Source organism: Mustela erminea, chromosome X (genome assembly GCF_009829155.1).
Source record: "Mustela erminea isolate mMusErm1 chromosome X, mMusErm1.Pri, whole genome shotgun sequence".
NCBI lineage: Eukaryota > Metazoa > Chordata > Mammalia > Carnivora > Mustelidae > Mustela > Mustela erminea.
This window is the reverse complement of record NC_045635.1, coordinates 78,763,235-78,835,323: the sequence shown is the minus strand read 5'-3', so window position 1 is coordinate 78,835,323 and position 72,089 is coordinate 78,763,235. Positions and strand designations below refer to the sequence as shown.

Genomic DNA, 72,089 nt, shown 5'->3' with positions numbered 1-72,089 from the left:
TGAGGTAGGGGAATCGATGAGAAACAGGATATTTGCATGATCTTAAATTGTCTCCCCACAGTTTCTTTATTAGTTGCAAGGGAGAGATAGTAACTCAATATTGGAAAAAAAATGATTTGTTAACAAGTTGATCAAAATTAACCTCACTAATAAAGGGCAAAAAGAACATGTCTTGCTACATGTGTTTCTCTGAAACAGAAACACCACTTTTGTAATATGTATGGAGGTCTCAAGCAAGTTAAGAGGAAATAGAAAAACCTAAATCTAAGTTTATTACATAAAAAACTGAGCTGCATTCTTCTAAAAAAATGTCAATTAAAAAAAAAAAGTAAGGCTTATAAACTATTCCAGGTTAAAGACTAAAGAGAAATAACAACTAAATGGAATACATGAGATCAGAATAAGTTCTAGTCAAATGACGAAAGTAGAATATGGATCATAGGTTAGATAAAAGTATTTTATCAATATTAAATTTCCTGAATTTGGTAACTGCACTGTGTTTATATAAAAGCAATTTCCTATTTTAGGGAAAACACAAAGAATAATTAAGGACTTATGAGTCATATTCTCAAATACTTCAGAAAAAATGTTTATGTAAATATATATATATATATAGAGAGAGAGAGAGAGAGAGAATAGTAAAACAAATATGGCAAATTATTAAATACTAGTGAAAAGTGAAGTTGGGTAAAAAGCAATCAGAAGTTTTTTGTGTTATGCTTGCACGTTTCCTGTAAGTTCGACTTTACTACAAAATTTTAAAAATAAATAAAAATTAGCTAGTGGTGATATTCATCCTAATTTCAAATGATAAGTAGCATTTCTTTTAAAACTATTTTGCCCAGGAAAATAGTTTACTTGGAAATGATTTTTGCTGAAATGTGTTAGTTTGCTTTGCAGTGAAAAAAATGATGTAGTGAAATACTGAACACATAGCAACACACTTAGAAGCAACCTTTTCAAAGTTGGGGGAAAAGTTTCGTTCTCAGTAGAAAGATGTGAACCACAACATTTTGCTACTGAAAACACAGAAAGAAAATTTATTTGTATATCATGGTGTTAATCTTTTTTCCCTGAGTTAAAGGTACCACCTTGTCAAGCTCTATTAATAATTTCCCTGTAGACAGCAAGCAGAATAATGGACTGGGAGCCAAGAAAACCTGAAATCAAGTCCCAACTCTGATATCTACTAGTCCCATGGGTGTAACTCTCTAACCTCAGATTCCTCCTCTATACAATGAGGATAAAGATTGATGCAGGAGCACATAGGCTTTCTGCAGGTACACCTGCAATGGGCCTCATCATAAGGGTTTGTTTGATGCTGGTAGCAAGTGTTAAACTTCTTCAGGTAGTGTCTTTCTGTTTAATCTGACCATCCTCTAGGGTGGAGCTCATCTACATGGGCTATATATTCCTAAAAAGAATATGAAATGCTGCTTTTAAGAGTAAATAGTAAATTCTGGGTAATCAGATGCAGTGGATTCACTAGCTTGTGGATACTGTGGCCATATTGTTTCTTGTGTCTGAAATCTTACAAGTAATCATTGATTTCATTGGTCCAGAAAGTAAGAGAAAAATATCTAATTTATCCCCAAGATTTTTCTGTACCACTAAGACCCAACTCTTTCATTAACTGACAAATACATCTTTTTCTTTCTGTTAGCTCTGCTGAACCAGTCTTCCTATGAGAGAGCAGGAACTGAACTGTATTCTACCTTTTAGCAGCAACAATTTTGTCACTTAGTCTGTGACTGCTGACTCTTTATTCCTAGGATGTGGCAAGATAGGGTGACAGTCTCCAGATTGCTGAGTAGCTATTTTAGAACTTGCAAATTTGTGACACAACTAACTTATAAATCAGTGCTTGTATAAATGCATCTGATACTCAAACATAAAAACCTATCATTTTTTTATTGATAGGTTTTGTTCATATTAATATCAATTAATTTTCCCCAATTCTTCTTCATCTTCTCTTCCAATTTTATGCCATTTATGAGACAAGTATCGTTAACTACAAAAGAGAAAATGAAATGTAGTTGTTAAATGTAGGACATATATAGCACTTTGCACACTTGCAGTCTCTTCACATTTTTTGTCATTTTCACTGTCTTAGATAATTTTCTTCACCAAAACCCTTGTCTATGTTAGTTTTCTTTAGTTGTACCTTTAGAGTTTTATGACAGGGAAGAGCATGGCTCAGAATAGTAGTTAGCAAGCTGGGGAAATAAGTGCTATGCTTCTAATTCCTAACATCACTAACGTCTAATTCCTAACATCACTGTTTCAGTTTAGTTATCTGCAAAAGGAACTAAGGATACACATGATATATAAGTAAAAATTCATAAATGTGTACAATGTGATAGATATAAATTCAAAATGATAACAAATTTGTCCTCTAAGATTGTTGACTAAGAGGAAAACTGCTGGATTCAGAAAGCCCAATGGTCCATCCTGAGCAGATTAGTAGATACTAAAGTGGTATTCCTCAAAATACACCAAAGCTATTATATCATACCTTAACTCCCTGATGTGAGAATTGGAAGATGTATTAGTTTTCTACTGCTGCTATAACAAATTACCATATACTGTTATGCCCAAGTTTTCACATCCGAGAGACCACCAAGAAGCCAAGCACCGATGCAATCACACGAGGGTTTATTTGACAAGCTTCAGCTTGGGCCCAAGTACCCTGCACAGCGGAGTGGGGACTTGGACCCTGAACCAGATTACAGTCAGAGATTTTTTTTTTTAATTAATTTTTTATTTTTTTTTTATTTTTATTTTTTTTTCAATATTGTTTATTTTTATTTTTTTAATTAATTTTTTATTTTTTATAAACATATATTTTTATCCCCAGGGGTACAGGTCTGTGAATCACCAGGTTTACACACTTCACAGCACTCACCAAAGCACATACCCTCCCCAATGTCCATAATCCCACCCCCTTCTCCCAAACCCCCTCCCCCCAGCAACCCTCAGTTTGTTTTGTGAGATTAAGAGTCACTTATGGTTTGTCTCCCTCCCAATCCCATCTTGTTTCATTTATAAAGGCAGAGCAGGGGTGGACTCCACGGTGGGTGAGGACAAAGAGGATTAGGGATGGCATAAGTCTCTAAGGAATTTTGGAAGCAAGGTCTCCAGGACCTTGAGGGGCTAGCTATTTTTGGGAGAAAGGTTATTTATTACCAATAATAAAAATCTTCTTGTGAGACCCTTTAGATGTAAATCAGTGGGCCATATACCTGGGAATGATTCTCAACACTATCTTGGAGGTTTAGAGATAAAGTTTCCTAAAGTAGACTTACAGGTTGGACCTGTTGGAGCAGGGTGTTGGTCAGGCTAGGATTGTCCTTAGCAAAACCTCAAGGTGAGGGCAGTTGAGTCCCCAGGGGAGAGCCACTCTGTCTGTTTCAAGGGCTTGTCAGTAGGTGAGGGATTTTAATGATTTTCTTCTGCCTCTGTTTCCCACATCAGCTAAACTTGAGGTAGGATGGCCTTAATTTTCTCGACCTCCACAATACTTAGTGGCTTAAACAATTTAAATGAATTGCCATATGTTTGTATAAATCAGAAGTCTGTCAAGTGTCTCACTGGAGGTGTCAGCAAGACAGCATTCCTTTTCTGGAGATTATCCTGGATTTGTCCATGTGAGCTCAATATAATCACAAAGATCCTTAATCGTGGGACCAGATATCAGAGAAGGGGAGTGAGAGAGATGTGAAGATTGGAGCAGAGGATGAAGTGATGCACTTTAAAGAAGGAAGTAGGTGAGCTAAGGAATGCAGGTAGCCTCTAGAAGCTTGAAAAGGCAAGGAAACAGAATGTAGCTCTGCTAACATCTTGATTTTAGCCTATAAGACTCATTTTGGACTTCTGACTTGCAGAATTGTAAGATAATAAATTCATGGTGCTTTAAGTCATTAAGTGTGTGCTCATTTTTTGAAAACAGAATAGGAAATTAATATAAAGTGAATCCATTTCCTTGTCATTTCTAGCTTCTACAGGCTACCTGCATTTCTTCAATCCTGGCTCTGTCTTCTGTCTTCAAAGGCAGCAAAGTCAAATCTTTCTCTGACCCTTTTTCTATTATCATATCTTTTACTGACCTTAATTGAAAAAGGTTCTCTAATTTTAAGAACTCCTGTGATTATGATAAGAGGAAAACTGTACTCTAAGGTTGTCAACCAAATCAAGGGATTTCCAGTCCCTGTCTCAAAGCCCTTCTGGGTTCTTCTTTCCTTACCTGGTTTCCCCTACATGCCAAAAGTACTATGTGGAAGTAGAAGGGTATAAATTACCTTCCCTGCTTGTGTTCAGGGTTCAGACCTTTGGAGAATGGTCTCCTCTCAGCCCACTAGTGTTACATAAACCTCCAATCCTCCAAAGTCTCTGAGTGCTGCTTGGATCGGGTCCAGATTCCATAACACTTGGTTCCCTGACTGGGAAACCCAACTGCAGTTGTCCATTGTTGCCACCGGTTTGGGACAATGGTGGGGTGGTGACAGAATGAGGGATTGTAATGGAGAAAGGTGTGCCCTGCCTAATCTTCTGCAGTTTCCCACCCAGTCACCTTGGACTGGCCCCACTCCACTCTTCCTTCCCAGATTCAAAGGAGATTTGGCAGGTGAGTACCTGGTCCCAAGGTCAGATTCTGGTAAGCCCTGGGGACCCAGGACCCAGTCAGGCCCACGCATCAGGGTGGAAGGGGAGATTGATCAATTCCAAGGGATCTTTTAGAGGTCTCACAGGTAGAGATTCCCAGGAGGGGAGGTCTCTCAGGTCAGAACCCCCTCCCAAAAAAAGGGGGACAGGAAGGAATTTCCAAAAGGAAAGGAATTCCATAGGTCAGGGCCTCCCGGGGGTGGGGGACTATAATAACTTCAGTATGAATGCATGAGTGAATGTGCCGTTTGACCTAGCTTGTCAGGAGGACTGATTCTGTGGCTCCACAGGCCGGCACCCTTAGGGTCCCCAGAAGCCTATGGAGTTCAAGTGGGCCCTAACCTGTTTCCATGGTGACCTCATAAGGTCTAAGGTGAGCACTTTCGGAGCACCAGTATGGGGTTTATATGGACTCACTACAGCTAAGAGGCACCCAAATTCCTAAGGGAGAGCAGACAGGTGGGCATCTGACTAGTCCATCCTTTGGAGGGAAACCCACAATTTGTCTGCCTCTGTACCACCACACACCAGAAACACCACCATAGGATCAGGACAGAGCAAAACCACGGTCCTGGAGACCATGACCAAGAATTTCAAAAAAGGGTTCTCAGGAGATTACCAAGTTAAGATGCACTCCAGTAAGTTGAGAACCCTGTGTGAGTTACAGTGGCTGACTTTTGAAGCCCGATGGCTGTCAGAAGGGTCATTGGATGGTCCAACTATCCATTGTGTATGGCGAGTCATCACAGGGAATCCAGGACACTCCAAAGAGTTTCCATACATCAATTCTTAGCTGGAAATTGCCCAGACCCTTCCCCCATGGGTGAGGTTCATTCTCAACAGGCAGGGACAGGCTAGAGTCTTAGTCACCTAATCTAGGGGGCCCAAAGAGAACCAACAGAAGTCCTGGCCTCCACAAATCTTGGCTGGAGATTCTGAGGATGAGCAGATCTTGATCCTACCCCATATATATCCTCAAGACCATCTGCACCTGGCCTTCCAGTTTCAGACACTCCACCACCATCAGTCTCTCCAAGCCCTTGGGTCCAGAGAATCCACTGACACCACCAGGCCCAAGGGATTCATTTTCCCCAGGAGCAGCAGCCAGACTATACCCCAGGCCAGGCATAAGCACCTTCCTGATGCCAGTGCAGAAAACATGGGAGCCCAAATTGTACCATGAAGGTGGAACTGCTCAACCCAGCCGATCTATGGACTAGCACTGCAGCACCTGAGGAGTGTCCCACATGAGACTTCACCAGAGAGGAAGGACAGGCTCACATCCACCGATACCAAGGGGCCCTCCTCCAGGGAATCCAACCAGGAGCAAAGAAACCCACAAACATGACCAAAGTGTCCAGAGTCACTCAACAGCTGGAGGAATCTCCCAGGGACTAGTACGGAAGACTGTGCGAAGCCTATCGGTGTATACTCTGTTTGACCCTGAGGCACAGGAGAGCCAACAAATGGTAAATACCTTCTTTGTGGCTCAAGCCACCCCAGACATCAGGAAGAAACTCCAGAAACTGGAGGAATTTGTAAGGATGAGCATCACCCAGTTGATAGAGGTTGCTAATAAGGTCTACACGAATAGGGAAACATTCCCAGCCAAGAGGGAAACTAAAAAGAAGATGAAGAAAAAGGTCAGACTCTGGGGTGCCTGGGTGCCTCAGTGGGTTAATGCCTCTGCCTTCGGCTCAGGTCATGATCCTAGGGTCCTAGGATCGAGCCCCACATCGGGCTTTCTGCTCAGCAGCGAGCCTGCTTCCCCTTCTCTCTCTGTCTGCCTCTCTGCCTACTTGTGATTTCTCTGTCAAATAAATAAATAAAATCTTAAAAAAAAAAAAAGTTCAGACTCCTTGCCACCACCCTGAGGGAAAAGGACGAAGCAAAGGTGGGAAAACCCCAACCACCAAAAGGGGGGAAGCCCAGAACCTCCTTGGTGAGAGAAAAATGTGCCTACTGTAAGGAAAAGGGGCACTGGAAAAATGAATGTCCCCATCGGAGAAAAGCTCCAAAGCCCAGTCACTACAGGGAAGAACCACAAGGAAAGGATTCCTTAGGCCTGGCAGAAGTAGATTCTGACTGAGAAGGTCCAGGCTCACTCCTCCTCAGCCCCCATGAGCCCACAGTCAGAATGAAAGTAGCGGGCCAATCAATGACTTTTATGGTTGACACTGGGGCTGAGCACTCTGTTGTTACCTCCACATTGGACACCTTCAGCACAAGAACTGTGACCATCCTTGGGGCCACTGGGATGAAAGCAATACAACAACCCTTCTCCCAGGCACGACAGTGTGAACTTGGGGATCCCAAGGTCTGGAATGAGTTTGTTTATTTGCCTGATTGCTCCATCCCCCTCCTGGGCCAAGACATACTCTCTAAGCTCTGAGTTCAAACAACTTCTGAATCCATCAGGCATATTATCCTCTGATTAAACCCAAAACAAGAAGCAGGGTGTTTGGTACTGGTAATCATCACATCCAGAGAAGAATGGAGGCTATTTTGTGCTCAAGCCCAGCTGAACAGCCCAGTGGAATTCAGACTTTCCTTCGCTACAGTATGGGCTGAGGACAACCCACCCAGACTAGCCCAGAACCAGGTTCCTATCATTGTTGAACTGCTCCTGGGAGCCCAATCCCAAAGACAAAGGCAGTATCCCCTTCCACAAGAAGCTAAGATCAGCATCCAAGAACACCTGACCAAGCTCAAAGAAGCAGGCATTCTGGTCAAGTGTAAATTGGCCCGAAATATCTCACTCTTGCCAGTTGAGAAACTGGGAGGAGGATATCAACCAGTTCAGGACCTGTGGGCCATCAGTTAGCTCCCCAGAGCCAGACACTATTTACCTTTTAATGGACTGAACCCAACACAGGGCATCAGATGCAACTAACCTAGACGCACCTCCCTCAGGGGTTCAAGAACTTACCAACTCTCTTTGGGGAAGCACGGCCACAGACTTCACCAGCTTCACCACAGACCTCACCAGGCCATACGAAGTACTCTCCTCCAAAATGTGGATGATCTCCTCCTTGCCAGTGATAGACAAGAAGACTATAATAAAGGTGCAAAGGCCCTCCTACAGCTTCTGAGAGACTCAGGATATAGGGTCTCATGGAAGAAAGCACAGATCTGCCAAGTCCAATACCTCAGTTTCTCTTTCACCCAAGGGAAGAGAGAATTAGGGCCGGAAAGAAAGTCCATCTCTTTGCCTCAGCCTCGGACAAAAAAAGGTCTAGAGAAATTCCTGGGGGCTGCAGGATTCTGCCACATCTGGATCCCTGGGTTCTCTGCAATACAAAACCCTTTTACAATCTCTTAGGAGGTCCAGATCGGAAACCCTCTGCCTGGACAGAAAGCAGAAGCCGCCTTCACAGAGATAAAGACTGCTCTGGGGCAGGCTCCAGCTCTGGGCCTGCCAGACACAGAAAAGCCCTTCAATCTCTTTGTATGTGAGAAAGAAAAGATAATGCTCAGGGTACTCACCCAGACTGTTGGGCCCTGGCAATAGCCAGTTGCATATCTGTCAAAGAAATTGGGCCCATAGCAGCAGGGCGCCATATCTCAGGGTGCCAGAAGCCACAGTCTAACTCATCAATGAGGCAGACAAGCTCACCCTGGGACAAGAACTTAACATCAAAGTCCTTCATGTGGTTGTGTCCCTCATGAACATACAGGGATACCACTTCCTTTCCAGCTCCTGGCTAGCACAATACCAAGAGCTTCTCTGTGAAAACCCACAGGTCACCCTCAAGACAATAAGGACATTAAACCCAGCAACCTTTCTTCCCACAGAAGGGGAACCAGACCATGACTGCTCCAGGGTAACTGATGAAGTCTACGGAGCTGTCCAGATCTACGGGATCAAGCCATAATGAATACAGAGCTCATGCTGTTCAGTGATGGGAGCAATTACTTACAAGAAGGTGTCCAGAAAGCAGGTTTTGCACTAACCACAACCACTGAAGTCCTAGAAGCTAAAGCATTACCAGCTGGATGGTCAGTACAATGGACTGAACTGTATGCCTTAGTCCTAGCCCTCAACCTCAGTGAAGGCAAGAAGGTCAACATTTACATTGACTCCCAGTACACATTTGTTACTATGGACATACGTGGGGCTATCTATAAGGAAAGGGGCCTCCTTACTGCCACCAAACAAGGAGCAGATACTAAAACTCCTCAAACCTATCTGGCTTCCAAAAGAAGTAGCAATCCTGCACTGTAAGGGACATCAGAAAGGAGACGACCCCACAGCGGGAGGAAATCATTTCGCAGATGAGGCAGCTGAGACTGTGGCCTGTAAGGATATGAACAACATCCTTTCCCTCAACATGGCCCTGATGCCTCTGGAAGAAACCCCTCCTTCCAGTTACACTGAAAAAGGAAGAAAATAGGCCATGGCTGAGGGGATCACCTTGACTAAAAAAGGATGGTGGGTAATGCCAGATGGATGTGTCTTCATTCCAACAGCAATAGGAGGGCATCTAGTTAAGGAGTAACACCAACTCACTCATCTAGGAAAAAACTGCATTAGAGGTGCTCCTCAAGAAGCACTAAAACATCAGCCAACTGCCAGCACTATGGAGAGCAACCAGTGAATGGTGCATAACGTGAGCTAAGAATAATGCTCTATTCGCACCACAAACCCTACCAGAGACCTAGAAACAGACTTCAGAGATGTATAGCCAATCAGGGAGTACAAATATCTCCCAGTCATGGTGTGTACATACTCTGGTTGTGTTTAGGCTTTCCCAACCAGAACGGACAGAGCTGGGAAGTAACTAGAGTCCTCCTGCAGGAGATTGTGCCCCAGTTCAGTCTGCCATTGACAATCCATAGTGACAATGGACCCGCATTTGTAGCAGATATTGTACAGACCTTAACCAAATCTCTCAACATCACCTGGAAGCTTCACACCACCTACCGGCCTCAAAGCTCAGGGCAAATAGAATGAATGAATCTCACCCTCAAGGGAAGCTTAGCAAAGTTTTGCCAGGAAACTAACCTTCCATAGCCAGATCTGTTACCCCTAGCCCTCCTGCACACTCATTGTGCACCTAGAGGACTAGCCTTCTCCCCTTTTGAACTGGTATATGGATGACCTCCCCCATCCTTAGGGAGCCTTCCAGGGAACCTACATCAGATTGGAGATAAGGACATAAGGGAATAGCTTCAGGCCCTGGGGGATGTCCTAAATAAGTTGCAGACATTTACCATCAAGAGAGCTCTGATATATCTAGAGTTGAAAGTACACTCATTCCAATCAAAGGACTCCATTTGCATCAAGGATTAGAAAAAGGACCCCCATCAAACCACAGTGGATAGAGCCTCACATCGTTGTTCTAACCTCCCCTACTGCTCTCAGAGTCACAGGTGTCACTCCATGGGTCAATCACTCCAGAGTGAACAAAGCTCATCATTTGGACAAGGAGACACACCAGTGGAAAATCCAGCCAGACCCCACAGCAGCTCTGGCTTTGCCTTCAAGGAAACCCCACCAACTAATGGACATCTTCTCACCATGGTCCCTAGCTATCATCCACGTGATATCCCTCATCTTAATAGTTGGACTATACACTGTTGTCCCTTCTGGCTAGACTTTTCCCCCAGAGACTTGCTATTGTTATTGTTATGGGGCCACCTTGGGAATCTTAGGATGGATTGCTACATTTACCTTATTATGGGTTTCCTCACTCTTGCCTTCCTCCCTGATACTTTCAGAGAGCCCCAATATCCCTGTGTAAAAATAAGCTGATGGGGCACTAGGTTCAGTGCCTATAATTACATGCCAGCCAAATGTTATCAAAGGGCTGCCTTATGTATATATGATGGGAAAAAAATATTGGACTGGGCAAATAACTAGTACCCAATGGATTGCCAAACCAGGGGTGACAAGGGTGCCACTGTCTGCTGTACCTCTCTCACCCACTTTGGAATGTCATATGGAGGAGGGGCCCAGGATCAGGCACTAGAAGGAAAAAACAAAAGGATCAAGGAGGCCCTAAAGGCATTGGTAACCCCAAAATCTGACTGTGATGGGATTGACCTCATCAAACTCTGAAACTTAACCCGGGTCCTGGCCCCCACCCACCAGGTTGGCCAGGTCCTTACAGTAACCTATGCACTAATCTGAAACTCGAGCACAAACATGAAAGCCTGCTGGTTCCGCCTACCTCTAGTATGCAGAGCCTATATAGGGACTCCTGTACCTGCCTCTATCTATTGGAAGCTGGACCTTTATGACAAGACACAGAACTCCACAGTATTAATTAGTCCAGTGGCTTTCAATGTCCAGCTCCAACAGATTAGAGATAATATTACCTGTTTCACCAGTCCTAGCACAGGAAATACTAGCTATGGTTCAGGCCCAGCTCAGCTCTGTGACACTAATTATACTGTAAACCGTTCAGAGATTTACTGTACCCAACCCGGAGTTTTCCTCTTATGGGGAAATTCAGCTTATAGGTGCCTCTAGGAAAATTGGATAGGACCATGTATGCCTGTCCTTCTTACCCCTGATATCTCTGTCTGATCTGATAAGAGGTCAAGTGACCCATGGATCAGGAGAACAAACATTGTTAAAATGTCTCTAATGCCCAGAGCAATCTACACTTTCAATGCCATCCCGATCAAAATTTCACTGGCATTTTTCAAAGTGTTGGGAAAAACAATCCTAAAAATTGTATGGAACCAGAAAAGACCCCAAATTGCTAAAGACATATTGAAAAAGAAAAACAAAACTGGGGGCATCACATTGCCTGACTTCAAGCTTTACTACAAAGCTGTGATTACCAAGACAGCATGGTGCTGGCACAAAAACAGACACATAGACCAGTGGAACAGAGTAGAGAATTCAGATATGGACCTTCAGCTCTGTGGTCAAATAATCTTCAACAGAGCAGAAAAAAATATCCAGTGGAAAAAATAGTCTCTTCAATAAATGGTGCTGGGAAAATTAGACAGCTATATATAGAAGAATAAAACTCCACCATTCTCTTACACCATACACAAAGATAAACTCAAAATGGATGAACGACCTCAATGTGAGCCAGGAATCTATCAAATTCCTAGAGGAGAACATAGGCAGTAATCTCTTCAACATCAGCCACAGCAACTTCTTTCAAGACATGTCTCCAGAGGTAAGAAAAACAAAAGTGAAAATGAACTTTTGGGACTTCATCAAGATCAAAAGCATCTGCTCAGCAAAGGAAACAGTCAACAAAACAAAGGGGCAACCCACAGAGTGGGAGAAGATATATAAAGAACTCCTCAAACTCAACACTCAAAAAACAGATAATCACATTAAAAAAATGGATAGAAGACATGAACAGACACTTCTCCAAAGAAAGCATACAAATGGCTAACAGACACATGAAAAAATATTCATCATTAGCCTTCAGGGAGATTAAAATCAAAACCACATTATGATACCATCTTACACCAGACAGAATGGCCAAAATCAACAAGACAGCAGACAACAAGTGTTGGAGAGGCTGTGGAGAAAGGGAAACCTTCTTACACTGTTGGTGAGAATGCAAGTTGGTGCAGCCACTTTGGAAAACAGTGTGGAGATTCCTTAAGAAATTAAAAATAGAGCTACCCTATGACCCTGCAATTGCACTACTTGGAATTTAACCCAAAGATACAGATGTAGTGAAAAGAAGGACCATATGTACCCCAATGTTCATAGCAGCAATGACCACAATTGCCAAACTGAAAAGAGCCAAGATACCCTTCAACAGATGAATGGATAAAGAATGGTCCATATATAACAGTAAGGGAGAGCCAAGATGACTGAGGAGTAGCAGACTGAGAAGACATCGGGTCACAGGAGTTCAGCTAGATAGTTATCAGACCATTCTGAACACCTGCAAACCAAATGGGAGATTGAAGAGAAGAAGAGCAGCAATTCTAGAAACAGAAAATCAACCACTTTCTGAAAGGTAGGACGTGTGGAGAAGTGAATCTGAAGCGATGGAAAGATAGACCGTGAGGGGAGGGGCCAGTTCCCGGTAAGTGGTGGAGCAAAGGAGCACAAAATCCAAATATTTAGAAGTCTGCTCCACTGACAAACATCTCTCCAAAGGCTAAGCAGGGGTGGAGACATCAAGGAGACAGTGTGGTCTCAGGTCCTGCAGGATCATAGAAGGATTGGGGGTGTCTGAAGGTAGCAGAGCAGGGAAGCCAACTACAGAGATGGAGCAGAGGAGTAAGCTCTCATCTTGGGATTACCTTTATCTGTGATCCACGGCACCATCAGACTACTGCTCTTTGAGCAGGGACCCCAAGTGGCAGGTCTGGGGAGACCCACCTTCCTCCACTAGAAGTGCTGTGTGTCAGGAGTCTGCTGGGTTTGGAGACTCCAAATGGGAATGTGTGCCAGAGACAGAAACATTCAGTCACAGGCCAGGTGAGCTCAGAGTGTGAACAAAGACCAGGGAAACAGGAGCAATTGACTGCTTTTCTCTGAGGGTACACTGAGGAGTGGGGCCCTGAGCTCTTGGCTCCTCTGGACTGGAGATTGGGAGGCCACTATTGTCATTCCTGTCCTCCAGAGCTCTGCAGAAAGAGTTCAAGGAACAAACATTCCCGAGAGCGAACCAGAGCAGATTACTTAGCTTGGGCCCTGGCAAGGGTGGTGCAATTCTGCCTCAGGCAAAAACATTTGAGAATCACTACAACAGGCCCCTCTCCCAGAAGATCAGCGAGAACATCCAGCCAAGTCCAAGCTCACTGATCAAGGAGAACAGTGGAATTCCAGAGGAGAGGAAAGCAAAGTATGGAATTCAAGGCTTTCTCCCCATCATTCTTTAGTCTTGCAAAGTTAATTAATTTTTTTAATTTAATTTTTTCTTATTCAATTTTTTTAACTTTTCCTCTTTCCTCTTTTAACATTTTTAGCTAGTTTATCTTAACGATACCTTTCTAAAAAAATATTATTAAACCTTCATTATTATAGTCATATTATATCCTTCACTGTATCTAACATTATATCTTGTATACATATAGAGTTTTTTTCTTCTAAAAATGTTTGGGATACAATTTCTTCTAATAGATAAAAATACACCCTAAATCTGGCACAGGGCTTTGTTTTAATCTCCAGCCTGAGAAAATTCTCTCTCTCTTTTTTTTTTTCCTTTCTTTTCCCACACAACTTATCTTCTCAATTCCCTTTTAAGAATATTTTTAAATTTTCATCTTTACAATCATATTCCATCCCTTCCTCGTGTTTACCCTTATTTTTGTATATATATAAGTTTTTCTTTTTTTTTTAATTTGGGGACATAGTTTCTTCTAAGTAGTTTCTTCTAAGAGACTGAAATATATCCAAAATCAAGTGGGTGGCTCTGTTTAATCCACCAGTTAAATAAATATATATGTGTGTGTGTGTGTGTGTGTATGTATACACACATATATAAATTTAATATATTTAATATATATATATAATGTGTGTGTGTATATATATATATATATATTTTTTTTTTACTCAACAGAAATTCACCTTTTTATTATGTCAAAAACAATGAACAGACCAGTAAATCTGAGGAGACTTAGGGGAGTCTTTGTTTTAGCGGCAACCCACAAAGTGAAATTATTGGAAAAAGACAAAATAAAAGCCGGAACTAACAAAAGGCCATAAAACAAGACGGCGGGACAGAAGAGCACAGCGTGAGTGGCCCCAGTGAGCCGGAAGGGTGTATCTTGACCCTTCCTCAATCAGATTTACCGCTGCACATAATTCTGGAATTTTAGAACATGACATTGCAGGTAAGTGATGGTTATCATGTGTTTTTCAGAAGGGGCAATAAAAAAAATGCAGATTGACTCTGCTGTCTCATGTTTATTAGAAAGTAAATGTGTCAGTGGCCATCTTGGGCTGCTTAAATTCTGGTCAAATTAAGAATAACCACAATGGTTTATTTGAATCATGGTTACTAAGAAGAAAAAAATAAAGTAAAACCAAACTCAGGGTATCATCAATTTTCTAAGGTTCCCTCGGAAGTAAAAGGCTAAACTCTGTATACAGGGTTTCACCCCAATGTCCATAGGCATTATCCTTATTTACACAGAAGGCTTTAATCTGAAGTCGCCTTGGGCAACCTCGAAATATATAAACTATGAACTTTGGCGGTAGAATTCCATACTTGTGTGTATATATATATATATATATATATATACACACACACACACACACACACACACGTGTGTGTACATATACTTTGTTTAAGAGTCTTTTTAAATTTCTTTTTACCCCTTTTCTTCTCCCCCCAATTTGGGGTCCCTTCTGATTTGGTTTTCTGGGGCCTTTGCCACTCTTTGAGTATTTTATTTTCTTGTTCATATATTCTTATCTGGATAAAATGACAGGACAGAAAAACTCACCACAGGGGGGAAAAAAAAATCAAGAGGCAGAACCAAAGGCTAGGGACCTAATCAATACAGACACAGGTAATATGTCAGATTTAGAGTTCAGAATAACGACTCTCAAAGTGCTAGATGGGCTTGAAAAAGGCATGGAATATATTAAAGAAACCCTGTCTGGAGAAATAAAAGCCCTTTCTGGAGAAATAAAAGAACTAAAATCTAACCAAGCTGAAATCATAAAAGCTATTAATGAGGTGCAATTAAAAAAGGAAGCTCTCACTGTTAGGATAAATGAGGCAGAAGAGAGAATTAGTGATACAGAAGACCAAATGATGGAGAATAAATTAGCTGAGCAAAAGAGAGACAAACAACTACTGGGCCACAAAGGGAGAATTTGAGAGATAAGTGATACCATAAGACAAAACAATATCAGAATAACTGGGATTCCAGACAAAGAAATGGGTGCATTTCTAGGGACATATAAACTACCAAAACTGAACCAGGAAGAAATAGAAAACCTGAACAGACCTATAACCAGTGAAGAGATTGAAGCAGTCATCAAAAATCTCCCAACAAACAAGAGCCCAGGACCAGATGGCTTCCCAGGTGAATTCTACCAAACATTTAAAGAATAATTAATTCCAAATCTCCTGAAACTGTTCCAAAAAATAGAAATGGAAGGAAAACTTCCAAACTCATTTTATGAGGCCAGCATTACCTTGATTCCAAAACCAGACAAAGACCCCATCAAAAAAGAGAATTACAGACCAATATCCTTGATGAACGTAGATGCAAAAATTCTCACCAAAATACTATCCAATAGGATCCAACAGTACCTTAAAAGGATTATTCACCACAACCAAGTGGGATTTATTCCAGGGCGCAAGTTTGGTTCAACATCCACAAATCAAACAACGTGATACAATACATTAATAAAAGAAAGAACAAGAACTGATCTTCTCAATAGATGCTGAAAAAAGCATTTGACAAAGTACAGCTGCCTTTCTTGATCAAAACTCTTCAAAGTGTAGGGATAGAGGGTACATAACTCAATATCATCAAAGCCATCTATGAAAAACCCACAGCAGATATCATTCTCAATGGAGAAAAACTGAGAGCTTTTCCATTAAGATCAGGAACATGGCAGAGATGTCCATTATCACCACTGCTATTCAACATAGTACTAGAGGTCCTAGCCTCAGCAATCAGACAACAAAAGGAAATTAAAGGCATCCAAATCAGCAAAGAAGAAGTCAAACTATCACTCTTCGCAGATGATATGATACTATATGTGGAAAACCCAAAAGACTCCACTCCAAAACTGCTAAAACTTGTACAGGAATTCAGTAAAGTGTCAGGATATATAATCAATGCACAGAAATCAATTGCATTTCTATACACCAACAACAAGACAGAAGAAAGAGAAATTAAGGAGTCAATCCCATTTACAATTGCACCCATAACCATAAGATGCCTAGGAAAAAACCTAACCAAAGAGGCAAAGAATATGTACTCAAAAAACTATAAAGCAGCAATGAAAGAAATTGAGGAAGACATAAAAAAAGGGAAAAATGTTCCATACTCCTAGATTGGAAGAATAAATATTGTAAAAACATCTGTGTTACCTAAAGCAATCTACACATTTAATGCAATTCCTATCAAAATACCATCCTTTTTTTTTTCCCAAAGAAATGGAACAAATATTCCTAAAATTTACATGGAACCAGAAAAGACCTCAAATAGTCAAAAGAATATTGAAAAAGAAAGCTAAAGTTGGTGGCATCACAATTCCAGATTTCAAGCTCTATTACAAAGCTGTCATCATCAAGACAGTATGGTACTGGCACAAAAACAGACACATAGATCAATGGAACAGAATAGAGAGCCCAGAAAGAGACCCTCAACCCTGGTCAAGTACTCTTCAACAAAGCAGGAAAGAATGTCCAATGGGAAAAAAGACAGTCTCTTCAACAAATGGTATTGGGAAAATTGGGTAGCCATATGCAGAAAAATGGCACTGAACCATTTTATTATACCACACATGAAAATGGACTCAAAATGGATGAAGGACCTCAATGTGAGAAAGGAATCCATCAAAATCCTTGAAGAGAACATAGGCAGCAACCTCTTCCACCTCGGCCACAACAACTTCTTCCTAGGAACATCGCCAAAGGCAAGGGAAGCAAGGGCAAAAATGAACTATTGGGATTTCTTCAAGATTGAAAGCTTTTGCACAGCAAAGGAAACAGTCAACAAAACCAAAAGACAACTGACAGAATGGGAGAAGATATTTGTAAATGACATATCAGATAAAGGGCTAGTATCCAAAATCTATAAAGAGCTTAGCAAACTCAACACCCAAAGAACAAATAATCCAATCAAGAAATGGGCAGAGGACAGGAACAGACATTTCTGCAAAGAAGACATCCAGATGGCCAACAGACACATGAAAAAGTGCTCCACATCACTCGGCATCAGGGAAATACAAATCAAAACCACAATGAGCTACCACCTCACACCAGTCAGAATGGCTAAAATTAACAAGTCAGGAAAAAACAGGTGGTGGTGAGGATGTGGAGAAAGGGGAACCCTCCTCCACTGTTGGCGGGAATGCAAGCTGGTACAGACACTCTGGAAAACAGTATGGAGGTTCCTCAGAAAGTTGGAAATAGAGCTACCCTACAACCCAGCAGTGGCTCTACTGGGTATCTACCCTAAAGACACAAATGTAGTGATCTGAAGGGGCACGTACACCTGAATGTTTATAGCAGCAATGTCCACAATAGCCAAACTATAGAGAGAACCTAGATGTCCATCAACAGATGAATTGATAAAGAATAAGTGGTATATATACACAATGGAATACTATGCAGCCATCAAAAGAAATGAAATCTTGCCATTTACAACAATGTGGATGGTACTAGGAGGCATTATGCTAAGTGAGATAAGTCAATTGGAGAAAGGCAATTATCTCTGATATGAGGAATTTGAGAGGCGGGGCAGGGGGTTGTGGGGAATAGGGAAGGAAAAAAATGAAACAAGATGGGATCAGGAGGGGGGACAAACCATAAGAGACTCTAATCTCAAAACAAACTGAGGGTTGCATGGAGAGGGTGGTTGGATTATGGACATTGGGGAGGGTATGTGCTATGTTGAGTGCTGTGCTATGAAGTGTGTAAGCCTGATGATTCACAGATCTGTACCCCTGGGGCAAATAATACATTATATATTAATAAAAAAAATTAATAAAAAAAAGAATGGTCCATATATACAATGGAATATTATATCTCCACCAGAAAGGATGAATACCGAACTTTTGTATCAACACGGATGGGCCTGAAGAAGATAATGCTGAGTGAAATAAGTCAATCAGAGAATCAATTATCAAGTGGTTTCACCTACTTGTGGAGCATAAGGAATAACATGGAGGACATTAGGAGAAGAAAAGGAAAAGTGAATTGGGGTAATCAGAGGGGAGATGAAGGATGAGAGACTTTGAAACAAACTAAAGTCTGAGAAACAATAAAGGTTTGGGAGGGGAGGGGGTTGGGGGATAGGTGAGCCTGATGGTGGCTATTAAGGAGGGCACATTTTTGGGCGCCTGGGTGGCTCAGTGGGTTAAGCCGCTGCCTTCGGCTCAGGTCATGATCTCAGGGTCCTGGGATCGAGGCCCGCATCGGGCTCTCTGCTCAGCAGGGAGCCTGCTTCCCTCTCTCTCTCTCTGCCTGCCTTTCCATCTACTTGTGATTTCTCTCTGTCAAATAAATAAATAAAATCTTTAAAAAAAAAAAAAAACATTCAGTATTCAACATTCAATTTAAGGAGGGCACATTTTGCATGGAGCGCTGGGTGTGGTGCATAAACAATGAATCTTGTCACTGTCAATGAACACTGAAAAATGAAATAAAATTATTTTAAGAAAAAGAGGTTAAGCAAGCTATCAGCCCTTACCCAAGCAGACCAAAAAGGGCAGCATTGGCCATGATACTGTTAGGTGCAGGGGTACTTTCAGGCTTCAGAGCAGGCACAGCAGGCTTGAGTATCTCATTCAAGTTCTATTACAAACTTTCCCAGGAACTAAATGAGGATATAAACAGGGTTGCAGATTCTCTCCTCTCATTGCAGAACCAAATAAATTCCCTAGCTGCAATGGCCCTACAAAAGTGATGGGCCTGGATCTACTCACAGGGAGATATGTGTATTCTAGGAGAAGAATGTTGCTATTATGTAAGTGAGTCAGCGGTTGTGACCACAACAATCAAAGAATTAAAGGAAAAAATATTAACAAGAAAAAAAGGAATCACAAACATGGGGGAATCAATGGGCTCAACCAATGGACTACCTGGTTGCTCCTACCCCTGATCTCCATCCTCCTTCTCACTCAGTTGGCCCTGTATAATAAACACCCTCACTAGGTTTATAGAGAACACTGTTGCCAGGTGTACCACTGCCCAGCTATTGGCCTTGTGAAACTACCAACTCATAGTAGATGATGATAATGCCCTCTAAACTAGGTATTTAAAGGGGCATCCAAGGAGGGAATGATAAGGGAAAAACTGTACTCTAAGATGGCTGACCAAGTCAAGGGAATTCCAGTCCCTGTCTCAAAACCCCTCTGGATTCTTCTTTCCTTACCCCGTTTCCCATGCATGCCAAAAAATACTAACTCTGTGGAAGTAGAAGGGTACAAATTACCTTCCATGTTTGTACTCAAGGCTCAGACCTTTGGAGAACGGTCTCCTCTGAACCCACTTGTGTTACATAAACCTCATGTCCTCCAAAGTCTCCAAGTGTTGCTTGGTTCTTCCACCAGGATCCAGTCCAGGCTCTGTAACAATTAGGTTGGGCCCCCCTAGATAATCCAGCATAACTTCCCCACATTGAGATACTTAATCATGTTTAGGGGCACCTGGGTGGCTCAGTCAATTGGGTGTCTGACTGACTTTTGGTTTGGCTTAGGTCATGATCTCAAGTTCATGATATCGATCTCCACATCAGGCTCCAAGCTAAGCATGGAACCTGCTTGGGATTATTTCTCTTCCTCCCCTCCCCACTCTTTCTCTCTAATAAATAAATAAGTCTTAAATAAACTAAGATCCTTAGTCGTTCTCATATGTGCAAAGTCTGTTTTGACCCGGTAATTAACTTATTCACAGGTTTCAGAGACTCAAATATGGACATCTTTTGGGGGGGGTGGGGAGTCATTATTCTCCCTACCAAGTAAGATTTCAGTTCCATACCTAGTTTATCAACTCTTTGGAGATGTTACTTTAGGAAAACGTTTTCAGCTCTCCAGACCATAGATTTCTTTATCTGCGTAATGATTATACCTTGCTGGTAGTGAATGGATATGAAAGCACTTTGTAAACTGCAAAGGTTACATAACTATAAAGGGTTGTTATTTTAGGAAGGGTGGAGAAGTAATAGTAATGGTAAGTTAAATAACAGATAATGAAGGAGGTACGGGCATCTTACCTGTTCTCCACATCAAGTCTTATTAAGCTATTTATGGATATCCTTAGGAGTGTCCCCTGTGAACTTAGAGAGTCCTCTCAATTCTCTTTTCTGGACACCTTCATTTATCTCATTAATGGGAGCTATCATACAGCTACTCAAAGATAGCATCTTGCCATGATCTTACTGCTTCTTTCCATGGACATGCTTTCATGTCCATGCCATGGTTTTCTGCTGCTTCTGAAGCTGTATACCTTAGAGGTGCCAAAGAAATACTCTAATTCCTTCAGTCCTCATTGAGCTAAAGCCACACTGTGTCCCTACAGGATGCCTTTTTCTTCCATTTTGTGTCATGGTTGGTCACCTGACAACAACAGCTGAGCTGTTAAGGACTCAAAACAATTATGACATAAACTGCATTCAATTTACTTGAACTCTGTGGAATTACCTAACCAACAGAAAGATGGGAAGAAATATATACCAGATATGATTATAAATGACGCAGCTCTCTGTTGCTGCCCAAGTTTCTTGTGAAAATGCAAGAAAACCAGTAGTACATGTGTCTTATGCAAAAGTGTAGGATCTATAAGGTTAGGGGAGTCAAATACCTTAAGCCTGCTGCTTTTTATATAATTTTGGCCTGGGAAAGCATATACATCAGCACTCAAGTGTCTACCTATTACTATATGAAATTCTCACTATTCCATGTTTACATAGTTCTGTGTCCCATTGCTTACTGAATCATTAAGGCTAGTTGAAGCCTGACCATGGCATACCATATCATGTGTCTTACAAGTCCATTGTAAATACAGATCTTTCTGCTTCTGTCTGCAATGCCTCTATTCAAAAAGTTCAGACAGAAGCCTTTGGGAATAGATCAGGGGACAGATACAGTACAGATGCTGCGTTTTCTTCTCCATCTATTCCCCTCCATTTCATCTTTTCCCAACCAGGCGCCCACTTATAAGATTCTTCCTGCCATTTCTTCGCCTCCTCCTTCTCATCTCCCTCCTACAACTCCTCTTTGCTTTCTCCTAGGCCTTTTCTCCCCAAGTGACTAAGCCCATGTAAATGAACCCTGTGGATTATTCCTACCAGCTAATCAAATGTACATAGGTATATCTAAATGTCAGTTAGGCTCAGGTGATACCACAACTAAAATTTTATTTGTTGTAATACACAGCCAATAACAGGTATAGTTTTACTCATATAACAGGTAGGATTTATGATTCAAAGAAAAGACAAATGTCTTAAAGCCTAGACATTTGTGATCTAATAACACAAAGAAACGAGATATAGGCTATCTCTATACACATAAAGACAAAATCATTATAGAACTACACCAACTATAAATTTGGGAAGAACTAATTAACCCAGTTCCTATCTCACAGCAGCAGAGACATGGAAAAATCTGTTCCTATCACTGGGCAGAAAAATAGCCAATTGGTTTGACTGAAAGTTGAGGTCAAAATGGTTTAGAAAAAATACTGCAACCACACATGGAGAAAAAACTCTATAAAAGAAATACCCATACTCACAATTGTAATTTTATAGTCTGTAGGAAGAATTTATGGGATGTGCACATATATTAATGATTTATCCACTCACTACGAGATCAGGGTATACCTAAAGTTTGTATACCCATTTAATTTGGTAGATCAGAATAATAGATTCAGAACAGAGACTATCACTAAATGAATACACAAGGAAAAGGAGAAAAACAAACATCTGAGTTCTTCTTCCTGAACCACCCATGTGGCTGGGATGGCCATTCAGTTCTTATACTTCCTATTGAAGTGTTATCTAAACTATTCTTGCCAAGGGACCTTAGGATCTGTATGAGCCATTGAATCATCTTTGGCACTAGAAGTGATAAAATTGTCTTATTCGTGCCAGGGAGAGGCAAAGAATTGCATGCCATTTTAATGGAGAACTCGGGGGTCAAGGGACTTCATATATTAGTTACAATTAGGGATGTGCCATGGCAGAAACTTGATTGGTGTCCGAGTTTGTACTTTAATGCTGAGGTCATTTCAGTTGGGAAAAAGTAAAAAATCCCAAACATTGTTTCATGTAATTTTGTGCCCTAGAAGTGCCTATTTCCACTTATTTCATTCAGACACATTGAAAGATTTGCCCACACTACAGTGATTAATGAATACTGTATTTTGCTTATAGCAAAAGTTGGGGGAAAAAAATGGGAGCAAGGAATAGCATGGCAACTCTTCCAGTGTCAGAAAAAAGAAAAAAAAAACATATAGAGGTGTTCATCCTGACACCTTGAAGAACCAGGTGATATTGAACTTTAGTGTTGGAAATAACTGGTCAATTCAGTCCAACAACAGGTCAGTGACTATCCAGTTCCAAGTGGATAAAGCATTGGTTCTTTCTAACAACCTGTGTTACTACAGATGTTTGAAAGACAACCATATATATATATATATATATATATATATATATATATATATATATATATATGAGACCACCTATTCCTTTACTCTGCTATTTCCTCCTCTGTCATTTTACTATTTTCTAGAGTGCAATATAAGCTGGAAAAGACTAGAATAATTCTGAAGTCACAGGTGACTCTCTTACCCTTCCAAAACATGTTAAAGTTCTCAATAACTAGAACAAACATGTGAATCAAATGTCAATAATGTAACCTATAGCACATCGATACATGTCCCAAATATCATCATCCCTAACAAGATCAGTAGGTTGCAATCTCTTAGGAACAATTGAAAAAAATATACATGGCAAATAAATTGGCATGTTCCTCATTCAAAATCCTTATCTTAAAAAGTGAAGGGAGGCTGTGACCAGAGTAGTAGATAGTGAAATATTATTTCTGAGCTGCTTTCTATTGTAAGAAAAAAATGACAACAAAGAAATGTCTAAAATGTCTAAAACTATTTAAAGCAAGAAAGCAATGCCTAAGTGAAGTCAGAACACTTCCCGTGGTGGTGGTGGTGTTTCAGCAGCTAGTTAGAAAGTTGAACTTTTTCTAGAATATGAGTGGCACTGAGTTTAGCTATGTGGTCTTCTAATGTCATGTAATAAAAATAACCAAATGTGTACTGTTAAATAAGATAAATGAGCAATGAAATCTACATCAAAGTTCATTCAAGAAAAACGTGTTGAATAGACAACTTGAGTTAGAGAGAGAAAATGCTCCAGGAGTAGGGACATCAATTTGAATGTCAAAAAAACACAAAAGTTATTAAAAAGTGGAATAAAGATATCATTAATAATAACTTATTATTTTGACTTTTCCCAGGACTCAGAAAATGAACTATTGCCATGTAAAAGATCCAAGAAAATATGCACACATTTGACTGACTTTCCACAACCTCTCCTTCAATTTTGTCATTAACACTCAATGTAGATTTGTGAGGACAAAGACTGAGCAAAGCTTCAGTGAATGGATTTGTTGGGAAGCTCTGTACTAAATAATTAAGATAGAGTTGAGGGGCAATTCATGGTGTATTTCCTAAAGGAAAGTTGTCCATGTGGAATTTTCTAGAAGTTTCCTTCATTAAGTGAAAATAATTATTCTCTGTTATGAATACATTAAATATTTTTGAGTGAGGGGCAGCCTTAGAAACTGAACAGACTATTACCTCAAGTTTTTTAAAGGAGAATGATATTTCTCTGTCATACTCCAAAAATAAATACATTTTAGTCAATCAATAAAAACCATACAGTGCCCATAAAATTGCAAGAGAATAAAATGATTCTGCCAAGAACAAACAGAAAGGTAGAATGTTAAGCCTCTTTGCTGTTCTTGCTTATTCCCAGTGCTAGAAGTCTTGGCAGATATGTGTATGAAGGGCCCTGATAAAAAACAAATGAACACACTTAACCTCTGAGCCAGATAAGCTGTATAGAAGAGTCATGTCTGATTATGTAATGTCTAGGGGAAGCCACATAAGATGTAAGTACAAACTAGGCTGGTATCCATCAAATATTAGATTTACCAGCTTCTAGGAAATGCATTACTATCCAATTAAGTGACTATCTAAAAGGAAAACGAAAAAGATAATTCTGTTTCAGTAAGCTACTGCTTTTGGAAAGTGTATTTTATAGAAAGCAAAATTATCAAGTTAGGAAGTATTTATAAAAATAATTTAGAAGAAATGTCTCAATTTACAAGTGGGTAAACTGAGTTCCAGTAAAGGGAAGTAATTTCTGCCAGGAAAGTATGTAGAAAAGCAAAGACTTACCTGACTACTGCTGGATCTACATATACTTGGGTAAAGCTGTTTGCAAAATGTTGCAACCAGCCTTTCAGCCTTTCTGAATATCATTCCAGAATTTTTGCCACAGGAGACTTCATAATTCTTATTCACAATATAAAATATTCCCTGACATTTGCACTCAGGACATTCCATGAGGAAAGCAAAGCAGATATTTCAAGTAGCAAAGATAGGTAAGAAAGAGGCTAAGGTCAAATCAGAAAAGATTCAAATTTACTTATGAACCTAAACCCAAGTTAAACCCATGCGAATTAAAGTGTGTTCTTACAATTTGAACATAGGGCTATGATCATCCTCATTCTGTCTAACACAAAGGATATTTTGCTCAGTAGCAATATTCCTAACTAATAGCCCCAATACCAAAGAATGCCCCTTTTAGCCTTATTTTAAGCTATGTATTCCATTCTCCTATCACACTCAGTGCTACACCCTTTCTTGCCATAGAAAGCATACCTCACTCTGCCACTCACTAGCCATACAACTTTGGGCAAGACATTTGATTTCTCTGAGTTTCAATTTCCTCATGTGTAAAGAGCAGTTTCCAGAAAGAGTTAAATAAACTCAGTATGCAAAAGCACTTGATGTGTAGTAAGTGTCACATATATACAATAGTTGAACATGAGTGTTTGGGAAAACATTATTTTCTGATACCAACCTGGAATTGGTTCATGGAAAATAAAATAGAATAAAAACAGAAAATGCTCTTTTTTTATGCTCATAAGCAACTTTTAAACAACAGAGTATCATACTAATAAAAACGAATAACATAGTGTAACCTTGCCCTGTTTCATAGGTCTGGATTTATCACTAGTTAATTCCTTCTTCTTGTATAAGATTATATGTGAATTAAATATCTTAAACTGGGACAGCCATGGGTGCTTTATAAACAGCACAAATATTTGTGGATATTAAAGTCATACATATATATTCATACACATAAGTGCACATATACCTATACACACATACATTAAGGATTGCCATGAGAAATCTTAGCCTAGCACTACATTTGGTTTAAACAGTGAGGTTTCTCTGTTAGTGACTATTGTTTTCAATGCATAGGAACTGATTCAAGCAAGCTTAAATTAAAAAAAAAAAAATCCATAAAAGGTTGCAACAAACAATCTAATGGAAATCCTAGGGCAACCAACAAAGCACAATAAGGACCCTAGGAACTGGAAATTTACCTGTTAAATCAGAAACCATGGTTGTTTACACTGTCTCTAAAAAAGTCTCTCTCATCTCTGTCTCTCTGCCTCCTCTCTCTCTCTCAACTCTCTTCTCTACTTTCATATGGCCCAATTTGGCTGAAACAGCCAATCAAATCAATCATTTACCCATTTTCCAACTATATCTATTTATCTTATTTCAAATTCTTGAGACAGAACAATGAGTTAACTCATGAATTGGCATCTTGGGGTATGTCTAATCAGGCATGTCTAGGGGTAGGAGAGTGGAATGAAAAGTCGCTGAAGTATTTCATTCTTCTGAACAGGACTGGCTATGTTAAAAGAAGTTGGACTTAGGCAAACAACTCAATTAACATGGCATCCTTGGTGCTCTCAAAGCATGACCTTGAAGATGAAACAAACCATGAATTCATGAGTTTCTCTTTTTCCAAATGAAATAAGCCTGAAAAGCATGGCATTACACGGGTATTGGTTTAAGGCTAACTTTGACATCTAAATCATTCTCAGCATGTCAATCACATTATATCATCATCAATATCATTTTTATGCTAAAAACTTTATAATCCAATGAGTAGTATTCAATAGTTCATTGGTTAGTCAAACAAAGTGATTGAAGCAATCATTAAAATATGTTGTATACCTTAAATATCTTAACAAATATTTTTGATAAGAGATTGATTAGTGGATAACCTCTCCCTTTTAGAACCTAATATATGGATTCCATGGTTTGTTTGTTTGTTTGTTTTTCTGTCCTCTAGCTTTTTCCTTATGTATGGGTCAACTTTTGGAGTTTTGCATTATCTTGCTTGCACAAGCCACATCCATAATAATCTCCAGTTCAGTTCCTTTAAAGTAGAATAAAAACTTAAACAGACTTATAAGAGAAAGTGACAAAATATGAGATTTATTTTGAAATAATTGTGATGGAGGAGTAACTGGGATATAGCTGAAACAAAATTGGACATGCATGGGTAATTGTTGAAGTTGGATAATGAGGATATCATTCTAATTATATTAGATTCTAATTTTAGATATGTTTGGAATTTTCCATAAAATAAATAAGAGGGGCACCTGGGTGGCTCAGTGGGTTAAAGCCTCTGCCTTTGGCTCAGATCATGATCCGGATCAAGCCCCACACTGAGCCCAGCTTCAAGCTTCTCATCTGGCTCTTTGCTCGGCAGGGGGCCTGCTTCCTCTTCTCTCTGTCTGCCTCTCTGCCTACTTGTGATCTCTGTCTGTCAAATAAATAAATAAAAATCTTTAAAAAAAAAAAAAAGAAAACATGAAACAATCTGAATGTAGAATTTCTTAATTATTATAATTTCCCCCATCTTTTATTTTTCTCTTACCTACACCTAATTTGACAGATTCTTTTTTTGACACCCTGCCTTTTCTAAGCCTTTCAAAGGCATTCAATCTAGATTTCACTGAAGCAACAACTAACTTTGAATTCATATTTCATCAGTTTACATAATAATTAAATCATATAATCACATCATTATATACAACTGGCATAAATAGATTTGGAACAAAACCAACTAACTTTCACTAAGTGTACAACACAAATGGTTTAAGTATTTGGGCAAACTAGACACTTCTTTTTTTTTTTCTTTTTTTTTTTAAAGATTTTATTATTTATTTGACAGAGCGATCACAAGTAGGCAGAGAGGCAGGCAGAGAGAGAGAGAGAGAGAGGAGGAAGCAGGCTCCCTGCTGAGCAGAGAGCCCGACGCGGGACTCGATCCCAGGACCCCGAGATCATGACCTGAGCCGAAGGCAGCGGCTTAACCCACTGAGCCACCCAGGCGCCCCCAAACTAGACACTTCTAAACACACAGTTAGTGTGCCATTGGTCACTGGGTCTTACTGTGTGTCAATTAACCTAGCAAGCTGATTAAGTGGAATTTCACTGAGAGAATCTACTGTGTTATTACTGTGATTATTATTATGTTTTCTTACATTTTTCAAACTAAAATTCTGACTTAATTAATCCTCTTCCATGATCTCAAACTTGGGCTAGTTGAAGACTTACACTTGCCACATATGACCTTCTGGAGTGTAATGGAAACAATGGGTGCAGCTATTTCAACTACTTATATTTGGCAAACACAGAGGTTGGGGAGTGTTTCAATTCTATATTCTTATTGTCATGTTTTTCTGCTTTCTCACAACTCTGATTTAGCTTGCTCATTTAAAAAAACAGAAGTTGAGTTGTTTTACAGACATTGGCTTTGGCAAGAAACCTGATTACAATTGCTAAGCCTCCTAGTAGCAATATCAAGGAATTAATTAAAATGTTGAGACCAGAGTACCTACCCAGAGAGATAAAGAATGAATGTCGTGTAGTCCCCAGCTCTAAGTTTCTGCATTTGTTGAAATACCTTCAGGAAGTAATTCAGTTATTTCACTCTGCAGGGTGACAAAAGGTGATACAATACACCATTTTTTTTCTTAATGATAAAACTGTAGGAACCAAAATTCTTTCTTTCTCTTCCTCCCTCCATGACACCTCATAAAATTGCTTCTAGAATGAACTAGTCATACTTTTGAGTTTCTTTTATGAAATTCATAGCTGCAGATGTTGGAGAGGACTGTTTTCCCTTTGTTTAACCACTTTAGTATAACTAACTCATGAACACACAGGAGCAAGGCAATCTGCTCCTCAATTTTCCATCTTGGGTATACAGTAGCAGCATGCATTCTGAGTCTCGCAGAGTCCCCTCTTTAGAATGTGTGCTGTTAGCTCAGAGGTGCTAATAATCAAATTAGGCTTCAAACAAATGGCAATTTATAATGCTGAAACTAACGAAAGGTCAAGGAACTAAACTCTGCAAGGAATTTTAATTATCCAGTTCTTTTTGACTCCACAAGAACATTTTTTTAAAGGAACACTGCCACAGTATTCAACTGGTAATTTTAGTTTCATTAAAATGATTTACATAACCTATTACATAAATGGAAAATACAAACTTTCTTTCCAAGTAAAACAGGGATCTCAAATATTCTCTTCAAGTTTGGAAAGCAAGCACTGTCTTGGTTTGATGTGCAATTAGAATACCTTTTATGGAATATTTTGATTCCCATAGTGCTGATGAATGGAGAAATACAGGACCTCCCTACAAGGAAAATCTCTAGACTGAACAGACTATAGACAGTGAAGAACTATAACAAACAAAAGGACAATAATTTTTTCTGTCCTTGATTCCTGTGCCATTTCACTTATATTTTACTCCCCCCCCCCAGTGTTTCTTGATGCCATGATACTTAGGACTTGACCACAGAGTTCTGCACTGGGTACAACTCTTACTTCTGCTGCTGCTTCTTGGTCTTCAGCTTTTCCCATGCTTGCATGGCATGTGTTTTCTTGGGCTGAAGATCCAGAATCTTGTACTTCTTGCCCTTGTAGAATTTTCTGAGGTTCATCTTTCTGAGTCTGATTAATAATGGTGAGAATGCAGGCAATGGATTTGCAAACAACTTAAATCTTTGGGGAACTTGGATGCCATAATGCCTGTCAGTTTGGTGACATGCAGCAGGTACTACTCCAACTTCAGGTCATCCAGCTGTTTTAGCAGCTCCTTTTTCTTTCCAGAAAGATCTCAAATTCTAACCTTGTCAATGGCTACACAAGCCATCATCATCTGCTCTTAGAAAAAGAGCTTTTTTTTTTTACTTCTTATTTGCACTTCACTCTGTTACATGTACATCCATGCACACCACCACAACCACCACACCCACCATATCTGCAGGTCAAAATGCTCTTCTTCTTTCATGGTCTAACTTCTTTTTGGTGTGTGTTTGAGGTGGGCTTGTTTATTTATTATTTTTGTTTGTTTGGAGAGGAGTGGCAAAATCAATTAACCAAAGAAAGCTACACTATCAACTAAATGTGGAGTCTCTCATGCAAAAATAAAAACAAAAAGCTGTTATCTTTAAGCTAGAGAAAAGATTATTTCAGAGATATTGGAGATGTTAGCATCAATAGACTGTGATCACTGCTGCTCTGGAAATGCTTTTGTTACCAAGATGGTTAATTGTTCAAAAGTAATATTCACCCATGAAGCCTATTTAAAACCGAAGAATGCATCTGGGCAGGGAGTTTTCTTTCTTTTCTTTTTTTTTTTCCCAGGGAGTTTTCTTTCATCAATAACTTTGTCAATAAAACAGCAAATGAAACACAAGAAAATCAAGCATGTCCATATCATCAGAACAGCTAGACAAATAGCCCAGGGCATTGAAGGGTCTAGGTTTTTAACTAGATGCCCTTATTGTTGAAAAAAAAATGTTGAGGTATGAAAGCAAATCCCACAAGGAAAATGGGACTAATGCAAATAAAAACTTTCTTCCTTAAAAGGAAGACAAAACCTGGAAATTCTTCTGCTAAACTTGTTATCATCACTCCCTGACATGTGACATTGCTTCATTGTTTAAATTGTTAGCTTATTGCCGTATGAGGCAGTGTAGCTTAAAGGCTAAGACCATGAGCCATAGAGTCAAACCAAACCCGAGTTCCATCACTTACTAGCCACATAGTCTTTGTTAGGTCCCTTATTTCTTTCTAAGCCTCAGTATCCTCATTTGTAAAACTGGGATAATAGCAAGGCAACAAGAGTCCAGGCTTTGGAGCCAAAATGCCTGGTTTCAAATCCTCTGCTCCACCACTTACTAGCTGTGTGACCTGAAGCAAATTGCCCAACTTTTCCATAGCTCAATTCCTCTTCTTAATAAAGTAGGTCCTATTGATTGTCAGAACCTCACAGGGTCATCATGAAAATTACAGAATATCTAAAACACTTGATAAGGGCTTGATAAATGTAAGTCATCAGTCCTACCTTCAAATATTGCTAGGATGAAATGACTAAAGGAAGGTAAAGCTTTTAAACATAGTAAGTGTTCAATAAATGCTTTCTTTTGTTACATATTTTCCTTTTGACTCTTCAACTAACTTTTAAATTCCTAGAGGACAGGTCTTCTACTTTTTTTCTTGAAACTATATTGTTTAACACTGCATTACATGCAAATAAGAGTGGCTCAACTATAGCCAAAGGAAAGAGTAAATAAACAAGCCCTCATGCAAAAGTAGAAACTCAAATATCCAAACTGTAGACTCACAGGCCATGAAAAGATTGAGTTTATTTAAAAATGATGGTACAGGTCAGAAAATATTTTGACAATTTATAAATATCATCAAGAAATAATTTGACATTCAATTTCTTAACTGTGTAGGGGAGAAAAAAATCATTTTCTTTCTATACTTCTAGGTTTGTGGCTACATGCTAAAATTTGATGATCAGGATTATATTATGGCAATTATTGAAGAAGGTGGAACCCTCTTCTATAACAGCTATGTAGGTATAGAAAAGCAGAAAGAAAAAGTGAAAAAAAAATTTAGTTGAAAGAGCTAATCTGCCCAGACCCAAAGAGTGAGGCTACACCCTGAGAAATAAACACTGTAGTTAATTGGGGCATTTTTTTTAAAGATTGATTTTATTTATTCATTTGTTTGTTTGAGAGAAAGAATGCAAACAGGGGGACGGATGAGGAAGAAGGAGAAAGAAAGAGAGTATTCCAGGCAGACTCCATGCTGAACATGATGAAGTTCTAGAATGTCAGTGAGGTCCAGGGCTAAAGGCCAAGAAAGAATTCTTAAGACATCTCTGGTGCAAAGAGGTGATTTGTTAAAGTATGGGGACGGGACCCATGGGCAGGAAGAGATGTTGCCCCGGGGTTGTGAAGGATGGCAGGTTATGCATCATGGAGCTGAGGGAAGTAAGGAAAAGGGAGGTTTCAATAGAACTTCCATGTGCTAAAGAGGACTACAAGATACCAGATACCAGAGGCCTTGCCATTGTCAAGGTCATTTTTCACTTTTTAGCAAGCTATTAACATTAAGATAGTTGGGAAAGTCCTTAAGAATGTCACCTATGTTCCACCCAGGAATGGGGGTGGGGGAAGGTTGCAAGGTGTCACCTTTTGCTTTGTCCTCAGCCAGCCTTCTGTTCCATCATTCCCCCTGAACAATTTTGACCCTTAAATCTTTAAGATTGTTGAAGGTGAAAGGTCTCATCTGTAACTTCTTCCAGCTGAATAGGGGCATAGAGTTGTCCCTACCTACTCGGGTCAACATTGGTCAGTTGAGGAATGTGTAGGTGAGTTACAAAAGACGGAGGCAGCTGAATCCAACTCTGACAGTAAAGAAGTGACTCCATGTTTGGTAAGTATCATCTGTCATTGTGAAGTCATTGCAGCAATGGCGTCTCCGTGTGGAGGCAAAGAAAATTAAGGACATCCCACCTCAAGTTTAGCTGATGTGGGAAACAGAGGGAAAAGAAAATCATTAAAATTCCTCACCTATTGACAAGCCCTTGAAACAGATAGAGTGGCTCTCCCCTGGGGACTAACTGCCCTCACCCTGAGATTTTGCTAAGGACAATCCTAGCCTGACAGACCCCCTACCCCGACAGGTCTGACCAGAATCCTGTAAGTCTACTTTAACAATTCCTTTAGGAAACTTTATCTCTAAACCTCCAAGATAGTGTTGAGAATCATTCCCAAGTATATGACCCACTGATATACATCTAAAGGGTCTCACAGGAAGATTTTTATTATTGGTAATGAATAACCTTTTCCTCAGACAACAGCTAGCCCCTCAAGGTCCTGGAGACCTCACTTCCAAAATTCCTTAGAGACTTACATAATCCATAAACTCCTTTGTCCTCACCCACCCCCGAATCCACCCCTACTCTGCCTTTAAAAACTCTGACTGTAATCTGGTTCGAGGTCCAAGTCCCTACTCCGCTGTATCGGGTATACTTGGGCCCAGGCTTAAGCTTGTCAAATAAACCCTCGTGTGATTGCATCAGTGCTTGGCTCCTTGGTGGTCTCTTGGATGCAAAAACTCGGGCATAACACTCGGCACCAGGTAGTGAAACACTGAAAAAAGAAACACATTAAGATTAGTAATGATGAGGGAGCAGGAGGCTGGCTGAAGACAAAGCAAAAGCTGGCACCTTGCATCCCCTCTCCATACGCTCCCCCTCAGTCATATGTGTAGCATTCCTCTGGCAGCCCTGACTGCCATGAATAATAAGCAAATAGTTAACTTGCAGGGATCACAATCCTGCAAGACAGGAATCTCCCTTGGTTTACAAATGTCCTAAATCTCACTAACAAAGATGATTGATAGCAGGATTGTGACATCCCACCAAAAAGTTTCCCAACTATCTTAATGTTAATGGCTGGTCTAAAGACAACATTGATCAAGACACAAGGGCAAGGCCTCAGGTAGGCCTCGGACATCCTGGCACCTTGTAGGCCCTCTTTAGCATATGAAAGCTCCATTGAAACCTCCCTTCCCCTCACCTTCCCCCAACCACAGGGTACATAACCTGCCATCCCTCACAACCTGGGGCAGCAGCTCTTCCTGCCCACGGGTCCTGTCCTGGTGCTTTAATAAACCACCATTTTGCACCAAAGATGTCTCAAGAATTCTTTCTTGGTCATCAGCTCCGGACCTCAGCCCACCAAACCTCACCTAGGTTCTAGAACTTCATCAGTAAGGCTATAAGAATGAGAAGTCCAAAAAAGAGAACTTTAATCATTGACAATAGTGCTCCTTTAAACCAGGAACTAACCAATCACTGAGAAAGAGAAAAGGATCCTGTAGAGCCCCAATCTGAGTATTCACACCTTTTATTAGTCCTGTGACATTTTTGTGATAATCTGGGATGTACACATAACATTTTGTTTTGATAACTGCACATGTGCCACCCTGTGCTGCTGTTAGGACATATAAGGCCATTCTATTTTGTAGGACCACCTTGCACATCTGTGTGACTTCAGTATTAAGTAAGGAGATGATATTTAGTGAATCACTGAGTGCCTTTGCAGTGTATTTATTAAGGGCTTCTACATGCCAAATGACATCCTCTAGTCCTACAGATGGAGCAAAAATAGATGTTAAGGAAAAGAGAGGTTTCAGTAGAACTTTCATATGCTAAAGAGGACCTACAAGATACCAGATACCAGAGGCCTTGCCATTGTCAAGGTCATTTTTCCCTTTTTAGCAAGCTATTAACATTAAGATAGCTGGGAGAGTCCTAAAGAATGTCCCGTATGTCCCACCCAGGAATGGGGGTGGGAAAGATTGCAAAGTGTCAACTTTTGCTTTGTCCTCAGCCAGACTTCTGTTCCCTCATCAAATAGAGCTTGACTCAGGGTTCAATCTCAAGACCCTGAGATGGTGACCCAAGCTGAAACCAAGAACCAGACACCCAACAACTGAGCCACCCATGCGCCCCATAAGTAGAGCATTTTAATATCAGAATAAGAAAAAAATAAAAAGAAAAAGGAAAGAATAAAGAAAGAGGGGGAGAGAAAGAGAGGGGATGGGAGGGAAGTAGGAAGAAAGAAAAGAAAAGGAAAGAGAAAGAAAGGCATCCAGCAATGAAAGAACTAAGATTCAAGGAAGAAAGGGACAGGTTTATAAGAAAAGGTAAAAGGGATTTAAAATGTGGCCTTACTAAGCAGGGATGTGATAACAGTTTATAAATGTTTGAATCATATACTAAAAAGAGGAGGAGGAATTTGTTAAGTAAGAACAAGAAAGGATAGTATTTAAGAGAATGTAATTGACCAAATTCTCATTCCCTATAACTCAACCTAAGAATTTCTGTTCTGTATATTATATGCACCTTTTACCTTAAGGGATGTACTGTGATCTTCTCCTTCCCAAAAGAGGTCTGAGCATCACTGAGCATCACAAACATCATTAATGTTTGTCATTGTTCACACACACTCTTCTGAAGCGGAACAGAATACATCACCTGAAAATGTACCTCTTTAACATAAGGATTATTTTGAGCTGATTACTTTTGAATCTGCAGACACAGAAGAATCTCTGAAAACAGAGTAGAAGTGCCCTTTTGTTAGGGAAATTTGCATTTATAAGGGAAATCTCCATTTGTAAGGGTGTCTCTCTCTCTCTCTCTCTCTCTCTCTCTCTCTGGAAGATAAGGATAGGATGACCATAAATTGTGGGAGAATCTTACCAAAGGAAAAGGCACAGCTTAAATCTGCAAAACAAACCTTACCCTCATATACTGAGCTTTTCCTGGTAACCTCCCATAACTGCCTCTCCACCCACCCTGACATTTTTTTTTTCTCCTCTTTAGATAAAGATGATATTTAAAGTGGTAGTTTGGTCCATTTGGGAAAATTTTACTTGCTGTTCCTAGGTCTCTCCCCATGTATACAGGAGGTATACATTTTACCAAACATCTGTTCCTTTTCTCTTATTAATCTGTGTTTATTACAGATGGGGTCTCAGCCAAGAACATAGAAGGGTAGAGAAAATATTTTTCCTCCCTTTCACCTCCTGGGAGTTACCCACGCCAGTGTGCCTGTCATGACTTCTACATCCTTTCCAAAATTAGAGCCTAGACTCCCACTTCCCCAAGACAAAGACCATAGGTCTAGTGGCCTCAATACCTTAGGGGTATTATAGAAGAATCTTCATTGAAGCTGAGAAGACCTCCATTTTGAGGGGCTGAGAAACTGATTGGCAACAGGGCCATACTCTGGCAAAACTGACAGTAGTAATAATGAATGATAATCAGAAGAAAGGCAGGCAGGGACAAGGGGACCCATCCTAAGAGGAAACCACACTTAGAAGGATTTTACACCACCCTGGAAGGAGCCCTCCACCCTTTACCACATGAACCTGATAGGTAGATGGGCATATGGACAAAAATCTGATTGGGTGACAGGTGCATGAAGTATTCATCATATTAAAACAGCCGACCAAGCCCATAAAAACCCTAGACTTAGAAACTCCAGTGGCAACACTCTTGGGCCCCCTTCTTTGGGAGCTTTGTACTATTGATCAATAAACTCTCCTTCAGCAATCTTTTGTTCTACCCCCAGCTCCAGATTCCCACACATCTCATAAAATTTAAGGAAATCCTCCCCATAAGGGGGCAAAAGGATCAAATAAGCAGCATCATATATAGAATGTCTTGATATGTTAAATCTGAGAGCAGGGTTGGTGATCACTTTAAAAGAACATTGTGCTGGGGCACCTGTGTGGCTCAGTCAGTTATGCATCTGCCTTTGGCTTAGGTCATGATCCCAGGGTCCTGGGATCCAGCCCAACAGAGAAGGCGGCAGGCTCCCTGCTCAGCAGGGAGCCTGCTTCTCTCTCTTCCGCTCCCCCTGCTTTTGCGCTCTCTCTCTTTGTCAAATAAATAAATAAATGATCTTTTAAAAAAAGAGCACTGTGCAGAAAGAAAAATGCTTAAATCAAATGCAAGAATTACACAGTTAGAATTTTAGACACTGAGGAACCTGAGTGCTAAGCTCTTTAAAGGAAGAGGAACACCATCAGTAAACTTCAGCTTACCACATTAGTCACCTTATAAAGGAAGAAAAATAATTTTCCCCTCCCCTTTTAATTTCTTGGCAGAAACCCCATAATAAAAGACAAATTAACAGAAGAAAAATAGATAAATCTGATAACATGTATACCTCCTATCAAAATGGGAGACACCCAGAAAAACTGACTAATTCCCCAGATGGTCCAAGCCACCACCTTAAATATCATCTCCAGCTAAAGACCAAAAAAAAAAAAAAAAAATGTTTGTATAGGAGGAGGCCAGTTATGAGAGGTTACCAGGAAACACACAGTAGACAAGGGTAAGGTTGTTATGCAAAATTAAGTCTGTGCCTTTTACACTGATAAAATTATTTTGTGATTTATAGTCATCTCTCTTTTCATGGTAGAGAAAGGGAGACACTCTTACAAATGGAGATTTCCCTTATAAATGTAAATTTCCCTAACAAAAAGGAAACTCCTACTCTATTTTCAGAGATTCTCCTGTGTCTGCACTCTCTCAAAAGTAATCAGCCCAGGGGCGCCTGGGTGGCTCAGTGGGTTAAGCCGCTGCCTTCAGCTCAGGTCATGATCTCAGGGTCCTGGGATCGAGTCCCGCATCAGGCTCTCCGCTCAGCGGGGAGCCTGCTTCCCTCTCTCTCTCTCTGCCTGCCTCTCCGACTACTTGTGATTTCTCTCTGTCAAATAAATAAATAAAAATCTTTAAAAAAAAAAAAAGTAACCAGCCCAAAATAATACTCATGCCAAAAAGGCATTTTGAGGTGACATATTCTGCTCACCTTCACCACATTAATGACCCTAAACTGCAGCCTCCAAATCCCACACTGATCAAAGATAACTGAAAATACCTGGATACTGCCATAATAGTACCCTCTTTGGCCCCCTGATAATTCAGAAACATTAACCTGTGAGAGATTTACATAGCCCACTTACTAAGGGTCTGTCGTAGCAGGATGGCAATTTGTAACTTTATTCAGATTTAACTAAGGATCCACATATACCACCTGTCCTTTCCTTCCTGGTCCTTTTATGGTTTCCGGATAGCTCACTTTACTATGGACCTCCATGAGCTTAGAATGTTGTTTAATCAGCCAAAAATTCCTGACTGAGAAAATTACTAAGTTTAAAAATGTGGCCTAAGTAGCATAACTTACAACTCAAGCTAGACTGACTGAGAAGTAGAAATGCAGAGTAAGAGACTAAAATACACCACTTGATGAACAGCCTGAATCATTGCTGGGTCTCTTCCATCTATATGTTTTATATAATAAGGTAACAATATACTTTCCAAGGAATTTCACAATCCCATAGAAGATTCTCTTTCATTGACTTTTAATTCAGGTTTAATATAGAATATATTTGAACATCCTCCTGTCAGGCAAATAGTGTTTCTATTAGAATTAGATAAAGGATAATTGCTATAGTGAACCTCTGTTGCTTTTGTTTGTCCAGCACCTTTTGCCTCCTTCACTTAAGAGTAGAATCCTTCTTTCCTATGGGGAGACACAGTCCATATGACTAATCTTGCCCTGATCATGGGGTGGTCTTATGACAAAGGAGTTGTTTATGTCCCAAGTCTGTCCAATCCGAATACCATTTCTCTGGTCCCAGTAGCTGGTTCAAAGATGAACACATGATTCAAATCAGGCTAGCTAAGGTGCTTCAGTTGAAATCTCTGCATACAGGTCTGGGGTGGCTGATGGTCATCCTGCCATGTCTATGGAAGGGAGCTGTATGAGAATGAAAGCAAGCAGAAGTAATGTATGAAAAGACAGAGTCAAAACTAGATATAGTTGTTCCTTGAGTTAATTGAAATCCTTCTTTGAATTTACAGGTACATAACTAATACATTATATATCTCTCTCTCTTTTGCTTAGGTTAGTTTGTATTGGGTTTCTGATACTTATAACCAAAATATTTCCAAATAATACATTTCCGTATTTTACATAAGAAAATGAATTAAAGGGGCATCTGTGTGGCTCAGTGGGTTAAGCCTCTGCCTTAGGTTTAGGTCATGATCTCAGGGTCCCTGGGATTAAGCCCCTCATTGCAGTGGGCTCTCTTCTCAGCAGGGAGCCTGCTTCCCTGCACCGTCCCCCACTCTCTGCCTGCTTCTCTGCCAACTTGTGATCTCTCTGTCAAATAAACAAATAAAATCTTTAAAAAAATGAAAATTAATTAAATATAGAAAAATGCCTTATTTTTTGTAATTGGTATCTTTTTCAGTAGTAAGTAACTGCTGTGAATCAAATTATATGAGGATAGTAGAATACACCAACCCAAAATATGCCTCTTTGGCATAAGGAATATTTTGTGCTGATTATCCTGAGAAACTGAAGACGTGAGAGAAGCTCTGAAAACAGGGTCCCTTTTGTAAGGGATATTTACAGTAGAAAAGGGAACTGTAGGAGAAAGACAGAGATTATTAAAGGTCACTTTTTACCTGAAAGACTTATCTGCATAACAGGACAAATTTTGTTTAGCATACATTTTATTTTCTCACATTCCTGTCAATTGCCTTTCTCTCTTTGAAGTTCGAGACCCCTTCTCTTTCTTTTCCCCAAGAAGGTATATAAGCTTCAATCCCATGGCTGCCTTTTGAGTCTTATATCTTAGTGGATGTGCAGACATAATTTATATTGGCTCTGTTTCTCCTTTTAATTTTTTTATTATATGGGGGGAAGATATCTCAATCAAGAACCTAAAAATGCAGAGGAAAAATTATTTTTCCTCCCCTACACATACTATAGATAATCCCCAACTTACAATAGTTTGAATTATAAATTTTCAACTTTACAGTAGAAGTTGTATTTTGAGTTTTGAATTTTGGCTCTTTTCCCAGACCAGTGATATGTAATTAAAATACTCTCTTCTGATGTTGGGCAGTTGCAGAGAGCCACAGTTCCCAATCAGCCACATGATCATGAGGGTACATAACCAATACACTTACAACCATTCTGTACCCATACAACCATTCTGTTTTTCACATTCAGTATAATATTCAATAAAATATATGAAATAGTCAACATTTTATTTATAAAGTAGGCTCTGTGTTACATGATTTTGTCCAACTGTAGGCTATGTAAGTGTTCTGAGCATGTTTAAGGTAGACTAGGCTAAGCTATGGTGTTTGGTAAGTTAGGTGTAGTAAATGCATTTTCTACTTACAATATTTTCAATTTAGGATGGTTTTATCAGACATAACCACATCATAAATTGAGGAATATCTGTATATCAAAAAAATACATTGTAAAAAGTAGATTTGTTGAGAATCTTTCATAGTATAGTTTGTTTGTTGTTGTTGTTAAGGAAAGACATTATAAACCAATAAACCAAATGGAAAGGTATAAGTAACTCAGTGATCCAGAGAGAGCTACTCAGCTGGCTTTCATGATCCTGGAATGATAACAATGACTTTAGTAATTTTGTTACTTTCTGGGTTTAATTCTTACCCTTGTAGGTTTAGAAATTTAATTTAGTGAGTGCATTAAGATAGGATTTGTCCCTCAGGGAAGCATTAGCATTAAGCAAGCTTACAAAGACTAAAATACGAAACAAAAAATGCCAATTGATAATGAACAATGAGAAAGACACACATCCATTGGACCAGAATCCTTGTACCATTAGTCTTTGTATTTTGTTCTTTGGGGCAGAAATTCAAATTCTGAATCTTCAGTCCACCTGTGCTTTTTATAGGCCTGTGGTAGAGTATATATAAAATTTGGATTTAAACATCAGTGTGAACAAATTATTGAACTTTACATAAAATTCTGGACAAATCAAAATACATACAAATACTGCTTCCTCCTAACATGGCATATATTGCCTGAATCTGATTAGGATCTGAGCCCTTTGTATGAGAATGGACTCTTCAATATATTAGAATCTTTATTGGGACCTTTTTTTCATTTATATCCCTTTCCTAGCCTATACAGGCATTTGAGTTTGATACATTTAGAAAGAAAAGCTAAACATGAGGACAATAAGTTCATTCTTCCTCCCTAGCCACACAGATCGGTTCAACAGTGGGAATGTAAGTGAAGCCAATATAATTAGAATGAATCTCAGGAGTTTTTCTGGGAATACTGGGACAAAGATACTCACTGTTATTTTCTGCTGAATATGACTGAAATGCCAATTGAATATTACCCCCACCTTAAAAGACCACCAGAGACGTGAGTCAAAGCCAATCAGCAAGGGTCGTTTATTGCAGGTTCGAACCTGGACCTCTGCGCCGCTCGTTGCCGATAACGCCGAGAGGTCCAGAGCTGGGTTGGTGCAGGGTTTTTATAGACAGGTACAAACAAGTTTCGGTAGGGCTGTGCTAATTGGTTGACAATTTGAACAGGTATACCTGGCGCCAGTGGATTGGGTCAGGGGGACCCGCGTACACAAGGAGGGGTCCGCGCGAAAGCAGACAAAGGATCTGCGCGAAAGCTGACAAAGCATGACAAAGCAATCTTACAGAAGCAGATCTGGCCGGTTAGCCCGCGCACGAGCGAAAAAGCAAGCGTTCGTACAGAAGCGAAACTAGCTGGTTAGAAACGCACTTCTAGCGGGGGGGGGCATTTTTTTGGTCTCTCATTCCCCCCTTCTCTCAGGTGCCTGAGGAGCCAATCTTGGGTCCTTGGTTGTCATCAGTGAGGTCGTCGTTGTTGCTCAAGTCTAGGGGCTGATACTGCTGTCTTAGAAGCATGATTTGTACTGTCTGAATGCGTTGATTGATAAAGGCCACCAGACGATTTAAAATACATGGGCCAAAGGTCAGTAAAAGGATCAGAATACAAATGGGTCCTAGTAAGGAGGATATTAAGGTGGTCAGCCAAGGGGATGAATTAAACCATGACTGGAACCAACCTTGCCCAGCTTCACGTTCCTTTTTCCGTTTTGCCAATCCTTCCCGTACCTTAGCCATCGAGTCTTTGACTACTCCTGAGTGATCTATATAAAAACAACATTCTTCCTTAAGGGCCGCACATAAGCCTCCTTGTTGGAGGAATAGGAGGTCCAATCCTCGCCTATTTTGCAGGACAACTTCTGCTAATGAGCTGACAGACTCCTGAAGTTTAGAAATGGATAATTCTAATTCCTGTATATCTATATCAATAGCTTCTCGTAAGTATTGATAGTGATGTTGTTGCGAAATTAGGGCTGAAGTCCCGGTAGCCACCCCGGCGGTACCTAACCCTAGGCCTAGCGTAAGTGCCAGGGTTAGGCTTACGGGTTCTCTTTTAGTTCTATGTAATCCTCCTTCCCAATATGACATTAAATCTTCATAAGGATGATAGATTAAGCGAGGGATCAGGTGGACCATTACACAGTAGTCTGCACTTTGGTTTAATGCTCCTGGGTGGATGCATGGAGTTATCCCACTGGCGCAGGCCCACCAGGCATCTTGGGAGGTATTACATATTGCTCTGTGTTATTTATAGTAAGGTTCTGACTACATAAGTGCATGTGTTCAGGCGGAATCTTCCCTACGCATGTCCCCTGGCCCCATACGGCTGCTAAGGTTAGGCGGGGACTTCGACTTGTCCACCGGCACATGGAGGGTACGGATGATAGGTTATAACCTCCTGGGGTGGCCAGCCCCTCGTAAAAAGGGGGCGCTATGTCATAACATAGCCAACAGGACTCTATGGCATTTGGATTAGTATAATTTAGGACTTGAAAGGCGTATTGGATCAACTTAAGTAGGTGGTCATTGGGGTTTCTTGATCTAGGTTTTTCAGTACTTATCATAGGTCGCCCAGTAGGGCTTGTGGGGAGTGGGAGGGTTTCAGTTCGATTGTGGCTCGTCTGTGTTGCTCCATAAGTGGTAGGGCTCTGAGTGGCAACAGTTAGACGGGGCCTGGTTGGAGGTGGTGGGGCAAGTACGGGGTTGGGCCCTATGGTGGCCTTAAAGGTTTCTATAGAAAGTTTTATCGTGAACGTTAGACCATCATCATAGCGTTCTTTATAGAATCTGAGGCCCCAGGTATATCCCCTCCCCCAGTTAGTTTGTCTTTTTCCTGACTCAGTGAAGGCTATCTTGAATGGGTGACACCATTGGTCTTTACAGGCCGGGTTCCGTGTCCAGCTGGGACTACTTCTGGCGTGAGAATAATTCGCCATTACAGTTATGTAGTCCCAGCCTGAGGTGGGTTTCCAATGAGTGTCACCCGTGGTTATACAGCCCCAATCGCGACAATAAAAGTGGGCTGCCCCACCACATGAGTGGGTCCATTCCCTGGGCCGGTGAAATCCGGGGCATACATAGAAGGTAAGTGTGCTTAACATGCTCCGCTGACTCCAGTCTCCACAGCCTCCCCAAGGGTCTAGCCCGAGTCGCCCCCGGGGGGATGGTTGTGAAGGGGGCCTCTGTAGGTTAAAATAATTTTCTACGTCCCAATTGGCTGGGGCTCCCATGGCTAACTTGCAAACGTCAGGGTATAAATTAGGCCACCAGGTGTAGGGAGTAGCTGTGTGTGACACGTTCCAAACTACTAAGCCCATACTATTAGTGACTTGCCAAGTCAAAATGGCTGGGGCATGGGGGCTGGAAGCCCCATACCCTGGCAGGAGTGTAAACAGCAGGGCAAAGAGAGGAGGTTTCATTTAATTATTGGTGAGACGGGAGTCAGACTTTCAGCGCAGGGTTAGTTTAAGAGGATTGTCCTTACTGCGGTCCACTGTTCAACTGATATCTTGGTTGGGTTTTCTGATGAGATCTGACAATGGGTCCACTGGCTTCACGTGAGTGTGGTGTATCCAGGTTGCTATGTTGTCCACCTTGATGGCTGTAGGGGTCGTCAGGATTACCTGGAAGGGTCCCTTCCAACGAGGTTCGAGGGTTTCAGCTCGATGTCGCTTGACAAGGACCCAGTCTCCAGGGTGGAACCGATGGGGCACAGACGGAAGTTCCGTTGCATATAAGTCTCTCAGTCTTGGCCAAATACGTTTATGGACTCGTTGTAAAGCTTGGAGGGAGAATAAAAAGGAGTTACCATGATCTGACTGGATAAGGTCAGTTCTGAGTTTAGGTATGATGGGGGGAGACCTACCATACATAATCTCATAAGGTGTGAACCCCAGCTTATATGAGGTGTTGCGTACTCGATACAGAGCGTAGGGGAGTAGAGCCACCCAGTTAGCGCCAATCTCCATGGTCAATTTAGCGAGGGTCTCTTTTAAGGTTCTGTTCATTCTCTCTACTTGTCCTGAACTCTGGGGTCTATATGCACAATGTAATTTCCAATTAACCCCAAGTGTGGAAGCCAGACCCTGACTTACCTTAGAGACAAAGGCTGGCCCATTGTCTGATCCTATCATGACAGGAAAACCATACCTGGGTAGAATATCTTCGAGTAGTTTGTTTGCTACGACCTGCGCAGTCTCATGCTTGGTTGGAAATGCCTCAGTCCATCCTGAAAAGGTATCTATAAACACCAGTAAGTACTTATAGCCATATTTCCTGGGCTTTACCTCTGTAAAGTCTATTTCCCAATAGGCTCCCGGTAGGGTTCCCCTCTCTCGGGATCTGGTCACAGAAGAATGTGGGTAGGCATTTTGAAGTTGGCAAACTGCACATCCGGTGACAATTCTTTCTGATTTTTCAACGATGTTTCTGATAGATAGTTTAGATTGTTGCATAAGGTCTTGTAGCCGCCTGGAACCTAAATGAGTTGTTTGGTGAATTCGCTCTAGAACTTCTTGTCCCGTGGCCTCGGGAAGGATGATATTATTTTCTATATCTCGCCACCAGCCATCCTAGACCTGGGCCATTGGGAGTTTACTTATCCATGCGACGTCTTTTTCGGAATATTCCGGGTGAGGTGGTAGTTCCCGGGGTCCTGGGTTAGGTAGTTGCATGGTTAGCGTTGGGACTTTGCTACAGGCTACTTGGCGAGCAGCCTGATCAGCAAGGTTGTTTCCCCTAGAGACTGGGTCGTTTGGTTTTTGGTGTCCGGGACAGTGGACTATGGCCAATTTTTTAGGGGCCCAGATGGCTGCTAGTAAGGCCAGAATTTCATCCTTGTTTTTGATGTTCTTTCCTTCGGCGGTGAATAGTCCCCTCTCCCTATAGATTGCACCATGGATGTGGGCAGTGGCGAAGGCATACCGGCTGTCTGTATATATAGTCACTCGGAGGTCCTGTCCTAATTTGAGGGCCTGTGTCAGGGCGATTAGCTCGGCTTTTTGTGCTGAGGTGCCCGGAGGCAATGCACTAGCCCAGATAATTTCTGTCTCTGATGTGACTGCGGCCCCCGCATACCTTTGTCCTTCGCGGATGAAACTGCTGCCATCAGTGAACCAAACGGCTTCAGCGTCTGTTAGGGGATAATCCTGTAGGTCTTCTCGTAGCCCATGGACCTGGGCTAAGATGTCAATGCAGTCATGGAGAGGAGCATCTAGGTCTGGGTCAGGCAGTAGCGAAGCGGGGTTTAAGGCCTGAGGGGAAGTATAGACTATTCTCGTAGGATTTAGCAATAGTCCTTGGTAGTGGACCATGCGAGCATTGCTCATCCATCGGTCAGAGGGCTGTTTGAGGACACTTTCAATGGCGTGTGGAGTGGTCACTCGTAATTCCTGACCCAATGACAGTTTATCAGCGTCTTTTACCATCAAGGCAGTGGCTGCTATCATTCGGAGGCAGGGAGGCCATCCTGCTGCTACCAGGTCTAGTTTCTTTGATAGGTATGCTATAGGTCTAGGCCAGGGGCCTAGTTGTTGGGTCAACACTGCCTTAGCCACCCCATTATGTTCATCCACGTATAGGTGGAATGGTTTGGTTACATCTGGCAGTCTTAGCGCCGGGGCTGAGAGGAGGGCCTTTTTCACCTGTTGGAAAGCCCGTTCTGCCTCTTCTGTCCATTCAAAGGTCTGCTGAGTTTTAGAGGTTACGTACAAGGGTTTGGCCATTTTGGCGAAGCCCGGTATCCACAATCGACAGTACCCTGCCGTCCCCAAGAATTCTCTTACCTGCCGCGGTGTAGCAGGTCGAGGAATGCAGAGTACAGTGTTCTTGCAGGCATCGGTGAGCCATCTTTGCCCTCCTTTTAACAAGTACCCTAAGTATATTACCTCAGACTTGAAATTTGGGCCTTTTTCGCCAAGGCCCAGTATCCCAGGTCACCGAGAGTCTGGAGGAGGTTTTCTGTTCCTCGTAGACAGGCTTGTCGAGAATCTGCAGCTATTAAGAGATCATCCACATATTGCAAGAGTGTTATATCAGGGTTCTGCTTTCTATATTCACTTAAATCCTCATAGAGGGCCTCATCAAATAGGGTGGGTGAGTTTTTGAACCCTTGTGGGAGGCGAGTCCATGTCAACTGTCCATTTATACCTCTCTCAGGATCTGTCCATTCAAAGGCGAAAAGATCCTGGCTCTTGGGGGCCAAGGGTAAGCTAAAAAAAAGCATCCTTTAAGTCAAGAACTGTGTACCATATTCTGGTGGGTCCCAGTGCACTGAGAAGAGTATAGGGGTTAGGGACAGTAGGGTGTATGTCCATAACTCATTTATTAACTTCCTTTAGGTCTTGTACAGGTCGGTAGTCCCCACTATTGGGTTTACGCACCGGTAACAAAGGTGTGTTCCAGGGCGAGTGACAAGGGCGTAACACACCTGAGTCCAGGAGACGCCTAATATGTGGGGTGATGCCTGATTTGGCTTCCATCGGCATGGGATATTGTTTGATTTGGACAGGGTCAGCCCCAGGCTTTAGCTCTATGAAGAGGGCCGGCCGATGCCTAGCCAGCCCCATGCCTCCTGTTTCTGCCCAGGCTTTAGGGAATCGGTGAAGCCAAGACTCGATGTTGAGTTCCTGGGAAGTGGGGGTGGTTTGGTGGAGTAGATGTTCATCCTCCAAACACATTGTGAGGATAGGTAATGGCAAGGTCTGAGAGCTAGTTACTGTGGGGCCGCCTGGTTGAAAATAAATGTGCGCTCCCATTTTGGTGAGTAAGTCTCTCCCCAACAAAGGGCAAGGGCTGTCAGGGATAATGAAGAACGAATGAGTTACTTCTCCTGTGCCTAGGTTAACAGTCCGTTGAGTCGTCCAAGGGTACCTTTTAATTCCAGTGGCTCCCTGGACCCAGGAGAATTTTTCTGAAACTTCTCCATGAGGTCTGGTCAACACTGAATGTTGAGCTCTGGTGTCAACTAGAAATTCTATAGGATTCCCCTCCACTTGTAGGGTTACCCTGGGCTCGGGGAGGGGGTCCGAACCCCTTCCCCTCTATTCTGAATCTCAGGTAACCAGAGTGGGGTTGGGTTTCGTTCCCCATGGTTGCGATCTGCGCCTTTTCTTGGGGCAATCACGTGCCCAATGTCCCTTTCCTTTACAAAATGCACATTGGTCCGGGTCCAGATTGTATTGGAACCTCCGGACCTTTTGAGGTTCCCCTCGGGGAGTTGATTCTTCCTGGACAAAGGCAGCCAGAACTTTGAACATTTCTCTTGTTACTTTGAGTTGTTTATCCTCCGGAGTATCTCGGGCATTATAAACCCGTTGTGCAATGCGGAGTAGGTCCTGAATCTGTTTGCCCTCTAGGTCCTCTAATTTCTGCAACTTCTTTTTAATATCTGATGCTGCCTGGTTTACAAAAGACATAACTACTGCTGCCTGATTTTCAGGGGCTTCAGGATCCATAGGGGTAAACTGCCTAAAGGCTTCCATTAATCTCTCTAAAAATGCAGCTGGACTCTCTGTCTTACCTTGCAAAACTGCATACACTTTGGCCAAATTGGTGCGCTTGCGAGCAGCAGCCCTGAGACCCGCCATTAGAGTCTGGCGATAAATGAGCAGCCGTCCCCTACCTTCTGCCGTGTTGTGATCCCAATTAGGCCTAGTTAAAGGGAAACTCGCATTGATGAGGTCTGGATTCATGGTTGGTCTACCATCGTCTCCAGGAACCAGCTTCCTTGCTTCCACCTGGATTCTCTCTCTCTCTTCGGTAGTGAATAGGATACGCAAGAGCTGCTGACAATCATCCCAGGTGGGTTGATGAGTGAACATGATGCTATCTAGAAGAACTATGAGATCTCTCGGATTATCTGAAAATCGCGCGTTTTGGGCCTTCCAATTATAGAGATCGCTAGTTGAGAAAGGCCAATATTGGAGTCGGGGATTACCAGTATCATCGGGGAGGCCAATCTCTCTAAGGGGCAAAGCCACAGTTGAGTCCGCCGGGCGTAACGGATTTTCTCTCTGATTACGCCTCCTAGTGTGCCCAGCAGGGCCGTCAGTCCCTCCATAAGTGACAGGGACTGTAACAATTACTTCTCGACCTTCTGCTTCAGCGCCCCGCACGGCGTCTTCGGCCGGGGCGGGCCTAGCCGCAGCGGCGGCAGGAGGGGTTTGATAAGGGGGCGGATCTAGACTAAGTAAGTCTTGACTATCAGGGAGGACGGGTGGAGAGGGTGCAGATGGGGTCCGAGGTCTTCGTGCTTCTGTCGGTTTGGCTGTGAGGACCTTGCAGCTTTCAGAAAACTGAAAGGGGGTCAACCAAGGCGGGGGTTTTTCCACAAGATCCTGCCAAACTGTAATGTAAGGGACTTGGTCTGGATGTCCCTGTTTACCTGGGAGATATACCTGATCCTTAACCCTAAGGATTACGGGAAGGCAAAAAGTGCCTTGAGTGGGCCATCCTACTCCGAAGCTTGGCCATTCGGAGCGGCAGAAAGTGATAAGTTTCGACCTCCAGATGTCCAGGCTTAGGTCATTGCCTCTCGCCCGAACATCCTTAAAGTTAGCCAGGAGAAGGGAGAGCGGGGTACTCTGAGTTTGCCCCATTAGGCTAGGTTGTTCCCAGATTAAGATAGTAGTTAAGACTAGAAGAAAAGCGCCTAGAATAGGCAGAAAACGACAGAGACACCGGTGTAAAGGGTGCGAGACGAACGAGCAAGTGAGGAATTCGAAAGGGCGAGTTGAGGGTGTGGGTTCCGGTTCAACCAGTCCGAAGGGGTGGATGAAAGCCTTCGGTGGCTCGGGGTTAGGAGCTAGGCAAGTTTCATCCTCGGACGGCGAGAGTAGGAATTCTTTTCCTCTGTCCACCAGGGTGAACCTGAAAGTGACATGGGTTAGGAGAGTGTGGGCAGGATAATTAGGAAAAGAATTTCCTCCAACCTGGAGGAGCAACTGTTAAAGTACAAAGGACCAGCGGTGTTCAGAACATTAGATTCCCATAATCTGTTTACTCTCATATCATTGACTCATTAAATCCGGCTTTAGCTCTTAATACCTATCTTTATCTTCCCTCCCGATATGCACGATGTCACAGACAAGGGGAGGGGGATCTTTCAGGTGCTGTCCTGCTCGCGTCCCTCGTGGGAACTTAGGAGCGTCTTAGCTAAGGTCTATCCGTATAAACCCCGGACCAGGCTACTCCATGGAGTAGATGACCATTATGCCATATGACGCTCCGCGCGACTCAGGGTGCAGCCCACTCAGACTCCGTAGCCGAAGCGGTGGAGCCACACAAACACATTCATACAGTCAAGCATTCCTCAGATTCAAACGGGTTAGACACCCTCCTGTTAAACAGAATGTAACCTTCATGACCAGTACAAGGAACATATATCCACATTTAAAGACATAACATGGAGACATACATGAAGATATACATTGTTGGCCTCCGAGGTGGGACTCGAACCCATGATCTCTGCGAGGCACTCCTGGCCCCCGAGGTGGGACTCGAACCCACGATCTCTGAGGAGCCGTTCCCGCCGGGCACGAGGACGTTTCCGTCGGCCCACTGGCAACCCTATAGCGCGTCCGCCAGGGCGTATTTGCCAGTCACCCCCCTGGGACTCTAACCCAAGTCCTCCTGGGACTCTAACCCAGGAAAAATCACAGAAAGGGCAAGACACACAGCCAGGACACAAGAACAAAGTATACGAAAAACATAGAGACAAAAGACAAAGCCGGCTTTCTTACCGATCGGTTGCAGCGACCCGTTGACCAGTTGTCTGGTGGGCTTGAAGGGGAGATCTCGGTGGGACCTCCAAATGAAATGCCAATTGAATATTACCCCCACCTTAAAAGACCACCAGAGACGTGAGTCAAAGCCAATCAGCAAGGGTCATTTATTGCAGGTTTGAACCTGGACCTCTGCGCCGCTCGTTGCCGATAACGCCGAGAGGTCCAGAGCTGGGTTGGTGCAGGGTTTTTATAGACAGGTACAAACAAGTTTCGGGTAGGGCTGTGCTAATTGGTTGACAATTTGAACAGGTATACCTGGCGCCAGTGGATTGGGTCAGGGGGACCCGCGTACACAAGCAGGGGTCCGCGCGAAAGCAGACAAAGGATCCGCGCGAAAGCTGACAAAGCATGACAAAGCAATCTTACAGAAGCAGATATGGCCGGTTAGCCCGCGCACGTGCGAAAAAGCAAGCGTTCATACAGAAGCGAAACTAGCTGGTTAGAAACGCACTTCTAGCGGGGGGGGGGGGCATTTTTTTGGTCTCTCAATGACAAAGAAGGCAGGTATGTCTGGGTGCTGTTGACAGCCATTCTGAGACTATATAGAAAGCAAGTCTTATGATGGCAAACTACACCAAAGGAGACAGCAGAGATGTCAAAAGACATAGGGTCGTTTGGGACTTGATAGAGCTGCAAGATCAAGACTTAAAGCTACACTGGAATTTTCAGGCACATAGGCATCATAATTTAAACCAGTTTTATTTGGGTGTAAAGGGAGCACAATATGCCATCCCAAAATATGCTTTTGGGACATAAGTATTATTTTGGGTTGATTATTTTTGAGAGGTTGCAGACACAGGAGAACTTCTGGAAACAGAATAAAGGTTGGCCTTTGTTAGGGAAATCTATGTTTATAAGAGAAATCTTGACTTAGGGTGTCTCCCTTTCTGTACTAGATTATTTAGTTGATTAATTCTCTAGAAACTCATGAATGGAGAAGTTAGCCACTTAAATCTACATAACAACCATACACTTGTCTACAGTGTTTTTTGTGATATCATCCCATAAATGAATCCCCCAGTTCTCAGTATCTTTTGTCTCTATCTGGAAATGGTATCTAGGGTGGTGGTTTGGGCCATTTGGGGGAGTTATTTAGTTTTGCTGGGTCTCTCCCATTTGTATAGGAAGTATACATGATATTAATCTTTTGTTTGCTTTTCTCCTATTAATTTTTCTTTTATTACAAGGGTTTCAAGGGAGAACATAAAGATAAAGAAAAAATTATTTTTCATCCCTTGTAGGTAATTTGCCATAAAAAGTATTCCAATATGTGAAAGATCTCTTTTCCCCAATAGAATATCTAGCAAAACCACTGTTATTCATTAGAGTATGGCAAATCTTTTAGAAATCCTAAGGAAGAAAAAGATTAAGAATTACTACTGTAAACTACAAGATATAGTAATATTAATGTTCATTTACTTAATTCCACCTTTAGTCCCACCTTTATGAGATTGTACCTAGTTTACCTGGGTTAGAATTTTTTCTCTTCCAGGGGTACCTAGGTGGCTCAGTGGGTTAAAGCCTCTGCCTTAGGCTCAGGTCATGATCCCAAGGTCCTGGGATCAAGCCCACAGAGTCCTGGAATCAAGCCCTGCATCAGGCTCTCTGCTTAGCAGAGAGCCTGCTTCCCCCTCTCTCTCTGTCTGCCTCTCTGCCTACTTATGATCTCTATCAAATAAATAAACAAAATCTTAAAAAAAAATAAGAATTTTGGCTATTCCCAAACTCTTCAGCCTTCATAGTGAACTTCTTGTTGTGTCCGCACATGACTACTCGTATCTCTTTTATAAAGATTTAACGTTTGAGTTCAGTTACATTAATCCAGTCTTCAAAGTTTATGTGAGATAATTTATAAGCTTATTCTTTCTCTGTAAATAAGAGGAATACGTATGACTGCATTGGCCTATAATCTACTTACACAGAATATTTTTAAATCCAGGATTATATCTGTTATGTAAATAATTATTTTTTGGCAGCTCTAAGAATCTGAGATATAGGTAAAAATCAGTAAAACACAAAAAGATCTTTTTTTAAGATTTTTTATTTGTCAGACAGAGTGAGAGCATAAGCAGGGCAAGCAGCATGCAGAGGTACAACCAGGATCCCTACTGAGTAAAGGGCCCAATGCAGGGCTTGATCCCAGAACCCTGGGATCATGATCTGAGCCAAAGGCAGATGCTTAACCAACTGAGCCCCCCAGAGATCCCCAAAAGATCTTTCTATGAAGTCCAATTACATGTAATAAAGTTCTTACAAAAATGTACATTGCTTCTATCAGAGGGCTCACCCTCAGGGCCTTAAAGCTGTTTGCTTTTATTTTGTAGAGAATTTGAAAAAATCCTGATTTATTGGGCCATAAAATTTACTAGTAATAAATCAGAAGTGCATGGGGAGGTGGTATTGTTAGAACTAAGCGCTGGAAGAAAGGGAGGGAGAGAGGAAGGGAGATAGAGAGACTAAGAAACCAAAGAGAGAGACTCAGAAGCCACAGCATTATCATTGAGCCAAAGAAGCTCATATACAATAACTGAATCTGAAAGCAATATGATATCATACACAGAGTAGTACAATCACTGGTATTCAATTTGATAAGCCTAATTAACCTGAAAGTTAAATTATGTTCAATAACATTTCTTTAAGAATGCATATAACTATGCTATGTATTTTAGAAATTTTTATTTCTTCTCAAAGAATTAAGCCATAGTTTCCAAAGAAATATACTTTGGTTATAACAAATAACATAGTTTGGGCATATATTAAGAGCTAAATATATAAGATCCTTGTAAATACACTTTGTTTTCTTCTGAACACCATGCCTATTAAATGATAATTTGAGTGTGTGTTTGTGTGTGTGTGTAACTTTTGGAAAAAAAAATCATTTATGTAAAACATTATTTACCTACGAAAAAGTTGTTAAGATGACCTTATTTTCAACTGTAAATTAGGACCTATAACCTGATAGAAGATTTTTCTCCAATTCATAAGCATATTTATGTGAATAGTCTTGTAGATGCATAAAAATAAAATAATTACCCTTGATTTGAAAATAATAAAATGAGATGATATTAGGCTGTCCAAAAGAAATACTGGAATTGTTCTATATGTAATATAATCCCTCACCAATCACAAAATTTCCTTAAGTAAAATCCTACTATACAAGAATTTACCTTAGCATAACTTCTAGAGCCACAAGGATTTGGTTTATGTTAATCAGTCCTGTTGAAGATAATTTTAAAGAAGGGAACATGGAACTGGTAAGAGAAAAAAAGTGGCAAATATTGTTTAAGGAAGAATAAGGGTTTTACAGTGCAGCCATAAGAAAGAAAACTTGAACCCTGGTCGTGGAACTGCATTAGTTAGCAAGGAAGGAACTAAGATATATGAAAACTTTCTCTAGGATCATAAAGGCATCTGGAAACAAGGAGGTAACTACATTGATTTTTTAAAAGAGTCTTAAAATCAGAAAAACACATAACATATAGTTGGAGGGAAATATCTACACACACACACATCAAATTGTCAGTAGGGATATTATCTACAACAAAGCAAAATATTTGAAGGAACATTTGAAGACATTCAACTTTGAAGAAAGTTAAACATTTAACTTTGAAGAAAGGCCAGGGGTACAACCAAATTTTACTGGCCTGAGGTTTGGAAGTCCCTGTTTTAGGAAAAAAAAAATTATAAATACAAAATTAGATACAAAATGCATGGCAGTCTGAATCAAATGCAAATAAATAGTCTGCTTTTGCAAAACCTAAAAAAGTATAACCACGTGAACAAACACATTGCTATTGCCCCTTCCAAGATCTGCAAGTTTTTCCTAAATATGAGGATCCCTGAAGCATAAGCTTCATTAGTTTCATGGTAAATATACTTCTGAGGAAGGTAATTCTTTACATGTCCAGAAAGTAAGTAATGATAGATATAAGTTAACTATATAAAGTCATTTATTATTGTGTATACTAGAGTTAGCCAAACTCTGAAAATTGAGGACACAGTCTTTCAAACTGCATAATCTGCCCAAGACTTCTGAAACCAACTGCAAGGGAGCCACAGTCTAACTACAAACTTGAATGGCACAGTCCCCAAGACTCCTTTTACTTTTGACAACTGCAAGTTATTGGGAATTCCCAAAAACCCTCCCCAAGTTTGATAATTCACTGCAAAGACTTAAAGAACTCCCTGAAAGCTATTATACTCACAATTATGGCTTATTATGAAAAAGGGGCACAGATCCAGGAAGGGACTCATAAGGCAGGGTGTGGGAGGATTCCAGATGCAAAACTTCCATTGTCTTCAAAATGTATTACCCCGTCATTATCCGTGTATAACAATACACATGGAGTACTGCCAGCCAGGGAAGCTCACATAAGCTTTGTGTCCAGAGATTTTATTGAAGTTACATTACATAGGCTTGATTGATTGATTGATTGATTGCTTATGTGGTTGAGCTCAATTTCCAGCAACCTCCTCCTGTCCACAGATCGGACTCTTATCACATGGTCTGAGAAGCTCCCAGTAAGTCATTTCATTAACATAAACTATCAGGTGGGCCCGAGGGATCCACCATTAATACCAAAGACATTCCTATCACTCAGGAAATTCCAAGGGTTTAGAGGTTACCTTCTAGGAGCCAAGGACTAATTCTAGACCTCTCTTAGGACAAGGACAAATTCTTTACTACACAGTAAAAAATACCATTGATGTACTCTTTAGTATTCTTCCAATTTTATTTTATGAATTTTTAAATATTCATAAGGGTTTATATCTGTTTTTGTTGTTGTTGTTTTTTTACTTCTAAGCTTATAAACTCCTCATCTTCATCATATTTCCCTGGTAATGGGAGAGAAAATTATTTTGTCAGGGTGATTTAGGTCATCCCTGCAAAATGTGACAATTTACAACTTTGAAAAAAGTCAAAACTGGATGAATTGATTTTACTTTTGTATTAACTTTTGCAAATGACAGCAATACATTTAAAAATAAATTTAAGGAAGGGAATTGATTGGCTCATGTGACTAGAATATCTTGCAAGCCATATCTTACTTTAAGAAGAAGTGGAATCAGAACTTGTGAAAATATTATCAAGACTCAGTTTCTTCCAGTTACTCAGATGTACTTTGACCATCAAAAATGACCATCATCAGCTTCAGAAGTTCACAGTCTCACAGTCTACCAGGAGAAAAAAAGAACGACATGTTCCTATTCTGGATATTTCATATAAATGCAATCACATGATAAGTGGCATTTTGTGTGACTTCCTTCAATTAGCATAACGTTTTCAAGATTTATCCATATTGTAGCCTGAATAAGATTTTCATTCACTTTTATGCTGGAAAATATTCCATTGTTTGAGTATATCCCATTTCCTTTATCTATTTATCAGTTAATGGACATTAAAGACTATTTTTTACTATTTTTTAAATTTTTTATGAGTAATTTTTTACTATTTTTTACTGTTTTTTTTTTTTTTTTTACTATTATGAGTAATGTTGCTATGAACAGTCCTGTACAGTTTTCATGGAAACATACGTTTTCAATTCTCTTTAGTATATACCCAAGTGGAATTGCTGGGTCATATGGTAAATCTACATTTACTTTTGTGAGAAAGAGCCAACATATTTTCCAAAGCAGCTGAGTCATTTAAAAATCCCACCACCATGAATTCTGGAACACTGAAAAGAAATTAAATTTAATTTAAAATAAGTAAATAAAATCCCACCACCAATGTTCAAGTGTTCAAATTTCTCCTCATCCTCAACACATTTCTTATTGTCTGTCTTTTTTATTGTCGTTATCCTGAGGGGTGTGACGTGGTATTAGCACATTGGAGTTTTAATTTGCATTTCCCTAATGACTAATGATATAGATTATATTGACCATTTGTGTATCTTTTTTGAAGAAAGGTCTGGATACTGTTTACTAGTTTTTTTTTTGAGGAATTTTGTGTCTATATTCATAAAGGTTATTGGTCTACAGTTTTCTTGTGATAGCTTGGTCTGGTTTTGATATCAGGAATACTGGCATCATAAAGAGAGTTAGGAAGTGTTTATTCCTCTTTTAAATTATAGATGAGCTTGTGATGGATTGATTTTAATTCTTTTTTTTTTAAAGATTTTTTTCACTTATTTAAGAGAGAGAGAGAACACAAGTGGGGTTGGAGGGAGAAGGACAGAGGGAGAAGGAAAGGGAGAATTAGATTCCCCACTGAACAGGGAGCATGACATGGAGCTCAGTGAGCATGACATGGAACCTGAGATCATAAGCTGAGCCAAAGACAGGTGTTTAACTGACTGAACCATCCAGGTGTCCCCAACCAATTTGTATCTTGACATTTAATGTGTGTTTCTTCTAAAGCTCTTTCTTGTATCCAGTCTCAAATTTCTGCTTTTTAATAGAAATATTTAGTGTACTTAGATTTAAAGTAATTATTGACATGGTTGCACTTAAGTCTGCCATTTTATTATTGGTTTTCAATTGTTATACTTGATTTTTCTTTCTCCTTTCCTGCATTCCTTTGTGTTACTATTTTTACCTTATTTTAATTCCTCTATTGTCTTGTAAGATATATTTTTTTGCACTACTTCTTTTAGCAGTTGCTCTGGGGATTATATCATACATCCTACACTATCACAGTCTCCTCTGAATGATTATTATATTACCACAGGTAAAATATATTAATCTTGCAATGAAATATTTCATTAATTTTATTTTTGTTCAATAGTTTGAATGTTGAATGTGCCTGGGTAAAATTCTGTGTGTGTGTGTGTGTGTGCGTGTGTGTGTGTGTGTGTGTATTTACTTACTCTCTTTCATTGAACATCTTGGAAATGAAAGTAAATTTAATTCTTTTCACCAAATTTAGGAAGGTTTTGGCAATTATTTCTCCTAATAGTTTTGTCTTCTCCTTCCTCTCTCCCCACTTCTTCATTTTGTACAATAATTCTATAATTCCCTTTATTTTTCTTTAATTTTTTTCTTTCTCCTTTGGATTATATAATTTTAATTTATTTATGTTCAAATTAACAGTATTTGCTTTTTGCCATCTCCTACCTGTTATGGATTGCTCCTAGTGAATTTTCAATTCCATTACTATACTTTTGAGTATTTAATTTCCATTTTTTATATAGTTTTATTTCTCTGTTGGGATTCTTATTCTGTTCATTAATTAATTCCATTTCTCTTTTATTTCCTTAAATACACTTTTTTTTTAAGATTTAATTTATTTATTTGACAGACAGATCACAACCAGGCAGAGAGGCAGGCAAAGACAGAGGAAGGGAAGCAGGCTCCCTGCTGAGCAGAGAGCCCGCAATCCCAGGACCCTGGGATCATGACCTGAGCTGAAGGCAGAGGCTTGGCGACCGTGGCCATTGCTACTATAAACATTGGGGTACAGATGGTCCTTCTTTTCACGACATCTGTATCTTTGGGGTAAATACCCAGGAGTGCACTGGAAGGGTCATAAGGAAGTTCTATTTTTAATTTCTTCAGGAATATCCACACTGTTCCCAAAGAGGCTGCACCAACTTGCATTCCCACCAACAGTGGAAGAGGGTTCCCCTTTCTCCACATCCTCTCCAACACATGTTGTTTCCTGTTTTGTTAATTTTGGCCATTCTAACTGGTGTAAGGTGATATCTCAATGTGGTTTTAATTTGAATCTCCCTGAGGGCTAGTGATGATGAACATTTTTTCATGTGTCTGATAGCCATTTGTATGTCTTCATTAGAGAAGTGTCTGTTCATATCTTCTGCCCATTTTTTCATATGTTTGCCTGTTTCGTGTGTGTTGAGTTTGAGGAGTTCATTATAGATCCTGGATAGGCTTTAACCCACTGAGCCACCCAGGCACCCCCCCTTGAATACACTTATAATAATACCTTTGAAGAATGGTCAATCATATGTAACATGTAGACCCATTTTGCAGTATGTACTATTGATTGTATTTTTTTCCTGAATGTGAGTTACAATTTCCGGTTTCTTTGCATTTCTATAATTTTTTATTGGACATTGAAGATAATATATTATGATGATTCTGCATTATATTGTGTTCTGAAGACAGTTTTTCATGGCTTTCATAGGCTATTAACTCATAAGGATTCAAACTGTAAACTCTGTCTCTACCATGGTGTGTACCTCTGATATATTTGTTCATTTCTTACAGTTTCTTGCGGCTACTATTTTTCACCCTGGTTTCCTGGTAATTTCACCTGCACCTGCATATCTTAATAGTCAGCCAAAGATTTGGACATGGTTTATACCCAGATATTGGGGCTCACTTTCTGTGTACATCTCTTACTTATGAGGTTCTTCTGCCATCTTTGGGCTCTGTTTTCTGATACCTCAAGCCAGTAACACCTCAGTTTTCTGCCCACCTGAGCAGGTGGGGATCTCATTGAGATTATAAAAAAGAAAGAAAGAAGAAAGGCAGCAAGTTCACAAATCTCCTAGTGTACCTAGTGCAGTTGTTTTCAAATATAAATTCTTCTATGTACCCTCTCTGTTTTCACACCAGATGGCCTGGTGTCTCGCCCACAGATACATAGTTTAACAGTCAACCAGCATTAGGGGAGATTTTATGCTCAGATTTCATGTCTCACTCATTTTGCAATTTTCTTGCTTCCAGAATTTCCCTTACATATACTTTTCAACTATATTCTGCTACTATTATATACTGTGAGTTTTTGCTGCTATAGCCATGGTGTTAGGGAGAATTCTCAGGAAATAAAGCCTCAAACTTGCAATTCTTCATCCTCCAATTACAGTTTTTGAAGAATAAACCTTCATTCTCTGTCTGCTCTCAGACACTTTCCAATATTTAAAAATGTTAGGAATATATATTTTTAGATTTCATAATAATTAATTATACAAGTTTTCACATAACTATTTTACTTTGCTGTCATTAATGAAAGCTCTTCAATAAAACAGTATTTTAAAAAGAATATAAAAGGAATTTGTGGGTTCAATGTAGTCATTGGGAATTTTGATAGCAAATTGACAATTTGGCTTTTCTTAAATTTTTACTTGTTTGTGTCACATAGAGAGACTGTCAAGATTATGTTGGAATTCGTTTTTTCACAGCCATGGAAATAACCAACTGTCAAACCGTTGGTTACATCACCTCAGAGACAATTTCACATGGATATTAAGAAAATAGTAATCTCTTACCTTATGAAAAAGGTTTATTGTATGCAATCAATTAAAATATGTTTTGGTGAAGCACATTGTGTATACCAAGATGCTATGATTCCTCAGCTTATTGTATCATTAAAAAATATTAACTTGGTTGAATTTTTTGGTTAAGATTATAAATAAATTATGACAATTTTGGCCTATACATAGAAAAGATTGTATACCAATGTAATATTCTACTTTGTAGAACTGGGTTTCAAAGATGATTTTCTTAAAAGTTCAAAGTGGTATTTAATATTTTCCTTTCTTATAAAAATGTGGATTAATTTAGAAAGTTAATTGAGAAAAATTTTAATTTTGGAAAATAAATTTCCTCAACTGTTTTAGATATATATATATGGAAGAGAGGTATTCTTAGGACAGACATTAATTTTTATGTTTATGTTTTTCAAAACATACACACACAGGGCATCTCTGTATTATTTTTAATTTTTTTTTATTTGCTCATCATGATAAGTGTATTCTTTAATCTCCATCACTTATTTCACCCATCCTGCTACCCACCTCCCCACTGGTAACCATTACTTCATTCTCTATAGTTAAGAGTCTTGTTTCTTGAAGAGGAGTTAAGATGGCAGAGTAGTAGGAGGACCTTATGCTTGTCTCATCATTCAAGCACAGCTATATAATTATTAAATTGTTCTGACTACCCAGAAAATCAATCTGAGGACTGAGCGAACAAATTGCGCAACTAAAGGGAGAAAAAAAGTCATATTATGGAAGGTAGGAGGTATGGTGGTGTGATTTGGGGAAAAAAAAGAATCACAGGCACTGTGGAGGAGAAGGATCACTGATTATAGATAGAGGTGAGAAAGAGAAAGAGAAATAAAGTAGCACACAGGGGATTGCACAAGAAATGCACTTCCCCAAAACCACTGATTGAGTAAAAAAAAAAAAAAAAAAAAAAAAAGAGGGATAGATTATCACAAGTTTCTACAAGAAACAGAGCTGAAAGACCAAAGTTTTAGAACTTCACACCATCACCAGGGTTGAGTCTGTCTGGCACAGTGGTGCTCCTGTGGAGAAGGAGGGCAGAGGCCCAGGAGTGGACAACATGCTCTAAAGATCCCTTGGGTCACACTGGGGAAGACAGTCCCCTTCTTTGAGTGAATTTGGAAGAGGCAGCACTCAGGGGATAGCAGAGCCAGTAGATGCCATTGAGCAGCAGCCCCATTCGTTAGCATATGAGAAGAGACACCTGCTGTAGGCAGCTACCCTGGATGCCAGGTTTTGTTATGCTTTATCTTAAAATCCAAGCCCCAGCATGGTCATGCAATTGCTTTTCAGGGACAAAAAGTACCAGCCACATAAGCTATCAGAACTTCAACAGTCCCTTAAAATTTGGAGTTTTAAAACCCAGCTGTCTGCCTGAAGTAAAATATGGGAGCACTTTGTCACCACTGCTAGGTGGGCAGATGTTGTTGACACAGACAGGGTGAAGGCAGGAATCTGACAGTAGACTGGGACAAAAGAGGGGAAATTGATTATTTTTCTGTAAGGGCTTCATGAACAGTGACAGGTACAAATTCCTTTCTCTGGGGAAGAGAGCACCTCAATGCCATCCCCTCTACCCCTCGATCAGTATGGACAAACTTCAGCAAGAGGCATGGCACACACAGTTGAGGCTTGAAGTGTTCAGACCAAGCCCTGCTCCCTGTGCTCCTCAGGTGCCTTTTTAATAAGATAAGTGTGATTGAGAGCCAGAACAGCAGCAGTCCCCTCCCCCAGAAGACCAACACAAACTCTCCATACACACCAGATATAATGATCATAGAGTGCCAAAAAACATCAGATCTAGTGAAAATAATACCATGTTCAGGTTTTCTTAGCATACAAAAGACAGAGACCTAGACAAAATAACAAGACAGAGGAACTCATACTGATGAAGTTCTAGAATCTAGGTGAGGTTCGGTGGGCTGAGGTCCGGAGCCAATGACCAAGAAAGAATTCTTGAGACATCTTTGGTGCAAAATGGTGGTTTATTAAAGCACGGGGACAGGACCCATGGGCAGGAAGAGCTGCTGCCCTGGGTTGTGAGGGATGGCAGGTTTTATACCTTGCGGTTGGGAGAAGGTGAGGAGAAGGGATGGGAGGTTTCAACAGAGTTTTCACATGTTAAGGAGGGCCTATAAGGTACGGGGAGGGGGGCTTGCCCTTATGGCTTGATCAATGTCGTCTTTAGGTCAGGCATTAACATCAAGATAGTTGGAAGATTCTTGGTGGGGTGTTATGATCCTGCTATCATTTACATTCCCTTCTACCTCAGCCTCCTCCAGTTTATGGTGGGGAGGGAGACATTAGGGCTTCAGGAACTGAGAGTTATTTGCCTCTGGAAATTTGTGCTATTGATAAGGTAACCTCCCTGTTTAGATCTCTAGGACATCTGTAGAGCAAGGGAGATTCCTCTTCTGCAGGACTGTGATCCCTGCAAGTTAACTATTTATCGTTTTATGGCGGTCAGGAGTGTCTGAGGAATGCTACACATATTACAGAGGGGAGCGGGTGAAAAGGGGGTGCAAGGCGCCAGCTTTTGCTTTGTCCTCAGCCAGCCTCCTGCTCCCTCATCAATACCAAAAGAAAGGACAAGAAGAGGTCATGACCAAGGAGCTAATCAAAATAAATATAAGTAATATGCCTGAAACAGATTTTAAAGCAATAATCATAAGGATACTAGCTGGGCTTAAGAAAAGCTTAGAAAGGGGAGGAGTCAAGATGGCGGAGAAGTAGCAGGCTGAGACTACTTCAGCTAGCCAGAGATCAGCTAGATAGCTTATCTAAAGATTGCAAACACCTGAAAATCCATCGGCAGATCGAAGAGAAGAACAACAGCAATTCTGGAAACCGAAAAACAACCACTTTCTGAAAGGTAGGACCGGCGGAGAAGTGAATCCAAAGCGACGGGAAGATAGACCCCGGGGGGAGGGGCCGGCTCCCAGCAAGCCGGGGAGCAACGGCGCACAAAATCAGGACTTTTAAAAGTCTGTTCCGCTGAGGGACATCACTCCAGAGGCTAAACCAGGGCGAAGCCCATGCGGGGTCAGCGTGGCCTCAGGTCCCGCAGGGTCACATAAGGATCGGGGGTGTCTGAGTGTCGCAGAGTTTGCGGGTATTGGAACGGGAAAGCCGGCTACAGAGACAGAGCCAACAGTAAGCTCACAGCTCGGTGTTACCTTGAATCCGTCGCAGGCTCGGTGAGCTCGGATCGCGGCCGGAGGTCAGGCAGACGGGAGTAACTGGGCGCTGATCTCTGAGGGCGCAATGAGGAGTGGGGCCCTGGGCTCTCGGCTCCTCAGGGCCGGAGACCAGGAGGCCACCATTTGTATTCCCAGTCCTCCACGGAAAGCGCTCAGGGAACAAAATTTCCTGAAAGCAAACCCCAGGGGATTACTCACCCCAGCCCCTGATAAGGGCGGAGCAATTCCGCCTGGGGCAAAGACACTTGAGAATCACTAGAACAGGCCCCTCCCCCAGGAGATCAACAAGAAATCCAGCCAAGACCAAGTTCACCTACCAAGGAGTGCGGTTTCAATACCAAGGAGAGCAGCAGAATTCCAGAGGAGGAGAAAGCAAAGCACGGAACTCATGGCTTTTTCCCTGTGATTTTTTTTTTGTCTTGCAGTTAATTTAATTTTTTTTCTTTTTCCTTTTTTGTTTTTTTTTCTCGCCTTCTGGTTAAATTTTTTTAAACTTTTACCTTTTTCTTTTTTAAAGTTTTTTAACTACTTTATCTAATATATATATTTTTTCTTTTTTATATTTTTCTTATTTGTTTTCTTTTTTTTTAAATTCTTTTCTTTTCTTTTTTTTTCTTTTTACTTATTTTGTCTTTCTTCCTTTTTGAACCTCTTTTTATCCCCTTTCTCCCCCCTCACGATTTGGGATCTCTTCTAATTTGGTTAAAGCATATTTTCCTGGGGTTGTTGCCACCCTTTTAGTATCTTACTTGCTCCTTCATATACTCTTATCTGGACAAAATGACAAGACGGAAAAATTCAACACAAAAAAAAAGAACAAGAGGCACAACCGAAGGCTAGGGACGTAATCAATACAGACATTGGTAATATGTCAGATCTAGAGTTCAGAATGACAATTCTCAAGGTTCTAGCCGGGCTCGAAAAAGGCATGGAAGATATTAGAGAAACCCTCTCGAGAGATATAAAAGCCCTTTCTGGAGAAGTAAAAGAACTAAAATCTTACCAAGTTGAAATCAAAAAAGCTATTAATGAGGTACAATCAAAAATGGAGGCTCTCACTGCTAGGATAAATGAGGCAGAAGAAAGAATTAGTGATATAGAAGACCAAATGACAGAGAATAAAGAAGCTGAGCAAAAGAGGGACAAACAGCTACTGGACCACGAGGGGAGAATTCGAGAGATAAGTGACACCATAAGACGAAACAACATTAGAATAATTGGGATTCCAGAAGAAGAAGAGAGAGGGGAGCAGAAGGTATACTGGAGAGAATTATTGGGGAGAATTTCCCCAATAGGGCAAAGGGAACGAGCATCAAAAGTCAAGAGGTTCAAAGAACGCCCCTCAAAATCAATAAGAATAGGCCCACACCCCGTCACCTAATAGTAAAATTTACAAATCTCAGTGACAAAGAGAAAATCCTGAAATCAGCCTGGGAAAAGAAGTCTGTAACATACAATGGTAAAAATATTAGATTGGCAGCTGACTTATCCACAGAGACCTGGCAGGCCAGAAAGAGCTGGCATGATATTTTCAGAGCACTAAATGAGAAAAACATGCAGCCAAGAATACTATATCCAGCCAGGCTATCATTGAAAATAGAAGGAGAGATTAAAAGCTTCCAGGACAAACAAAAACTGAAAGAATTTGCAAACACCAAACCAGCTCTACAGGAAATATTGAAAGGGGTCCTCGAAGCAAAGAGAGAGCCTACAAGTGGTAGATCAGAAAGGAACAGAGACCATATACAGTAACAGTCACCTTACAGGCAATACAATGGCACTAAATTCATATCTCTCAATAGTTACCCTGAATGTGAATGGGCTAAATGCCCCTGTCAAAAGATACAGGGTATCAGAATGGATAGAAAAACAAAACCTATCTATATGTTGCCTCCAAGAAACTCATTTTAAGCCCGAAGACACCTCCAGATTTAAAGTGAGGGGGTGGAAAAGAATTTACCATGCTAATGGACATCAGAAGAAAGCAGGAGTGGCAATCCTTATATCAGATCAATTAGATTTTAAGCCAAAGACTATAATAAGAGATGAGGAAGGACACTATATCATACTCAAAGGGTCTGTCCAACAAGAAGATTTAACAATTTTAAATATCTATGCCCCCAACGTGGGAGCAGCCAACTATATAAACCAATTAATAACAAAATCAAAGAAACACATCAACAATAATACAATAATAGTAGGGGACTTTAACACTCCCCTAACTGAAATGGACAGATCATCCAAGCAAAAGATCAGCAAGGAAATAAAGGCCTTAAACGACACACTGGACCAGATGGACATCACAGATATATTCATAACATTTCATCCCAAAGCAACAGAATACACATTCTTCTCTAGTGCACATGGAACATTCTCCAGAATAGATCACATCCTCGGTCCTAAATCAGGACTCAACCGGTATCAAAAGATTGGGATCATTCCCTGCATATTTTCAGACCACAATGCTCTAAAGCTAGAACTCAACCACAAAAGGAAGTTTGGAAAGAACCCAAATACATGGAGACTAAACAGCAACCTTCTAAAGAATGAATGGGTCAACCGGGAAATTAAAGAAGAATTGAAAAAAATCATGGAAACAAATGATAATGAAAATACAACAGTTCAAAATCTGTGGGACACAACAAAGGCAGTCCTGAGAGGAAAATATATAGCGGTACAAGCCTTTCTCAAGAAAAAAGAAAGGTCTCAGGTACACAACCTAAACCTACACCTAAAGGAGCTGCAGAAAGAACAAGAAAGAAACCCTAAGCCCAGCAGGAGAAGAGAAATCATAAAGATCAGAGCAGAAATCAATGAAATAGAAACCAAAAAAACAATGGAACAAATCAACGAAACTAGGAGCTGGTTCTTTGAAAGAATTAATAAAATTGATAAACCCCTGGCCCGACTTATCAAAAAAAAAAAGAGAAAGAAGCCAATAAATAAAATCATGAATGAAAGAAGAGAGATCACAACTAACACCAAAGAAATACAAACTATTATAAGAACATACTATGAGCAACTCTACACCAACAAATTTGACAATCTGGAATAAATGGATGCATTCCTAGAAACATATAAACTACCACAACTGAACCAGGAAGAAATAGAAAGCCTGAACAGACCCATAACCAGTAAGGAGATTGAAACAGTCATTAAAAATCTCCAAACAAACAAAAGCCCAGGGCCAGACGGCTTCCCGGGGGAATTCTACCAAACATTTAAAGAAGAAATAATTCCTATTCTCCTGAAACTGTTCCAAAAAATAAATGGAAGGAAAACTTCCAAACTCATTTTATGAGGCCAGCATCACCTTGATACCAAAAGCAGACAAGGAGCCCATCAAAAAAGAGAGCTATAGACCAATATCCTTGATGAACACAGATGCGAAAATACTCAACAAAATACTAGCCAGTAGGATTCAACAGTACATTAAAAGGATTATTCACCACGACCAAGTGGGATTTATTCCAGGGCTGCAAGGTTGGTTCAACATCCGCAAATCAGTCAATGTGATACAACACATCAATAAAAGAAAGAACAAGAACCATAGGATACTCTCAATAGATGCTGAAAAAGCATTTGACAAAGTACAGCATCCCTTCCTGATCAAAACTCTTCAAAGTGTAGGGATAGAGGGCACATACCTCAATATCATCAAAGCCATCTATGAAAAACCCACCGCAAATATCATTCTCAATGGAGAAAAACTGAAAGCTTTTCCGCTAAGGTCAGGAACACGGCAGGGATGTCCATTATCACCACTGCTATTCAACATAGTACTAGAGGTCCTAGCCTCAGCAATCAGACAACAAAAGGAAATTAAAGGCATCCAAATCGGCAAAGAAGAAGTCAAATTATCACTCTTTGTAGATGTTATGATACTATATGTGGAAAACCCAAAAGACTCCATTCCAAAACTGCTAGAATTCAGTAAAGTGTCAGGATATAAAATCAATGCACAGAAATCAGTTGCATTTCTCTACACCAACAGCAAGACAGAAGAAAGAGAAATTAAGGAGTCAATCCCATTTACAATTGCACCCAAAACCATAAGATACCTAGGAATAAACCTAACCAAAGAGGCACAGAATCTATACTCAGAAAACTATAAAGTACTCATGAAAGAAATTGAGGAAGACACAAAGAAATGGAAAAATGTTCCATGCTCCTGGATTGGAAGAATAAATATTGTGAAAATGTCTATGCTACCTAAAGCAATCTACACATTTAATGCAATTCCTATCAAAGTACCATCCATCTTTTTCAAAGAAATGGAACAAATAATGCTAAAATTTATATGGAACCAGAAAAGACCTCGAATAGCCAAAGGGATATTGAAAAAGAAAGCCAACGTTGGTGGCATCACAATTCCGGACTTCAAGCTCTATTACAAAGCTGTCATCATCAAGACAGCATGGTACTGGCACAAAAACAGACACATAGATCAATGGAACAGAATAGAGAGCCCAGAAAGAGACCCTCAACTCTACAGTCAACTAATCTTCGACAAAGCAGGAAAGAATGTCCAATGGAAAAAAGACAGCCTCTTCAATAAATGGTGCTGGGATAATTGGACAGCCACATGCAGAAAAATGAAATTGGACCATTTCCTTACACCACACACAAAAATAGACTCAAAATGGATGAAGGACCTCAATGTGCGAAAGGAATCCATCAAAATCCTTGAGGAGAACACAGGCAGCAACCTCTTCGACCTTAGGCACAGCAACATCTTCGTAGGAACAACGCCAAATGCAAGGGAAGCAAGGGCAAAAATGAACTATTGGGATTTCATCAAGATCAAAAGCTTTTGCACAGCAAACGAAACAGTTAACAAAATCAAAAGACAACTGACAGAATGGGAGAAGATATTTGCAAACTACATATCAGATAAAGGACTAGTGTCCAGAATTTATAAAGAACTTAGCAAACTCAACACCCAAAGAACAAATAATCTAAGCAAGAAATGGGCAGAGGACATGAACAGACATTTCTGCAAAGAAGACATCCAGATGGCCAACAGACACATGAAAAAATGCTCCACATCACTCGGCATCAGGGAAATACAAATCAAAACCACAATAAGGTATCACCTCACACCAGTCAGAATGGCTAAAATCAACAAGTCAGGAAATGACAGATGCTGGCGAGGATGCGGAGAAAGGGGAACGCTCCTACACTGTTGGTGGGAATGCAAGCTGGTGCAGCCACTCTGGAAAACAGCATGGAGGTTCCTCAAAATGTTGAAAATAGAACTGCCCTATGACCCAGCAATTGCACTATTGGGTATTTACCCTAAAGATACAAACGTAGTGATCCAAAGGGGCACATGCACCCGAATGTTTATAGCAGCAATGTCCACAATAGCCAAACTATGGAAAGAACTTAGATGTCCATCAACAGATGAATGGATCAAGAAGATGTGGTATATATACACAATGGAATACTATGCAGCCATCAAAAAATGAAATCTTGCCATTTGCGACAACATGGATGGAACTAGAGCGTATCATGCTTAGCGATATAAATCAAGCAGAGAAAGACAACTATCATATGATCTCCTTGATATGAGGAAGTGGTGATGCAACATGGGGGCTTAAGTGGGTAGGAGAAGAATAAATGAAACATGATGGGATTGGGAGGGAGACAAACTATAAGTGACTCTTAATCTCACAAAACAAACTGAGGGTTGCTGGGGGGAGAGGGTTGGGAGAAGGGGGTGGGATTATGGACATTGTGGGGGGTATGTGCTTTGGTGAGTGCTGTGAAGTGTGTAAACCTGGTGATTCACAGACCTGTACTCCTGGGGATAAAAATATATGTTTATAAAAAATTAAAAATTAAAAAAAAAAAGCTTAGAAAAAACAACAACACAATAACAAGAGACAGAACTTTACAACAGACATAAAAGTCCTAAAAACAAGTCAGACCAAAATAAAAAGTATTATAACTGAGATGCAACACTAACTGGATATAATGACTACAAGGATTGAATAAGCAAAGGAACAAATAAGTAGAAGATAAAATTATGGAAAATAATGAAGACAAAAAGAAGAGGGATTGTAAAATATTGGATCACAAATGTAGGCTTAGAGAAATCAGAAACTCCATAAAAGGATAATAACAGTCATGTCATAGAAGTCTTAGGATATAGGTTTATTTGAGAAACTTATAGCTGAAAACATGCCTAACCTGAGGAAATAGAAAGTCAACACCAAGATATATCATAGTAAAATTGACAAAATACAGAGATAAGAAAACAATCTTGAAAGAAACAAAGGAAAAGACATCCTTATCCTACAAGGGAAAAAAATTAAGTTAGCAGCAGAACTCTCCACAAAAACATAATAGGCCAGAAAAGAACAGCAAGATATTTTCAACATATGAATAGGAATATACAAGAAAAATATGTGCCAAGAATACTTTATCCAATAATGTTGTTATTCATAATTGAAGGAAGGATAGAGAGTTTCCCAGACAAACAAAACTAAGAGTTCATGGTCACTAAAACATCTCCCAAGAAATATTAAAGAGGATTCTTTAAGTGGGAAAGAAAGTCCAAAAACAACAAAGATTAGAAAAGAAGAGAGAAAATGGAGAAAATCTCCAGAAACAATGACTTTACAGGTAATACAATGGGACTAAATTTGTATCTATCTATCAATAATCACTCTGCTTAATAAATGGACTAAGTTTTCCCATCAACACATATACAGTGTCAGAATGGATTTAAAAAAAAAAAACAAAAAACAAAAAACAAGACCCATCTATATGCTGCCTACAAGAGATTCATTTTAGACCTAAAGACATCTGCAGATTCAAAGTGATGGGATGGGGACACATTTATCATGCAAGCGATGTCAGAAGAAAACTAGAGTAGCAATACTTATATCAGAATAACTAAATTTTAAACCAAGGACTATAATAAGAGATGAAGAAGTGCACTATATCATAATAAAGGGAACTATGCAACAATAGATCTAACAATTGCAAATATTTATATCCACACGTTGGGAAGCCCATATGTATAAAACAATCAATAACAAACAAAAAGGAAATCACTCAACATAATGCAATAATAGTAGGGGATTTTTATACCCCAATAACATCAATGGATGGATTATCTAAGCAGAAAATCAACAAGGAAATTGTAGTTTTGAATGACACACTGGACCAGGTAGACTTCATAGATATATTCAGAATATTTCAACCTAAACCATCAGAATACACATTCTTCTCAAGAGCATATGGGACATTCCCCAGAAGATCACATATTGGGTCACAAATCAGGCCTCAACAAGTACAAAAAGATGGAGACCATACCATACATATATTCTCACCACAACACTATGAAACTTGAAGTCAACCAAAAGATAAACTATGGAAAGACCATCAATACATGGAGTTTAAAGAACATCCTATTAAGGAATGAATAGGTTAACCAGGAAATTAAAAAATACATAAAGGCAAATGAAAATGAAAACACAACAATCCAGAACCTTTGGGATGCAGCAAAGGCAGTCCCAACAGGGATGTATATAGCAATACAGGCTTACCTCAAGAAGCAAGAAATGTCTTAAATATACAACCTAACCTTCCAACTAAAGGCACTAGAACAAGAACAGCCAGTAAAGCCTAAAGCCAGCAGAAGAAATAATACAGATTAGAGCAGAAATAAATGATTAGAAACAAACAATGGCAACAAGAACAAAACAGTAGAACAAATCAATGAAACTATGAACTAATCTTTGAAAGAATTTAAAAAAATTATAAAACAGTAACCAGACTCAGAAGGAAGAGAAAGGACTGAAATAAAATCGCAAGTGAGAGAGGAGAAATCATAACCAACACTGCAGAAATACAAACAATTAGAGAATATTGTGAAAAATTATATGTCAACAAATTAGGTTATCAGAAGGAAATGGATAAATTCCTAGAAACATGCAAACTACCAAAACTTAAACAAGAAGAAATGGAAAATTTGAATAGACATATAAACAACAAAGGAACTGAATCAGTAATCAAAAACACCCAAACAAACAAAAGTCCAGGACCATGTGGCTTCCCCAGGGAATTCTACCAAGCACTTAAAGAAGAACTAAGAAGAATTAATTTTTTCAAATCATTCCAAAAAATAGAAATGGAAAGAAAACTTCTAAACTCGTTCTATAAGGCCAGCATTACCTTGATTCTAAAACTAGAAAAGCACCCACCAGAAAGTAGATTTATAGGCCAACATGCCTGATGAGTATGGATGCAAAATTTCTCAGCAAGATACTAGCAAATTGAATCCAACACTACATTAAAATAATTATTCACCATGATCAAGTGGGATTTATTCCTGGGCTGCAGGAATGGTTCAATATTTCCAAATCAATCAGTGTGATACACCAAATGAGTATAAGAAAAGATAGAAACCATATCATCCTGTCAATAGATGCAGAAAAAAATCATTTAACAATACATGGCATTCATTCTTGATAAAAACCCTCAACAAAGTAGTGATAGACAAACATACCTCAAAATTATGAAAGCCATCTATGAAAGACCCATAGCTAATATCATTCTCAATGGGGAAGAGCAAGACAAGGATGTCCAGTCTCACCACTGTTATTTAAAACAGTACTGAAAGTCCTAGCCTCAGCAATCAGACAACTAAAGAAATAAAAGGCATTCAAACTGGCAAGCGAGAAGTGAAACATTCCCTATTTGCAGATGGCATGATACTCCATATAGAAAACCTGAAAGATTCCACACAAAAATTCTTAGGACTGATACATGAATTTAACAAACATGTAGAATACAAAAATCAATGTACAGAAATCTACTGAATTTTTATACACCAATAATGAAGCAGCAAAAAAAAAGAAAAGAAATCAATGTGATTCATTGCAATTGCACCAAAAACCATAAGACACTTAGGAATAAACCTAATGAAAGAGACAAAATAGCTGTACACTGAAAACTGTAAGACACTGAAGAGATAAATTGAAGTTGACACAAAGAAATGGAAAACTCTCCATCCTCATGGATTGGAAGAACAAGTATTGTTAAAATGTCTATACTACCCAAAGTAATCTACACATTTAATGCAATCCTTATCAAAATACCACCAGTGTTTTTCATAGAACTACAACAATCTTAAAGTTTGTATGGAACCACAAAAGACACAGAATAGCCAAAGAAATACTGAAAAACAAAAAGCAAAGCAGGAGGCAACACACTTCTGGACATCAAGCTATACTACAAAGCTGTAGTCATTAAGGCAGTATGGTATTGGCACAAACACAGACACATAGATCAGTGGAACAGAATAGAAAACCCAGAAATGAATGCACAGCTATGCAGTCAACTAATCTTCAACAAAGCAGGAATGAATATCCAATGGGAAGAAAAAAAAACTCTTCAACATATGTTGCTGGAAAAACTAGACAGCAACATGCAGAAAGAAAGAAACTGGACCACTTTCTTACACCATACACAAAAATAAATGCAAAATGGATAAAAGACCTAAATGTGAGAGGCAGGGAACCACGAAAATCCTAGAGAAGAACAAAGGGAACAACTTCTTTGACCTTGGCTGCACCTGTTTCTTACTAGATGCATTGCCAGAGGCAAGAGAAACAAAAGCAAAAATGAATGATTGGGAATTTATCAAGATAAAATCATCTGCACAGTGAAGGAAACAATCAACAAAACTCAAAAGCAACCTATAGAATGAGAGAAGGTATTTTCAGATGACGTATCTGATAAAGGGTTAGTATCCAAAATCTGCAAAGAACTTATCAAACTCAACACCCCCAAAAAACAAATAATTCTGTTAAGAAATGGACAGGATATGGATAGACATTATTCCAAAGAAGACATACAAAGGCCAACAGACACTTTGAAAAAATGCCCAATATCACTCATCATCATTGAAATGCAAATCAAAAGCACGATGAGATACCACCTCATACCTGTTAAAATGGCTAAAATTAACAACACAAGGAACAATCAATTTTGGCGAGGATGTGGAAACTGGGAAACACTCTTACACTGTTGGTGGAACTGTAAACTGGTGCAGTCACTCTGGAAAACAGTATGAAGGTTCCTCAAAAACTTAAAAATAGAACTACCCTATGATCCAGGTATTGCATTACTAAGTATTTACCCAAAGGATACAAAATACAGATTTGAAGGGGCACATGCACCCTGATGTTTATATATTTATAACAGCCTTATCAACAAAGCCAAACTATGGAAAGAGTCCAAATGTCCATCAACTGATGAATGGATAAAGAAGTTGTATATATACAACTTTTTTATCAGTATATATACACAGTATATATGGATATATATCCATATATACTGTATACATAGCTGTGTGTGTATATATAGAATATTAGTCATCAAAAAGAATGAAATCTTGCCATCTG

At 40.2% G+C, this 72,089-nt stretch overlaps 1 protein-coding gene and 1 pseudogene across 1 annotated transcript; both read right to left on the bottom strand.

Moving 5' to 3' along the window:
- Positions 1-29,188: 29,188 nt before the first annotated feature.
- On the bottom strand, positions 29,189-29,559 carry LOC116582304 (annotated as a pseudogene).
- Positions 29,560-42,989: 13,430 nt separating this feature from the next.
- On the bottom strand, positions 42,990-48,089 carry LOC116582302. The gene is given in 3 exon segments (XM_032329708.1): positions 42,990-45,388; positions 45,391-45,709; positions 45,711-48,089. Coding segments are annotated over 3 exon segments (5,097 nt in total).
- Positions 48,090-72,089: the final 24,000 nt, after the last annotated feature.